Source organism: Protopterus annectens, chromosome 1.part0, assembly GCF_019279795.1.
Source record: "Protopterus annectens isolate FY-2018-M chromosome 1.part0, PAN1.0, whole genome shotgun sequence".
In the NCBI taxonomy this organism is placed as follows: Eukaryota; Metazoa; Chordata; order Ceratodontiformes; family Protopteridae; genus Protopterus; species Protopterus annectens.
In genome coordinates, this window is record NC_056725.1 from 1,946,923,182 (window position 1) to 1,946,995,270 (window position 72,089).

The following is a 72,089-nucleotide window of genomic DNA, read 5'->3' on the forward strand; positions in this document are numbered from 1 at the left end:
TCTCAGGGTGGGTGTCTAGAGCCAGAACAATATATAACATTTTTTGTAAGAGAGTAATTTTTAACAATTGCAGTCTGTCCTCGAATGAAAAAAAAATGTATTATTTCAGCTTACGCATGTATTTATCTGAGCTATTATGCTTTTATAATTTATTTCTTTTGATTTTTTTCCAAATTTTTGCATAAGGTTATCCCTAAGTAGCTTAGTGTATTAACTTGTTCTCCAATAATGCTTTGGTTAACTAGCTGAGATTTCCCTTTGTCATTAAGAATAATATGTTTATATTTTTGTTTATTAAAGTGGAGACCTGGGATTTTTTGAAAGTTGTTTTTTAATTGTGTCTAGTTCTAATAATGTTTTATTTGACTTAGGTAAGATAAGCAGAATATCATCCGCAAGTAGTGGTATTTTAGAATTGTATTGATTATAAATATTAATGACTCTGATTTCTTGATTATTTCTTATTGATGACCCTAATATTTCTATGACAAGGACAAATAATATTGGGGATAAAGGGCAACCTTGTTTGGTGCCTTTGGTTATGGGGATGTACTTTGAAGTGAAGGGGCCTAATTTGGCGTATGCCAAATTATCTTTATAAATAGCCTTTATCACGGAGATGAAAGATACTGGAAATGAGAATGCTTTTAGTTTTTTAAAGAAAAAAATCTGTTTACAGAGTCAAATGCTTTTTCTATGTCTAGACTCATCAACAAGGCTTCTTCATTTTCTTTGTTTGGTCATTATGAACTAAATGTGAAAGTGGAACCTTTATTTTGTCCACAAATACAGACATAAAGATTTTGTAGTCATTATTTAATAAGGAAATTGCTCTATACCATTTACTTAGCTGCAAATTTTTGTTGGATTTAAGAATAGGGGTAATCAAAGGATATCCCCAAGATGGAGGGATCAAATTTTTAGTTTGTACTTCAACCATGGTCTTATGAAGTAAAGGTATAATTGAATCTGGAAAAAGCTTATAAATCTCTGCTATGATGCCGTATATGCCAGGAGATTTGTTAGGTTTAAGGTTTTTGATTTCATTTAGTTATTCATTTCTCGAGAGTTGTACTAAGATTTTCTGGGATGGCATTCAAATTTAAAGTGATTAATTCTTGGGCTATAACATTTTTGTTTATATTATCAGAGTTATAATGTTTGGTGAAATGATATCTAAAGGCTTCTAATATATCTCCGATATCAGAAACTGTCTTATTAGTACCTTCATGTAATAATGTTCAGATATTATTTGTCTTGGAATGTAATTGTGCTCCTAATGACAAATTGTGCATATACCCTATCCCGTTTGATTATAGATTGGCCTTACCTATCTCATAGTCAATAATTATATATTATCCCTAATGAGAATAACTGAGATCATACCTTAGATAATTTAAAAGAACCTATGCATGGGATTAAGCATTTAAGCATTGCCTCTGTCCATTAGTAGTACATTCCTAGGGTACATTTTCTGTTTCTCATCCATAGATCTAAGCTGCACTTGAAAATGGACAGGATTGAACTTTGTTTTATGTGGATGAGGAGTCTGTTCCACAGTAATGGTATCCTATGCATTGAAAGGGAGGCTTAGATCCCTAGACCAAGTATTTCTGATGTCGTTGGACTTAATGATGTGCAGTAAATCCATCAGTAATAGGTCAGAGTATGCCTTGTATGTTGGACACAGGTCACCGCTTATCATTCTGTAAGATACTGAGTATAGTGACAGGGCTTTGAGTCGGTCCATGTAGAACATGTTTAGGCCTTCTATCCTTTTAGTAAGGTATCTCTGTGGACATTCCTGTTGTTGCATGTGTCTGGACTGGTAAAATACATAAGAAGGCATTATACTCAATGACTGTCCTAATGAGGGCTGAGTAAAGGGGGGTCAATGAAATCCCTAAAGCTAGACTCAATCTATTTGTTTATAAGCTGTGCTTATATAGAAGGTCTTTCTTACAAAAAAGACACACATTGGTCAGAATTTAGGTCACAATCCACATAAGTTCCCAAATCTTGAACAACTGGGTCATCTCTTAGGAGTGTACTGTCAATGTGGTAGTTCCCTGAGGTGAATGACTTTCTTTACAATACAGTAATGCATGTTTGGCATTTTCAGTCCATGATTTTGACACTAGTTATTTATTTGAAACAAACCTTCCTGCAGGATTGCTAAGTCATTTCAGGATTCAATGACGGTTCCTAGTCTGCAGTCATAGGTTCATAGATTGGTACTAGGCTATTGGCCCTAGGGCCTATACAAGCCTAGCCATAACAATTCTCTGGCTATTTCTTCCCACAATATTTACTTTCCTGGACCACTGTCTAGCAGGGTGACTGACGTGATCCCTGGGGTGAATTTCCTATCTCCCATCCAATTGTCAAGGTCCCCTTTGAAGAGGCTAAAGAGGTGCTCTGCTTGACATGTATGGGCAGTCTCTTCCAGAGTCTGGGGAGTCTCTGGGTCAGGAACCTATCCCTCCAGCATGTTTTGTTCATTGTGATGACAAGGTTTAAATCCCTAGAGCGTGTGGCTCTGGGGGATTGGGATTTCTTTAAGTGTAGCATGTCCAATAGCTCTGGGTTTGACATGGCCTTGTATCTGCAAACTTAGTCAGCCAGAGCCCTTTGGTACTGGCTTTTACTTCAGAAAAGTAGATGCCAAACATCTTACCTCTTATATGAGGAAGGGTAGCTCATTCCAGTGCTCACAAGATACTTCCATTCTTTCAGTTTAATTTCTCCAAGTATTTTGGGTTTCTAATGCCATAGACTCCATTCCTAGGTCAGGGTATAATGAAAGTTCATAAAATTAGTATAGTTTCAGTATTTTATTTTAGCCAAAAGTGGTCTTCCCAACACCTGCAATATGCCCAAAATTGACTCCTTCTGTAATTTATATGGAGTTACATGTATTGGTAGCATATCTAAGTATAACTGTAAAATATTTTTTACTAGGCCTGCTGCTCCTATTACTATTGGAACTGCCTGGGTATCCTTCTTCCATATTGTTTTCATTTCTGCCTGCAAATCCAGATATTTTATGACCTTGTGTCTCTCAGTACATAAGACACTGTAATCACTGGATGCAGTTTCAATGATCAGTGCTAATTTTGTTTTTTTCTTTCATGGACTACTGTATCTGGTTTTCTTGCATCTATTTTTGACCTGTTTGTAATGGGTTATCCCATGGAATATAAAGTCCAACATTCTTTATAATACTTTGTGGGTTCATGTTCCCAATGCGTCTCAGCTACTTCTATATTGTAGTGTTTGCACAATCCCCAGAGCAATAGTCTTGAAACGTTATTGTGCCTTTCAGTGTACAGGCCCTCTGCCATGAGTTTACCCAGCAACAAGATGCACAAATATTCCCAGTTCTTTTTTTACAAAACCTGCATTTGTCTGTTTATCCCACATGTTCAATAGACTTTGTAAACCAAAGCTGATGTAGTCCACTCTACTGGGCCTCCAATATTAGCCTTTCATCTTTTGGTTTCAATTCACCACTCCTAAACCATTCCTGTGTCAAATCTTGGTCAACATGAGGTATTTTTCCATGAGATTTCTGTACTTACCACTGTATTTATAGATTTTATAATTTTATTTCCTTTTTATCTGATCTTTTCCCTTATGTTCTTTTTTTTTTGTTTGTTTTTTTCTACATTAAGCTTCTGTCTGATTTTGTCTTCTTCTAGTTTGATTTCTGTTCCTACTTCACACCAAAATGCTTCTACTAAACTAAGCAAGGATGTCATCATAGACTTCTTTTCCCAAATGTTTTAAAACCTTCACTGTGTTTGGATCTGGTGAGGACAGCAGATATATATGTAATCCCACGACTGCAGATCTATATGAATAATCAATTTCAAGGAGGCCCATATTTCATTCAGAGCAATGAATATATAAACTTGGTATACAGTGATTTTTATGCATCAATTCCTAAGTGTGAAACATTTCCTTGTTTTCCTGTATAACTGATCGAATCATTTTCAGGGCCAGTCAATCACCCCAAATCTGTAATTTAGAACATTTAAAGCAAGCAGGTTTATAGCCTAGAATATATTCTTAGATATAAAGGCAGTTTTTATTAATAGTTTTAGTCTTCTGAAGTGTTCTTTACTGAACTTTATTCTCATTTGCTCATATCTTATTGCTGATCCTTCATCTAGTCCCAGATATTCACACGGTCCCTCCTACTCAAGTTCTTCTATATGACATTCCAGTCCATGATTAATAGTTTCTTGGTGCTGCAGCTATCCTGTTTTAAATGTTGCTTTTCCACATTTATAAAGACTAAATTATCTGAAAAAGTTTAAGCATTTGTAGTTGTGCTTTCAATTCCTTATCTGATGAACTATACAGTTTTGAGTCATCCACAAAAGTAGACAAGATGTATTTAAGCAATGTTGTTTTTAGGGAGCCATATTGTAACCATAGCCTAATCTGTTCAGCAAATATCTTAATTTGTTAAGGGCAAGACAAAAGAGTAGCAGTGACAGAGAATTACCCTGGAATAACCCCCTTTGAAATTTTATCCCTGGGACAATAATTTGCCCTTTGTCGTCACCACTGTTTCATGCTCACTTTAATGTAATTAAGCAATGCAGGGTGTATTGTATATATCTGTAAGCATTCCTTAATCCACTCTTGTTGAATGCTCTCAAATGCTTTTTTGTAATTTATCCATGTGATACCTAGATTCTTCCCCTTTTTACAATTCCTCTATTATGGCTATATTTAGCAACAGATGATCCTTAGCTCCATATGATTTTCTTTTGTTACCCTTTTGTTCTATTGACATAATTAATTTTTTCCCCTAAATTTATATAAATTCTGTCTGCCTCAGTTCTAGTATGTATCTTGTATATTATCAGGAGGCAAGTTATTGGTCTATAGTTTGTTAGGATGGTTTGATGGTTGTTTACTATTTTGGTGTCTGTTTAGGATGTACATATAAGTAATTCTCACTCAGGCTAAATCTTTGTGTAAAGATGTTAATGCTTTTAGGCAGAAGCTAGGTACTGTGTCAGGACCTGGGGTTTTCCATTTAGGAGCTTTTTTAATTTTGTCTCAGTTTCTCTGGCTGTTACTTCATCTCATTTCACATCCTCTACATTAGAGCTCCTTACTGGTTATTTTTAATTCTTTTATCCAATCAGCATCTTTGTTATGTGCCTATTTCTTCTTTTTTTGTGATGTTTCTATTCTTCTTGTTTTGTTTCCCAATTATCTGTGAAATCTTTTTGGGTCAGCCACAAATAGTTAATTTTGTACTTTCCTTTATACTTATTTGCATGCCCTCTAAGTTTTTTCTGCCTGTGTTGAACTTTTTAGTTTATTATTGGCAATAGTATATGACAAAGTGTCATCTGTTTTGATACTGTGTATTGCTTTTATCATGTCTAAGTATTTTTGCAGTTTCTAAGTATTTTTGTAGATCTGTTCCCTTTTCTATTTTTTTCCTAAAATGACACTTCTTGTCTTAATTGCTATATAGTTTTCTCTATTTGATGCTTCCATGGTGGCATTTTACTTCCTTCTTTCCTTTCTTTTGTTCCTCTAGGTTTTTATGGTAATGCTTTTTCTGTTATTACTTTAACTCCCCAGTAACACATTCTATTTATTTCTGTTTTATTGTGTGAATTAATACTACTGATTACTGTGTTTATCTGCTTTATCATTCTTCTAACATTCTGAGTCTTATTTACTTTCGGTAATCTATTTCTTTCATGTATCTTAATATGTCTATCCATCTCCGTTAAATAGGTTCATAGGCAGTTATTAGGCTACTGACCCAAAGGTCTTTATAAGCCTAGCTGTGTGTACCCAATATAATAGTAGAGAAATCCAATATAAAGGATCTTGCCTAAACTTGAGATCTTAGCAATGAGTGCCCATATCTAGGAGGGTCATAGGTGAAATCCTCAGCAAGAATTTATGGTTTCCCATCCAATCATCCAGGCTATGCTTAAACAGGGTCATACAGGGGCTTTGTTTGATGTGAATTGGTAGCCTATTCCAGAGGAGTGGCAACCTCTGAGAGATATAGCTGTGTCTTCAGTAGGTTCTATTTGTATCACAGGCCAGGTTAAGATCCCTGGAGCAGATGACCCTTGTCCCATTTGACCTGCAGATGTACAGCATGTCCATTAGGTTTGGATCCAAGATTGCTCTGGAGGTCAGGCAAAAGTCTCCTCTAAGTAGTCTGCATGTTACTGAGTACAGTGACAGTGACTTCAGTCTGTCAATGTATGACATGAACTAGAAACCCTGCAATTTCTTGGTTAGAGATCTCTCAGGTCTCTCGAATTGCTGCAAGTGCCGGGTAAGGTACATACCAAAGGGAGCATTGTACTCAATTATTGGCTTGATGAGGGTTGGATACAGGGGTGTTATGACCTCCTTGCCTCTTGAGGCAATGCCTTTCCTAATGTGGTGTGTGGCTCAGAATGCCTTCCTTACCCCAGCAGACATCAGAAAGATGCTCTTACCGTGAGACAGATAAAAGGCTTCAGGAGTGAATGTCAGCATGAAACAATAGGAAGGGAGTACACAAAGGCAAGCAGTGTCTACCTTCCAAAGCGGCAATTCATAGCTGAACTTTACTGGGCCAGTTAACAAAAAAAATGAAACTAGATGACTTCCAATTATCCATGTCAAGGTGTTAGGGAAAAATAATGAAAAGATGTGGAAACGTCACACTTAGACCAGTTTGAGGAGTTGTCTTTTAAAATAAGACATACTATTCATTGGGTAATACCTAATAAAACTCTAACAGAATCATTGGAATTAAACCAGTAAGTCCTGGAAGACCATGCCCTCATAAACGTTTACACTTCATGAGTATACTGGAATCATACGTGTGTTTCCTTTATGAGAAAGGCACTGACTGATCTGACAATAATTCCAGCTGAAAATATTTGAATAGAACAGGCCCACAGAGACTTCCTTCTGGTGGGTTTCAGAAGGTCAAGGAGTCTTCTAGCTACTGATTAGGTTTACTACATACATGCTAAAAGAAAAGGATTAGAACCTTGCTTTGGTCTTTAGGAAAAGTTATTAAAATTAGTGCAAGTGAAGTACCATGAGTTAATAACTACAGGATGGCTACAAGGAAGTTATCAACTGCAGTATTTTCTGCAATGCACTAATGCAGGGAAAAAAAAATAAATAATAGTTTCTTCACTTTTTTACCCAGCTAACTTCAAAACTATGATCCCAGATGAGGGACAATAACATTTATGGACCTTCAAGAAGTGCTGAAGCACTTGAGAGTAATCGGTGATGAGTCCTTTTGCAACAGGTCAATCCAGGATTGGCAAAAGAGGTTCTGTAACAATACTCTGCAGTTGGGCCAGAAAAGAAGAGTCACAGGCTGGAACCTTTTCTTAACTCTGTCTCCCACAATGTGACAAACAATACCAGAAGCATGTCAGTAGTTAATGTAAAGCTAAAAGACATACTGTAAATTCAAATTTTTTTAAACCTTTGACAGGAAAGGCCTTGTGGCTCAAAGCAAACTGTATGTAATAACAATATCACAACTGACTACCTTAAAATATGAACATTTAAGTGACTTCACAAGGGATTCAGGAATATAATACAAAGCATGTTTGCGATAATGCATATTAATATGCTTTGAAGGATTGACCTTTTAAAGCTGCGGTGGTGCAGCGGTTAGCATTATCACCTCACAGCAAGAGGTTCTCTGGTTCGATTCTCAGCTGGAGTGCTTTTGGTGTGGACTCTGCATGTTCTCCCCGTGGTTGAGTGACGTTAAAGACATGCAGGTAGGTGTGAGCATGAATGGGCATGCTTTCGTTAAAAGTTGGGCATTGGGCTGGCAACTTGGCACCATAAAATCTACTGCCAATCATGAGCGGACCGGAGTTCTGCTGTGGCGACCCCTAACTGGGAAAAGCCAGAAGACTTTTACTTTTCGAAAGGTAAGTAAAATATTTATACTATTGTACATACATAGAAGTGGGGGTATTATCTGCTAGTCTTTGCCTTAATTTTGAACTATTATTTTGTACAGCACATCATTTTAGTATTAGCTAAATGTGACTGTAGTTTCTGAAAATGATAGTATACAAGTTCTGATGGGAGGTATCCTGATGACTGCTTTAGACTACACCATTTTGTTTATAAATAGTTTATTATAAGCACCTCAGTAAGAGGTGAGCACAGTAGTCATAGCTGAAGTGGTAACACCAATAGTAACTTGATATGTGACTAATACCTTAAGGGATATATAATGCTAATATCTGTCTCCTACCCTCCACCTTTTTTAGATAATGATGCACTGAAAACTATAGTAGACTGCCGTTTTGTTTCATCCTATTAGAGGCATAGTGTCTCTTTCCTGTGTCAGCCATTGAGATGACTGCAAATATATTGTTTTTTGAAAACAATAATGCTGTGGACTTGACAATTGTTAGAGTAAGTATTTGTTTTACTATTCAGGACCTGAGAGAACAAATATAGAACTGAATTGTGTTACACTAGTTCAACAACTCTGTTTAAAATGAATGTGTGGTCAGGGTCCTGGCAATATTAGGGATCCTGCTTCTTTATGGAATAGTGACCAAATGAATGTAAGGCATATTTTAATATTTTGCAATATAAATCAATTAAATTCACCAACTAAGTGTGCTAAGATTTCGGGCTATGCTGATTGACACAAATCTAGTATTTCTCATGCTGTAGGAGATGCATCTAAATGACTCTGATTACAATAACACTTAAAAGGTTTGGTTTTGACAGTATGCATTTTGTAAGTTCTAAACATGGGAAGAGTTAAGAGATAGGCATCTTGATGTGCAGAGGAGCAGCTTTTCCGTTGCAGAAGTCAAAACTTAAGGGTGGACTATTAATGGCTTATAAAAGTTGTTTAAGTGGAGCAGAGCTGACCCTGATCTCAGTATATATTTCACCCCCTTGGAACTAATGAATCTGAAGCATCAGGTATAAGTAGAGAATGGATACCATTTAGAAAGGGGTGCATAATGATGATAGGGAGGGACTGGAGCATGATAATTGACACTGATGAGGTGCACACTGGTCCCTAGAAAAGGATGCGAATAGTTTTTTTAAAACTTGACAGAGCTGTATAATGATGAGAGCTATACCTGCTAATCATATAGACATAAATCATTTGCCTATATTGATTAAATATCAGTATCCATGGAGCACTGTTATTTAACAGATGACTTTCACACAGGAGGGATAGCTTTTTCAGACCATACCCTGCTCTAGCCGACATTCCATGTGACAGAGTCTTATTTGTGTATGGCTGGTAAAATAGATATTATCTTTTGTAGGGCAGAAGTTTTTAAGAAGTGTACTCAAATAGAAAGAATTATTATAAAAAATACCAGTTAATTTAGGGTTCCCTGGGATGATATTAAAAAGGGTTGAGAAACTTACTAGTCAACTGTATTAGACAAAAAAGAGTCAGAGATTAATAATAATTTTGAAATGTTAGAGAAAATGATTTTCAACCTGGTGCCATCCCAGCATCACGAAGAAGCAGAATGAGAAATCTTTTTCATAAACGCTTCCACTAGATTAGCTAGCTTAATAGACCAAGAAGAGTTATAAAACTGAAGCATTTTGGTTTCTCTATAACATTTCAAAACATTTGCATCTAGCCTATACTCTCAAATAACATCAAGGCTAATCATAGAAAATAGGCATCATAGATCCAATAAGTTAGAAAAAGTTCCAGATGGAATACTAAAACTTTAGGATTTTTATCAAGCATATGAACTAGAAAGGTGAGACACCTGAATCAGAAAGAGTTTATTTTTTCTTTGAGGATTAGAGCTTCAGTATTTTTGGAAGAACAAAGGAAGTAAGTATTGTCCTCTGTTACTAGAGACCGGGAAATGGGAACAATGACAAAAGGTGAAGAGAGGTAAATCGGTAGGGACATATTATTTAACAGATGAACGATATAACATGTTAGATGAATCATTTAAGCATGACTTCTTATCTCTACCAAATTAAATTCTCTTAACAAATATAATCCCAGAGAACTGAAGGGAGGCATTGACCTCATTAATCTTGAAGCCTGGAAAGGACTCCCACTTAACTATTTCTTACTTTCAAACAGTGAAAAAACACTGTCTGCCTCTGTCACAATGTAAATGAGCGAGAAAAAAAAAAAAACACTGTGAAAGTTAAAAAGAAGTGATTTTAATGTGAATTAAGCACTTTTGCCCTATTACTGGTCTTCTTCAGAATAAAAACATTTGCACAACAAACTTTTATAAATACCATCCATTAAATTACCTAACCAATAAAAACACATAACCAATTAACTTGCTTATTAATCCAATGCGTAATTAAAAAAAAATTACCATACTATTGCAGGGATACCATGATAACAAAGCATTTATTAAGACTTTCCTCTCGACAAAACATAAATACTTTATGTTCACTTGCATTTATTATAATATCTCTGCCTTTGGAGTACCACTTTGTAATTAATATTGCTGTTTAATCCTGGCTGGTGGTAAGCATATAATTCAGCTTCCCACTTCAACTCTCTAAAATCCAATTCTCCCTCTTTATCACCATTGAAATCACTCATAACATAATCAATAACACAAAAATAAAATGTCCTAAATGTCTTGCATACAGCTACATGTTTGGCTAATGCATTGTCTGTATTGCCCACCTTAATGGCATATAAATGCTAATAAATCCTTTTTCTAAACTGTCTACTACATTTCTCTACATAGAATGCCTCACATGAAGCAATATACCTAGTACCAGGTTCATTCACTTGTGGGTCCACCTTTGTGGCTTATTTAGCTAAATGTGCATGGTGTCAAGGGATATAATGTGTGATATGTCTGCTGTACAGTATATACTTATGTAACTAATGTGTAGAAGTGTGCCTCAGCGGAGGGGAAAGTCTACATGCTGCTGTTGTAGTCACATTTATACTCTGGTATGCATTTTAGGCAATGTTCCATTGAAACTTACAAAGGGGATAACAGCTCGCATAAACCATTAATAAAAGCATTTCCTCTACTACTGACTTGCCTGCTGGGAATCTTGCTGCTGATGTCTGCCATACTGACTGCCGATTCATGATTCCTTAGAGATATTGGTCATATTCCCCATATGCAATTTGTGACAGTCATTTTTCTTTGCAGCTGAATTTGACTTCAGCCATGTATCCCCAACCCAGTGCTTCAGAGGGAACTGGCTCACTGCCTAGTAGCTTCAACTCAGCTGAGACATACAGTAGTACAGAGAAGGCTGAATTTTAAGTGGACAAAAGGATTTTGGAAGGATGTTATTAGAGAATGGCAAAGGATATATAAAACATACTAAGAAGAAATGAAAATGTTGCCTCTTCAAGGTGAACAGAAAGAAAAGTAGAGACTCAAATAGAATGAGGAATGTATTATTAGGTCTAGCTGATGGATGATAAGTTGCACATAAAAACTGAAAAGGGGTAGATAGAAGAATGTAGTCTACAAACAGTAGGAAGACAGGTAAAATATTTTACAACTCATAGGACCATAGGATCATAGAAAGTTACTAGACTAATGGCCCTAGGGCCCTTATAAGCCTAGCCAAGTTCTACCCTTATTTTCACTATCAGCACCTATTACCCCTGTCCAAGAGGCACACAGGTGGAACCCCTGGTGTGAATTCATGGTTACCCATCCAATCGTCCAGATTGCATTTGAAGAGGGTCAATGAGGTGCTCTGTTTGACATAAAGTGGGAGTCTGTTCCAAAGGTGTGGTAACCTCTGGGAGACAAATCTGTCCCTCCAGCAGGTTCTATTAATGTCATATACCAGGTTAAGGTCTTTTGAGTGAGTAACTTGTGTACCATTTGACTTGCGGGTATGCAGCATTTCCAATAAAGCAGGGTCAGAGATTGCCTTATATGCAAAACAGAGATCACCTCTGAGCATTCGGTATGAAACAGAATAAAGTGACAGTGATTTCAGGTGATCAACATAGGACAGATGCTGAAGACCTTGAATTTTCCTTGTGAGGAACCTTTGTGGTCTCTCCACTTGCTGCAGGTGCTTGGAAAGGTACATACCAAATGGGTCATTGTACTCAGTTATTGGCCTGATGAGGGAAGAGTACAGGGAGGTTATAACTTCTTTTTTCTGAAGGCAATGCCATTACTTATGACATGAGCAATACAGAATGCCCTTCTTACTACTGTGGAGATATGGTGATCAAAAGTAAGGTTGCTGTCAACCTGTGTGCCCAGGTGTCTCAGCACTGAGTGTGTACTTAGGGTGTTGCTATTGATGTGGTAGTTAGCAGGAACATCGCTCTCTCTCTCTTACTGAAAGGGGTGATGATACTTTTTTTTTGCATTGAGTTTAAGGCTATGACTTTGGCAGCAATCAATTGTTTGTGTAAGACCCTCTTGTAGGATGATATCGTTTGGAGATTTTATCACTGCTCCCACTTTGCAGTCATCAGCATACTTTGTCATCCACAGACCTTTAGTTTTTATTTGTACTTTGGATAAATAGATTTCAAACAGTAGAGGTCCCAGGACTGATTCCTGTAGAACACAACTGGTTTCAGAGCTACTGTTGGAGGTGGCTTCCTCTATTTTGACTATATGGGTTCTATCAGTGAGCCAGTTAACAACCCATCTAAAGATATAAGGGTGAGTTTGTCAATGACACCTGAGTGGGGGATAGTGTCAAAAGCCTTGGCTAAGTCTAGGAAGGCTGTATGCACAGATTTCCCTCATCCAGGGCCTTGGTGACTGTCTCGGAGGAATTCATCACTTTTAACAGACATGATCTCCCTAGATAAATTCAAACTGAGTAGGGTCAAGTGTTTGGAGATTACTTATTTCTTTGCTGATAACTTTTAGGATGATTTGATCCATGGCCTTGTAGCTAAAGCTAGTCAGGTTTTAGGTCTATACTTATCAGGGTCAGTGGAAGCACCACATTTGTGCAAGAGGATAACAGTGACCATTGTCTGTTCAGCTTGGATGAAGCCAGTGCTTAGACTGACTGAAAAGAGTACCCAGTGGTGTTGCTAACTCCTGTTGGATCCCATTTAGTACGCAGCTTGGGATGTTATCTGGTACCATAGATGTGTTTTTGGCCTCACAGAGTGCATTTACAAGCTTATCTTTAGAGATACAAGGTAGGGGACAGGTGGTAGGGATGTCATGAGCTACACGTGGCGGGGACAGAAGAGTGAAGTTTTCACAGAACCTGTCGGTTAACAGGTTAGTTATGTCCACAGGCTCAGTAGATATGGTATCATTAACTACCAATTTGGCACAAATCTGGGCCTTTCCTTTTAAGTTATGGATGTAACTAAGAACACTTTATGGTTGTCCTTAGTTGAGGAAGCTAATTTGGATTTGTAGTTAGCTTTGGGGGGCTTTACGAGAAGTCTTATTTGCTTGTTTAAGCTGAGGAAGGAGTTTTTTTTCCAGTTTATGGCCTGCTCCCTCTTACTCTTAGACACCAATTTATTCATCTTATTGTAAAGCCTGTTAATGGCAGTTGTCCACCTGGCAGGTTTGCACTTCCTTGAGGAGCTTGTTTTCATCCTACCAGGTATGGCTGAGTCAATACAGTTATACAAGTGTTTGTATAAAGCATTGGTATAGAACTTGGCATAGATGCAAGTTCCATCTGAGGGAGGAGGTGCTGTGAAACTATTTATACCATCCTGTAACAGGTTATAATCTGCTTTGGAGAAGTTTTTTTTTTAGTTTTGCTGCTACTGGGGGGCCAGGTGTGATAGTTAATTTGAATGAGACTGATTTGTGGTCAGATCTTACCAGGGAAGACCTCAAAGTGGGGGGGTGATACAGTGGTCCACCATATTGGTAAGCACCAGATCCAGGATGTTGGCACTTCTTATGGGGGGTGTCAACCAGCTGGTCCAGAGCATTGGAGTTAACAAAGTTGAGGAACCTTTGGGCAAGTGAGTTTGTGCATAATTAATTTACCCAGTCAATGGCTGAGTAGTTAAAGTCACCCAAAACCATGGTGTTTGGATGTATCTTGATAGACTCAAGTAGATCTAACTAGGTAGAGTGGGTGTCCTGATTCATGGAGGGAGTCCTGCAGCTGATAATGACTTGAATAGGTGTCCTACCAACAGTTAAATGCACCTGAAGTATCTCTATGGAATCACACTGTTTAACCAATCTGGAGGTGTATTTATCTTTAATGAATGTTGATACACTGCCTGCTTTAGTTTCATGCTTTCAGTTTGTGGTCTGAACATGTGGAAGGAGGTGTAACCTGCTGTTATGGCTGCAGTGCTCTGCACAGCCTTGAAATAGGTCTCCATGACTGCAAAAATGTCTGCGTCTTCCAAGGTGAAGGCTGCTCCCAGTGAGTGCAGTTTCATGTAAAGACTCCTAGCGTTTAGCAGCATAACCTCAAGGTTGTCTTTAGATGGAGTTTTTATGTTGGGAATTTTGTCCTTGAGGCACTGCCTAAAAAGGCACTATGAGGGTGGCAAGAGCCTTAGCTAGTACACAAAATCCCAGGGGTGACAGATGAAGACCACCTCTGGCAAAGCATTGAAGTCTGTTGATCATGTCTTCCCAGACTGACACATACTGGATCTCCTTAGAATGACACCAGAAATTAAGCCAATTATTGAAGTCAATAATTTTCTGTTTGTATTGAGGCATCATCCGAGGTGAAGGTAAAATGCTGCTTAAGGCTAGGGACATACCTGCCTGAGACACACAGTCTGAGAGCTAAAGATCATGAGACAAAGAAACCACTGCACCACCTCACAAACCAATGAAACTGAGCCTGGACAAACAAAAACTCTAAAAGGTGGGCAGGGCAAATAAAACCAAGGGGTTCAGGCACCTAAGCAGTGTGACATTTCCCTGTGGTACATTTGGCTGGGGACACATGGCTGAAATGACATTCAGCTGCAGAGAAATATGGCTGTTGTGAATTCCCTGTGGACAAAGAGAAGACTGCTGTGCCATGCCCACAAGTTCAATAGTAAAATGCACAGGGGGAAATAATGTCAATTGCCCCAATGGCAACATGAGACAGCAGTTAGCATGGCAGGCATCATCAGCAGGCTGGCCAGTGGGCATGTCAATGGCAGTAAAAATGCAGTGCAAAATGAATAGTGCCTTTATAATTGGTGTGTGTGAACAACTACCCCCTTTCACAGTATCTGAAGAACATTACCTAAAATGCATACTGGAATATAACTGTGACTACAGTAGCATGCAGGATATTCTCCATGCTTTAGCACACTTCTATATGTTGTAGTTACATAAGCATGTGCTGTACACTGAGCACAACACTCATTATTTCTTCTCCTCAGTGCACCTAGTTATTAAAGCTGTTGGGAAAGCAGTGTGTGCTTCTCTTTGTCCACAGGGAATTCACAAAAAGGCATATTTCTCTGCAGCTGAATGTCATTTCAGTCATGTCCCCAACCAAATGTACCGCAGGGAAATGTCACCCTGCTTAGGTGCCTGAACCCAAAACCAAGATCCAGCCTTTAAACAAAAGAGGGGAATTTAACTACAAACAGGGAAATGAATTGCCCAAACTGCCATGTAGTACACCAAATGGCCAAATCAATGATAAAAGCCATGCCAGAGTACACAGGAAAGCACACAAACAATGCCAAGTTTCCCTACAGATGAACAAAATAGATTCCCAACTCATGACCCTCCAACTAGAACTGGAAAACCAAGCATTTCTAACTCACAACAACCATGCTTAGAGAACTGAAAGCAAGCAAACAAAAAAAGTTAAAATTATTAACCCAATTTTACCACACCTACAAAAAGTAACCCGAGGCCTACCTGTTCCACAAGTACCTACTGGTTGTAATGGACATAATCCTTGCAGTAGCTAGTTCACACCAAAATTTGTTCCCTTACCCCATTACATACATAAGATCACCTAAGCCCCTCCTCTCTCCTTCCTCACTTCCTCCTCAACCCTCCCCTTCCTAATATTAACCCTTCTAACCCATCACTCTAACTTCCTTCCACAAACATCCCAGTCCTACTATCCCCTTCTCCCCTCCTCAACCTTAACCGTCAGTACTGTAGGTGGCTCTGAACAAACTGGTTTGCTCAAAACCTCATTTGTAATGACCTTCAGAAAAGGCATGCATTCTATTATAACCACATATGAGTAAACTCTGTATCAGATTTCAGTTGTACTGTTTATTTATTTACATTTTGTTATTTATTTTACATACATTAACTGGGTTGTTCGAAAGATTCTATTCAGATATGACTTGGGCCAAACATGGCAATATTGAGGCAGAAAAATAATTAATCAACAGTTCACATAGAAGAAGAGTTCACATTGCATACTGAAGTTGATCAACAGAAAAGTACTCTCTTTCTGAGTAACTGTTTCAGTATTTTTCAGAAAAACGGTACTTAAAATATGAATCTAATCCATGCATAAACAGTAATTCAGTATAATGTAGTAAAGCAACATATCATAGCTTTTGAAGTCAGGGAGTAGATTCTCACAGATTAGTGTAGGAAATTAAAATAACATTCCATACATCACTGGGGTAATAAATGCATGTAATAAATATAACCATACATACTAGACTGACATTCTGTTACTGCATACTAAACTAAACTAAGTTAAGAATGTTAAACTCAAGTTGAACATTGCTAAATTCAAGTAGCAAGTAATTGGAGTATTGATAATAGAAATACTGAATATACTATAAAAGTAAATAAAGTTAAAATTCCAGTATCACAACATGCTCAATAGGTAGCATATTTACATTTCATAAAGGAAGACCAGAAGGCTATGGGTTCTATTCCCAATCCAGGTGATTGAATTGCTGTCAATGCAGTGCAGCATTAAAGGGAGGCTGCACTCCTGAGTTTATTGTCCTTCAGATGAGACATTAAACTGAGGTTCCATCTGCTTGAGTTGGTGGCATCTCAGGTAGATGTAAAAGATCCCATGGCATCTATCAAAAAATAGGAGAACTTTATTGAGTTGTTTACATGTTATCAGCATAAGGAATCAGAACAACAAAAATATGGACTGCAAAGTGCAACTTCAATAAAAAAGAAAAAATACTTTTTTATAACATGTACCCCATTCTGTCAGCTGCAAGCAATAGCTGAGTTTTTACAGAACAAGGTCACAATCCATTAATTTGTTGTACAATAAAATGTCACATCTAGCAATCTAAAACAATAACAATATTTTTTTCATATTTATCAAATTTAGAAGGTATGTGACATCAACCACATGATAATATATTCATATTTATATGCGCAACATTTTTGTAATGCAAAGGTGGAAAAACTATATCACAATATTAGACCACTCTTAAACAATCTATCAAGGCATGTTCAAGAGTTTCCTCAACCTTTCAGACATCATACAATCTGTGAGATAACATTTTAAACCTTTAACAGGTAAATTCCCTAACATTAAACACCATACAAAGTCTTGCATTTCTAAAACATGTCTAAATTGTAACTGCCTTTCTCTAAGATAAACCTTGCATGATATACTCAAATGATTCCATGCACAATCAAAATAGAAAATATCCAGAAGCTGATGCTAGCATAATTTATGAAGTGGTAACGATTGCTTCTTATCATTCATCCGACATTTAATCTTAGTTTCTTACTCTCTTAAAATAGGATGAATATTGTTTTATATTTACTAAAAAAGAAATAATTTCACCATTCACTATATAAATGTTTCAAATGCATCCCCCCAAACACTCATTATTTCATTTGAAATGTAATATAATATGTAATGTAAATGAACTGATGTTAACTATACCATAGGATGTGTAAGGACTATGCCCCTATCTTCCAGGGTACAGTACAATACATTGCCTCTTACTAAAATTAAGCTTATTACCCCATATAAATTCTATAAGTATTCCAATAATTTATTCTCCTTAATTTTACGAAATGGAAATATTCTCCCAAAATAAGTTCATTTACTCAACACCATGGAATGTAAAAGAAAGACATTTTTCCTATAGGATTATTTATGTGTTGTCCATTTACATAATTGAAAAGAAATGCAATAGTCATAAAAAACAAAATCTTTACCAAACATTAAAGCCGATATAACAATATTGTCAAGGTTTATAGGAAGAAACATATCTAGTATATAGTAAACTTAAACAAAACACTTCTTTAAATTAAAAAAAAATAATCCAACAGTATTACAAAAATTAGTCAGCATAATATAAAAAATAGAAGTCCAGTCAAGGGATTTCAAAAAATACTTAAGTCATCAGTGTAGAAAGGAAAAGTGGAGCATACACATCAGATGTTAATTGTAATCTTGCTGTTGAATATAATACAGTACAATTATCAAATAAAATAGACATGACTATTCCAAATAACAAGCCAGTCAGAGGGCTACCTTGCTTTACACCCTTGTTCATTAATATCCATTTGCCAAAGGATCTATTAACTTGCAGTCTCATCCACAACTGCTCATAAATAGTCTTCAGTGTGTTTAATAATTTTTGGCTGATATGATATTTATTCAATATATGCCAATACACATCATGTACAGTGTAAGACAAAGATATAGCAAATGATATATGGTGATTAATAGTGTGTATTGCTTCAGGAAAAATTAATAAAATATTTGTAATATTCTTCCCTGGAATACCATAAACTCCTTCTAAGTAAAATAATCTTACACAATCTGGTTGCCAAAATTTTACAAAAAATCTTATAATCAGTGCTACTCTGTATCAATGGCCTCCGATTAGAAATATCATCTGTATCACCTTTCTTATAAATAAAGCAAATAACATTTTCACAAATATTAATCTCATCAGAAAACATTAAAGAAACGCATTTCTGAGAAACATTCATATTCGTGTAAAAGGTATATGAAACACTACTTAAAACTTGCAAAGCTTCTTTAGATACTTTATGTAATACCAAATTCAGTTTTTCTAAAGTGATGGCTCTATCCAAGAAATCATAATCAGCATTTGATAAAGAGAAAACCATCCAGCCAATAAGATACATTTAAAAGGGTTGATAGACATCTTCTGTATTTTGTTCAGCAATCGTTATCACATCTGAGGAACAACTTTTAATATCCCCTTTTGAGTATTTTAAGCTTGAAATATACAAACATTCCTTTTTACGTATTTCACTAAAAAGGAGAAAATGCCTCCGTGCTACCTTTTATTACAATCTTTGTCAATATAGTGTTTTATTAATGCTATCAAAATTCTAATTATTTAAGAATCTTTTATATATTCCAGAAACAGTCTGCATTTAAACTGCACACTCATAGACACAGTTAAAATTTAAATATGCAAAGTTCATAGAATATAACAGATGGCACCTAACAGTGATGAATTAAAATGTCTATTTTTCTTTAAGCATAAGCAACCATGCTGTTTTGGATTCATAAAAAGGAAGATTACCCATATGTTGATCCAAAAAATATATTTTTCTCTTTCTTCCAAACATTTGTATCCAGTGCCAGACATTCTGCTTCATAATACCCTTGCCCAAAAGTAATAGGTGATTTTCAAAACTGACAGAAAAACAATGCAGTATGATCAGTAAATGACAACCACAACAAATCAAAATCATGAAAATAATATCATTAATATATGCAAAAAAGATCAGTTTCAGTCTTTATCTTACCCCCTATAACATGTATGCTCTTTAAATGGATTCAGCTGTAGTTGGCATTACTTAAACACTTCCTTCAGAAACATAATATCTAATTTTAATCTGTCCACAATATTGTGAAAATGACAAAGTCCTCAATAAGAATAACTTGGATATTGAAGAGAACATAGGATTTTAGTTTATAAAAGAATTCTTCCCTATCTGATAAGCCTGTAGAAGCATAAATTCAACTTAGACAAATAAAATCATCACCTTTCTGAAAGCTACAAGCCACTGACCTACCTGGGTCTACTAAGGTCTTAACACTAGAAAGCAAGGTTTATAAAGTACTGTAATACTACAGCATAACCTGCTACCATAAGACCAAAATATCTTCTGTCCCCAGTTATATTCAAACTGCAGTTCCTGAAAGTCCTTTAGCTGTCTAATATCCAGAAGACATATGATACCAGAAAACAAAAAAACATATACCTTCTTGAGACATTAATGATACTCAAACTAAGCTGTACAGAATATGGCTGGATCATAAAAATATAAATACACTTTAATAAAATACTGCAAACTTTAAAAACTAACAACAGAAAAAAAAAGAAATGAAAGTACTTCATTGTCCACAAATCTAAAAAATGTTGGTGCTTTCACATCAGATATAGATGCTTCATCAGACCATTGCAAGCAAGTAACATTGTAGCTGTTTAAGAACATCTTTCAAATACTAAGTAGCCAGTCTGATGTGAAAGCACTAACCTTTTTTTTATTAAAGTTTATTTATATTTCTACAATCCAGCCATGTTCCATACAGCTTTGTTTGTCTTTGGATGTTTGTTTTTGGAGTATAGTATTGGTGAATTCTATGACTGCTCCTAATTTTCAGTCTTCTACAAATTTAGTCAGCCAGAGGCCCTTCACACTGGCATTGACTTCAGAGAAGTAAATGCCAAAAAGGAGCGGTACCAGGACGGATCTCAAAGGGACTCCACTTGTGAGTGGTCTCTTTGTAGAGGTGGACTCACTAGTTATGACTTCCTTGATCCTGTCTGTGAGCCAGCTGGCTATCCACTGGGTGACACAAGGGTTTTTTACCTAACCTGTTGAGTTTGTCAACAATTCCTGAATAAGGTATTGTGTCAAATGCCTTGGACAATTCAAGGTAGGTAATATGAACTGCTTTGCCCCCATGCATTGCTTTGGTGATCTTCTTCATAGGTTCATAGGTGTGTACTAGGTTAATGGCCCTGGAGGCATTACAAGCCTAGTCCATAGATGTTCCCTGGCATCATGCCACCTGATGGTAGTTCCCAGTGCCTCTATCTATCAAGTAGAGCCACTGCAGTGATCTCCAGGGTGAACTTTCTATTTCCCATCCACGCATCAAGACTTTTCTTGAAGAGGGCCAATGAGGTGCTCTGCTTGACATGTATGTAGGTCTATTCCAGTCCCTCCAGCATGTTCTGTTGATTGTGATAATGAGGTTGAGGTCACCTGGAGTGTGTGGTGCAGAGAGATTTGAATTTCTTTAGATGTAACATTTCTAACAGAGCTGGGTCAAACCTGGCTTTGTAAGTCAAGTAGAGGTTGCCTCTTAGTAGGCAATATGAGACAGAGAATAGCTGGAGTTTTTTTTAGTCTGTCTGCGTAGGACATGTGTTTAAGGCCTAGGATCCTCTTCGTGAGGTACTTTTGTGGCCTTTCCAGCTGTTGCACGTGTCTAGTGAGGTTCATGACAAATGGAGCATTATACTCAACAATTGGCCTAATGAGGGAAGAGTAGAGACAGATGATGATCTCATTCTTCTTTGATGCAAAAGCCTTGGTAATGAGATGTGCCATATAGAAGGACTTTCTGACCACAGTGGCAATGTGGTGGTCGAAGGAGAGGTTGCTGTCAACCTGTGTTCCCAGATCTCTTATAACGCCTTCAGTGTTCAGTGGGCTCCCATTGATGTGGTAATTAGTGGGAACTGAGTTTTTCCCAAAGGGAATGATGACACATTTTTGGAATTAAGCTTAAGGCCATGATTTCAACACTAGTCATTGGTCTCAGTGAGACCTTTCTGTAGGATGTCTACATCACTTGGGGAGTTATTAAATGGCTCCCAGCTTGCAGTCATCTGTGAACTTGGTCAGCCAGAGTCCTTCCGTGTTGGTCTGGACTTCTGAGAAGTAGATGCTAAACAGGAGAGGACCCAGGACCGATCCCTGTGGGACTCCACTCGTGATTGGTTGGCAGTCTGACTTGGAGTCCACTACTTTCACACTGTGGGTTCTAGCTGTGATCCAATTTGCAACCCACCTATGATATAGGGGTTGATGTCTAGTTTGGTGAGTTTATCAATAATTCCTGAGTGGGGAATGGTATCAAAGGCCTTGGCCAGATCAAGGTAAGCTGTGTGAACTGCCTTGCCCTTATCCACAGCTCTGGTGACTGACTCAAAGAAGTCAATCAGTTGAGCAGGCATGATCTACCTTTCACAAAACCAAATTTCATGTGATCTAGAGTCTGGAGATTCCCTATATCCTTGTTAATTAGGTTCATGATGATGTGCTCCCTAGACTTACATATCAGACTTGTCAGGCTAATGGGATGATAACTGGCAGGGTCTGTAGTCCCTCCCCCTTTATGGAGAAGCAAGACTGTAGCAGTGTGCCATTCAGTAGGGACAAAGCCTGAGGAGAGGATGTGAGTGAACAGGGCACACAGATGTGGTGCCAGTTCACTTTGTAGTTCATGTAGAACACATCCAGGGACATTGTCAGGTCCCATGGAAGCTGTATCCTTGGCCTTGGACAATGCAACTTTAACCTGTGCTGCAGTAATGCTGGGTGTCTGGTATTCCTCCGGTATTGTGATTGGTCCTTTGGGGGGGGGGTTAAAGAACTTAAAGAAGTCTATCAGGTTGAGCAGGCACATCCTGCCATTGATGAAACCAAACTGGGTTGGTTCAAGTGTTTGGAGGTTTCCTGTGTGATTATTGATCATTTCCATGATAATTTTTTTCATGGCTTTTTATACGAGACTGTAGTTTCCAGAGTCTATAGATGGCCCACCTTTGTGCAGAGGAATGACAGTTGCTGTGCTCCATTCATGAGGCGCAAAGCATGTTTGGAAGCTACAGTTAAATAGCAATTCCAGAGGTCCTGATAGGTCATATTTCATGCTATTTAGACAGTATCCTGGCATATTACCTGAGCCCATTGGTGCTGTATTTTTGGTCTTAGAGAGAACATTGAGGATCTGTTCCCAGTGACAGTAGGGGGAATTATACTTAATGGTATATGTTGAGGGGAGGTCGAAGGGAAGAGAGGAGTATAGTTTCTGCTGAATTTGTTGGTTAGTAGGTTTGCTGTAACTTCTGTCACAGTATAGGTGGCTCCATTAACAATGAGCTCTGCACACAATTGTCTATTGCCTTTAAAGTTACACACATAGCTAAAGAATGCCTTGTGACTGTCCTTAGCATGGGATGCCAAATTTCCCTCAAATATGGCTTTGGTAGATGTTATTTGTCCTGCTAGCTGTTTGTTTAGTTTGATGAGAGTGCTTTCCTCCTGCTGGGTTGTATGCCTCCTATTTTTTGCCATGATTTTGTTCCTTTTATTATACAGCCTATTGATTATGTGATTCCACCAGGGTGACTCGTTTTTGAGTTAGTTCTGCATTTTTCCTTGTGGGTACAGCTGCATCTATGCAGCTATTAACACACATGGATAGGATTTCTGTGAACAGTTCTGCATAGGTATCACTGTTCTCAGAGTTTATGTGGGCTTGTAATTTTGCCAGGATATCATTTAATACTAAGATGTTAGCCTTACAGTATTTCCTGAACATTCTAGGTTAGCTGGGGTTTCAGGTTTTTTTTTTGTTGGGTTTATTGTTCCAGTTTGAAGAGGTGAGCTTGTTGGAAGCTTTTTTGGTGCTATTTAGCTTGAAAGGAAGCCTTATCAGTTACAAGTGACTGGAGATTCTAAGGCTGTGGGACTGTTCCTGGTAGAGTAATTTGTGGTACAGTGGTGGACATTCTATGGTGTTGATGAGTTTATATGTTAACCAAATGACCTTATAGGCAGTAGTGTAAAAATATTCTCTATTGGGGGGTCAAGGATTTCAGTTTATGCAACTTATAAACAATTAATGCTTGTAGCTGAAAGCATGCAAGCTTTGGGTAGCTCATATTCAAGTCTAGGTATAAAGACATTAATGGCAATAAAATTCCTGGCCTCAGAGGTTAAAAGATTGGAAAAATAGTAAGAACGTTTTAATTGAATCAGAACTCTGCTGCCTTAAGGTTTGTAGTAAGGAAACATATCTGATTCAGCACAATTCAATGACACCTTTAAATAGTGGTCCACAGAGGAGGTGTAGAGCAGGGAGTTGTGGTCCTCAGGGCTTGAGTGCCTTTCAGTCTGAGCAGTTCCAAACAGCGTAACTGTACCTTTAACAGTATTCACTGTTAAATTGTAGCCAGTCAGTTCTTTGTAAAGGATTCAAGATTGGCCTTTGGGTTTTTCCTAGTCTATTAATAGCAAAATTAGTCCACAAATAAACAAAAGCAGGTTCAGGACAAGGGTTCGGCTCCAAGTCCAAATCAACATATTTAAAAGTGAAAAAAACAAGGTACTGTACCAGCACGGCCAAAGTTAAATTTGTTATAGAAACAGTAAGCACTTTCATGGTTAGTCTGAAGTGATTGTCTGATCTTGAAAGAGCTTACTTTTTATAATAAAAGTTATTTTATAACAAGTTTAACTTTGGCCATGTTGGTTCGGTGCCTTGTTTTTTTCAATCATTAATAGCAAAATTGTTCACAAAAGTGTGCTGTTCAGCATGCAGATATCCCAGGGGAATATCATTTATAAATAGTGAGAATACAAGAGGCCCCTAAATAGACCCGGTGAGAACTTCACTTGAAAATGCACTTCATTCAGGAAAGTGATATGAGCCAAGTATTGTAAAACTTCTGTCTTTCAGATAGTTTTTAAATCAGAGAGTAACATCAGGAGAGAAACCGCAAGAGGCTAGGTCTTTTAGGATGAGCATGTGATCAACAGTGGCAAATGTTCTATTAATTTCTAAGAAGGTTCTGCCTGTAATTAGGCCATCATCCACATTAGAATATATGTCCTCTATAATTGTACATAGGGCTGTTGGGGTGCTAGTTTTGGGACAGAAACCATGGTGATGATCAGTAAAAACATCATACTTCATAATGCATTCTAAAGAGTGCACTTAGCCAATTTTATTTAGAATCTAAGTGAGGTACACAGATTGACAATAGGATGATAATTTGTGGAGTCCCTAGGATGTGTGGGAACTTTGGAAGTGGTAATATTAAAGCATGCTTAACATACCTCTCAGCTTGGAATCATCATGAATCTGGACAAAGGCCCATGAAACTGTTATAGTGCAGTTAAAATATATATAAATAACATTGATTTACCAGTTTGTCTAGACTCAAGAATTAGTCTTCAGGATGTGTAAAACATTGTCACTTTTATTCAGTTCAACGACATGTCACTGGGAGACTGCCTTCACAAAGTTTTCAAATCAGTCTCACCGAGCAGCAAAAGCATACAGTTTTTATACATTTTTATTAGTAACATGTGTACAGAATTCTGAAATTTCATATTAGTTAACAAATAGGGTCTCTGCAGACTATCACACCTTTCTCTTAGTGCTGCATGTGAACACTTAACCATCCCCGAAATTCATGAAGCTCAGCGCAAGGACGGTTTTAGCCTTGCGCCGAGCGTCCTCATTACAGATGGTGCAGCAGCTCCATATGAATATTTATGAGGGCGTGCTGCTGCACCCTCGATGTGCACTGGAAATGTGTGCGAGTGCGGGGCAGTGTGTTTAAGTGCTCTACGGAGGAAACATGCCCCCACAGTTGCACAACTTACTATGCTTACTATTAGAACCCGCCTTTAATAGTAAGCAATTAATTCAGTGTTCGTGGATACTGAAATGTATGCTAAGCATATAAGAGTGTCCACGAACACTGAAATAAAATCAAAGTAGTAAACACACAAGCATGTAGCAGAATGTTGAGCCCCGTCCCTAGAACCTTCACAATTAGATTCCCCGTGTCTCTATTTTACATTTGTATTGCTTCAATATCGAAAGTATAAGCGAAGTGCAGCATGTTTGCACGTCGCTGCCCACTGCTTAGCGTAGCTTACACATAAAAATCATCCAAATAGAGAAAAACATGCAGAATCAATGTTAACATCAATAGTGTAGTGGTTAGAGCATCTGCCTAATGGACAAGCATGCACGGCTCGAGCCCAACTATAGCACATATCATTTTCCATGTGGAATGTCATTTTGCTGTATAACCTACATAATAACATGTAAATGTGAACTGGAGTACCACATGAAATGTTTAACTAATGTCATTCAATCAAACTGGTAGTGTCATAATGAATAAGGCACTAGTAAGCAGGTGTAAGCACAAATAAGCAGTGGTAAACATATATAAGTACCAGTAAGCAAGCCTGAGTGCACTTGCATGGATGTAAGAAGTGCCCAGCATAGGAAATGTATATAATTAAGTAGATGTATGTGCATGTGTATGTACAGATGTATAATATATATATATATATATATATATATATATATATATATATATATATATATGTAAATATATATATATATATATATATATATATATATATATATATATATGAAGAATGAATGTCGTAACAATAAAGCATACAAAAAAAATGAGAAGGGAATCAACAGGAACTCCAGTATTATTTAGTGCTGCCAGTGTATGTCATACCAAGCTAGGCAGGGCTGAGCAGAGCACTACTACTCACACCACAGGCAGGATACTACCAGTGGGAGTAACATTGCCGATCTGCTAAGTCTACTTTACAAACAATCACAGGGTAGTCCCTGGTGGGACTACCCACAAATTGCTAGGATGGTTGGACCTCCGACCATTACACAAGCAAGGGCAGGTATGCTCAAGGACTAAATGGTGGGAGAGCTTGATAATACATGGGTTGGGACAACATATGTGTAGGGCCCCTAATGCTGGGGAGAGGGCAATGTGTGGAGGTGTGTCATGGCTGTGATAGCAACAGGAAAATGGATAGTTTGCATGTATGTCGAGCTCTGGTGGCGTGGAGTAACTATAGGTATGAAATTATGGATCCAGGCGTGTCAGGGTTGGATGGCCTGGCTCTAATTGGACCACCTCATGGAGGTCAGCAAGTTCATTATAAGTATATATGCATATACACACATGCATACAACTATATGTAGAAGTACATTCTCTGTAACACATTCATTCCATTTGCAGACATAAATAACAGGAAAGTGCCCCTACAAACCTCGACAGTAGATAGAATAATAGGCTGTGCATAAGAGGGAAGGGACAAAACTGCTAAAACGCAGAAGTGTGTACAATGTCCGAAGTCAGTGCTGTTCTCAAAAAATCAAATGTGAGGACATTCTCACACATTGAATTATTACTGTGACAGCAATGCCAGTCACTAAACTGGTCCTATTTGTAAAATAATTTCACTGAACTCATACATTATTAGCTCTCATGTGTAACGTGTGTTACCACATAGTCATAGTTATTAATTTATTGCAGTGTCATGTTAACGGGAGTAATGATGTAATGAAGTATAGAGTCTAATCTTTAAATAAAGACATGTGTCCCAGGTGGGACAACTCAAAAATTGTGAATAGTGTCCTATTGGTCTCTCATTTCACCAATGTTTGTGGACTAAAAGTTTGGGATGTCTGAGGATACGTGGAGTGAGTCAACCCATGGTATGGGTCTACAGGAGTAGGGAGTGGCCAATGTGTAGTGGTGTGGATACACCGTGTATCCAACTGGAGAATGGATGACTGCTATGTTAGTGTAGTGTTGGGGTGGGTGTTTGGGGAACTAGGAGTCATGGGTATATATGCAAATGAAGCAGCACAGCAATGGTGCAGTGGTTAGAGCATCCGCCTAATGAACAGACATTCCCGTTCAGAATCCCACTGCAGCACTTACCATTTTCCATTGGTAATCTGTATATGAACATATTTCGACATCTGTCTGCTGTATAACCTGCATAATAATGATTAAAAGTGAACTGGAGTGAAGTGTCAGTGTCATAATGAATAAAGCAATATTAAGCAGGTTTAAACATAAATAAGCACCAGTATGCATGTTTAAGTGCATTTGAGCGGGGGTATGCATTGCCCTACAGACATATAAATATATATATATATATATATATATATATATATATATATATATATATATATTTACACACACACACACACACACACACACACACACACACACACACCTATCTATATATATATATATATATATATATATATATATATATATATATATATATATAGATAGATATGACTTCAAATGTAAAAGTCATGGGCAATCAGAATCGCTGTATAGCTGAAACACCTGATGTTCATAAGGGTCATTTGCATATATCCTGTGGGCCCCTGTTACAGGAGATTTGGGAGGTCACTCTTTGGAAGTTCTAGCTTGGCTGGAGTTTTCATTTAGTTTTTTTCTCATTGGTTTTTCAGTGTGACCTTCTAACTCTTTGTTTTGATATATATATATATATATATATATATATATATATATATATATATATATATATGTATATATGTGTGTGTGTGTGTGTGTGTGTGTGTGTGTGTGTGTGTGTGTGTGTGTGTGTGTGTGTGTGAGTAGATATACACAGATATACAGCTTTGATAGGAAACAGCACACAAGAATGACATATGTTCACAGGCTATGCCAATGAAAGTGAGGGGCCTAAGCAAGAAATATGTAACACGTAGCATGACCCCCCCCCCTCAGCCAGACAGAGGAAACATACACACAAACCCACAAACAATGTAAATAGTCCACTGCTCCCCAGACCACGAGCAGGATACAACTGAAGGGGGAGTTCACAATGCACCCATGAAATCTAATCTTGGAACACACACAGGAGCGTCCCTTGCAGGATGCCCCAAAAATTGACATATAACCAAAGGAAGGTGATACACCGACTGTTTTGGCCAGGGTGTGTACATACCTGGAATACAAGGGTGGGAAAGCCTGATGACCCATGGGTCGAGACAACGTATGACATGGGTCCTGTGAAGTGGAGAGTGGGCAGCATGTAGTGGTGTGTTCAAACCCGACCAGCACCCAGAGTAAAGATGGGTGCTGTAGAGGAGGTATGGGTGGGGGAACTATGGGTAGCTAGTTATGGGTCTAGGTGTGCAGTTGATGGCTGATGTGGGTCTATATGGACAGCCCCAGGGATGTAAGCAAAAGTGTTCATTGGGCAGAGGCATCACCTAACGAGCAGCCACACCCACTACGAGTCCCACTGCAGCAAAATGTAATCTACATGGCAAGGAATGGAATAACCAGATGTAGATGTATATATGTAGAGGTATGTGTGGGTATATCTACCCATAACTACAAGGAGATATACCTCTCCCTCTCCATATTACAAATATATACATACACAGACAGAATACATATACATACCCACATATAGATATATACATATGCAGACACCCATACACCCATATGCTTAGATATATATAGACAGCAGTATATAAATATATACATGTATGCATACATATACAGATATATCTGTATATAGTAATATATATATATATATATATATATATATATATATATATATATATATATATATATATATATATATATATATATATATATATATATATATATATATATATATATATATATATATATATATATATATAGATATATGTGTGTGTGTGTGTGTGTGTGTGTGTGTAAATATACACATGTATATAGCTAGGATATGATACAGCAGTTAAGAATTACATATGTTCACAGGCTGTGCATATGGGGGTGAGGGGTCCAATCAACAAACGTGTAGCACATAGCATCAACCCCCCCCCCCCAGCTAGACCAGTGAAACATACAGACACACAATAAAAATAAACACACCACTGCTTCCCAGACCACAGGCAGGATACTACCAGTGGGAGAGACCTGCCAGGTCTAATCTTGAAACAAAGACATCGATGTCCCTTGTGGGACACCCCAAAAATTACTGATCATTGGAGTCAGTTCCTGTCATGAGTCATCAAACCAGGCTGTAGATGTACATGGACCAGTAGGTTGTGCAAGCCTGATAACCCATAGGTCAACACAATGTACGACATGGGTCCTGACACATGGAGAGTGGGCAGTGTGTAGTGGTGTGGATAGACTCCACCTGCACCCACAGTAAGGATGAGTGCTGTAGAGGAGAGGAAGGTGGGTGAACTATGGGTAAGCTATTATGGGCCTAGGTGTGCAGATGTTGACTGGCACAGTTGTATTAGGACCGTCCCAGGGATGTAAGTAATATTCTGAAATGGGCAGAGCTTACACCCATACCTCTCAACCCCTAAGAGCAAATCCACTGGACAGGATATAAACCATCAAGTGAACAAATAGGGACCATACCTCTCAACTGTCCATGATTTTGACTCGAATTTTCACTCTGCCCTCTTAATCCCTCCTAAAACTAGTGACTTTTGGAGGAAAGGTGGTGAGTTACACTTATGGAATAATGACAATAATTAAGAGTTAGAAACATGTTTTACTTCAGAAAATGTGTAGTAATTCACATGCTCTGATTCTGTCAATGTTTCAGGTTAATAGCACTAATATTTTAAAAGTGTCCCTGATTGTCCATGAGTTTTTCTTATCTTGTCCCTGATTCAGTTGAAATTCGTCCCCACTTGTTTGAGAGTTCTGATAGGGACAGAAAGCACATATTCCACTTTCAGCCTTAGAAAGCTGATAGAATAATAGGTATGCATTAGCAGGACTCCGCTGAAGGATGTGGGGTCCTAAACCCAATTACTTGTCTGTATTTAATGGTGTCATTTCCCAGGTATTTGCCAGACAGGTATAGATTGTAAGAGGAACACACCAATAGTATAAAGCAAACTCTGGACAGTCCGCGGATTCTGTACAGTCGACTGGCATGTTTACACCTAATGGGCAGCCATTCCTGATATGGGTCCCACTGCAGCACAGTCCAGTTTAAATGGCTAACTACGGTATGACCATATGTGTCATTGCATAACCCACTACACAACACCTATGAACACATGGTCGCAACACCCCACTGTAGGCATGTAAGCCAATGTAATAGGCATCAGAAGGTATTATCATAGTCGTCACCCCCGCCCAGGGGTGTGAGTGTCAGATACAAATACCAACTGCAGTGCATTTGCAAGTGCAGGAGCAACTGGGTGTAAGCCTGTTTGGGTGCCGGTATGCAAGTAACACACTGCTGAAGCAATGCAGAGGCTAACTGAGTGTAAGAAACTGTAACCGGAGGTTAGCATTGCTTAGCTCTGTGCAAACCCATGCACACCTGCTCACAACTGCTTTAAAGTGCCTTAATCACTCTGTACTCAACAGCTCGTGTTCTGGCCAGCAACAAAATATCCAGCCTCTGCAAGGCTAGAACTCAGGACCCTGTTCATCACAGTCATAGTAGTAAACCACTACGCCATAATAGCAATATATAGAAAGGAGGTATCAGCAAACTAATCCTCACAACAGGGAAATCAAATCAAATATGTGAACTGAATCTATGCACAGTGTAATGTGCTATAACTTGCCACAGAACATAAATATGTGAATTGGAGTACTGAAGTAAACATAAATTTGAGGTATCACTGTAATAAAGATATGAAGTCCCCAGGACTGCATTCAGTATGTACACATGAATGACGGATACCAGACACATATATAACCTGTAATGAATAAGACATCGTTGACAAAAGGAAAATAAAACGCTAGATAACCAATAAGCAATGCTAACTGCAGCACAGCCCAACTAAGTAATTGTAAGCAATGTGTAGGGAAAGCCAAATAGTCAGCGACTGATAGAAAATGAAAGTAGCCACAAAGCCAGATGATTTTTAGCTCTTTCTTCCACTTTATTATTGTTGTGAACTTCCTCAGAAAAAACGTTTTTCTGAGGAAGTTCACGACAATAATAAAGTGGAAGAAAGCGCTAAAAATCATCTGGCTTTGTGGCTACTTTCATTTTCTATCAGTCGCTGACTATTTGGCTTGTTAAGAGTTTTTTTCAGGTCACAGAAGTTGCTCTCAGTTTGTTCAATGTGTAGGGAAGCCAATACAATATGCCCACAGATACACCTATTTAAGCAGTGTCAACCTGAAGTAAGCAGGTGTGCCCATAGCTTAACCTTTTTGAAACCGGACAATTATGGAAAAGTGCAGGAATCCGTCCCTACTTAAACCAAAGAGGTGTGAATACGACTCATAACTGGTTGTAGCATCTCCCTGCAGGCAGAATGGCTGTAGTGGAAGAAGGCACTCACTTTAGATCGCAGCCCTGGGACATCCAGGAGTCCAAATTCATGGTATGGCACCTGGTAAAGCACCATGACAGGGGACTACTGGAGGGCCAGTACCAAGGCTCACAGTACAAAACGGAGGCCTGGGATAGTCTCACCCGTGACCTCACTAGCGCCACAGGTATCCCCCGGACTGGTGAGCAGGTCAGGCACCATCATGCAGACCTGAAGTGGTGGAGGGGGGATGTCCTGGAACAGTGGATCCAGGCAGCAAGGCAGATGAAGAATGCTCCATAACTGAGTAAGTACTCCTTCCACTACATAGTTAATAATTACCTAGCTTGTGTATACTATGGATAGGTATGGCTAAATATCACTGTACTTCTCTGACAGCTGCAGATGAGTGTGCTGTGAACCAGCAAGCCTATGATGCTAGGCTACAAAGGATGCATTGTGAGGCAGGTTAGTAAATAGCCTGCATGTACTGTCATAACAAATAAATTTAAGAGCCTCAAAGTGTTGTACCAGTATACAGAATTATGTAATATGCTGCAAATAAAGGTGTAACCCCTGCATTGCTTCTGTTTACTCTGCAGTCATATGTTGTTGCACAGTTGCAGTTATTAAATAGTACTGTTGTAGTAAGCAGTGCTACCCACACTGTGGTATGCAGATAAAATGTGTATGAAGTGCTGTATAACAATGTCAGAAGTGCAAACAGATCAGTCATATTAGACTAAATACATTGGAAAGCCTCACAACAACTGCCTGATAGCATAGTGTACAGTGATTTAAACTGTAATGCTTTTGTCACACACAGCAGGGCTTTGGATCCCAGGAGCGCCAGTGAGTTGTATGCATAATCATTCCACACAACTGCACACAGTTTGTTAGAATGTTCAGTGAGAAAGCCATATGCATATATACACTTAACAACTGTACAGATTATGCTAGAATGCTCAAATAGAAAGTGGTATGCATATTCATACCCCTCAACTGTTGCAATCTGCTCAGTATGTCCTGATAAATGGCTCACATCACCTGCCTTTTGCCCTGTTCCCCTGACAAATTAGTGTGATGATCCAAGAAATGTAGGCAGCTGTAAATGACATATAACTGATAGTCAGACTTGTACATAGTCAGAGAATGTACATGCAAACATACCTGTCATCCCATCATCTCACCCAAAGTGTATGACAGCAGTCAGCAGTCTCAAAACATGTTGCATTAACACCTGCATCTTGTCAAGCCTGTACATAAGACACAGGTCCCGTACATACTAATCTACAAACATACCATTGTACAATATAACGCCATCGGATAGTGTAATAATACATGTAAGGGACAGGCCACTGCAGTGACTACGAATGTTGTGAAAACTACAAGGATTTATTAGTTGTTAATTGAACTCTCTCTCTCACCCCTACCATATGTGCAAAAATAACCGATTTACACAACTCATTTGGTATGTCTACACTCCTAACCTTTGTTGGGACATATGTCCTATTGGTTTATAAATATTCACATCTGTTTCTATGCATGTGCCATGTTAAAATATTCCCATATTGGTGTCCTGTTGCCATCAGTGAAACTTGCATGTTGTTGTAATGGCCACTGTTTACCCATATATGCATGTGTTCTGCCTGCTTTGCAACTATGCTATATCTGGTGCCCTGGGTAATGGGAATACCTATGCATGCTGTTATAACTAATCATGAATTCTGTTGACTATAACTAACCCATATCCACCTTAAACATGCTACAACATAGCTCGTATGGGAATGCTGGTCCTAGCGGACCCACCTGTCCCACCTCAGCTGGCCATGGCACCGGGCACCAGCACATCTGGGGCCCAGCCTGGGACCTCCTCATCTGTTGGTCCTGCACCACCTTCAGGTGGAACCGCCACAGGGACGGGGCTTGGCCCCCCCTGGGAGTGGACAGGAACCTGTCACCCATGGTACGGTCCAGGCAGCGGTGCACAGGGAGCTCGACAGGGAGATTCGAGACCACCTATGTCAGCTTGAGGGCCAAGTGGTGCAACTAGAGGGTGAGCCTGCCCCTCCTACACAGCCCCCAGCATAGCCACCTTCTGGGCTGTGAAGGTGCAGTGGTGACTGCCCATGGGTGGGGATCTCAGTCCCACTGTATCCATTTGTGGGCTCATGGGCTTGCGACTTCCAAACACCCCTCCCCATCCAAGATGTTCCCCCACATGTGTCATATACCGCCCCTGTATGCTTCTTGTTTGTCTTGTCTGTCATCCTACTCAACCTATACTCCCTGATCATACCTACTGTCCTTCCCCAACATCCCACTCTCACCTAAAATAAAAGAAAAGAAGGGCAATCTGTTCCCGCAAAAAAAGCACACCCCATACATAGCTGTCCATTTCGCACACGTGTCCACTGGACACATGTAAACATTTCTAATTGGCATCACAACATACTATTGTTGTCCTCACCCCTTTCTCAGGGTTGTGAGTGTCCAAATGTACCACTGAATTTATTGCATATGCACAGCCGTTGCTGTTACTCACCAGTGAGAGTGGGGAGTACTGAGCTGCCTGTTTGTCCTCAGAGGAGTGGTTAGAGACAGTAGCTGGTAATTCATTGGCCATTTTGGGTCATTTCCTGTTTTTTCCAGCCCCCTGCTATAAAGCACGCTTTAGCACGATTTAGCGCGGAGTTGCCACAGGAGCACACAAGAGCAGCGGCGGTTAATCAAGGTTAAACTATTCGGGTTACCTAAAGTCCACTCTTCAAATTTTCCCTTAAAACAGCCTTCCTTGAACTGTACTGCTGATCTAACCAGCGTATTCTATATCTAAAAAGCTCAGCTCTACTTGATTCCTAAGTAGAATATTCTCTATCTGTAAAGCCTAGCACTTGCTCCTAAAGTACTTTTTTACTTGATATAGCACTTTATTATACATAGTACCCCACCAGCCAAAAACCCCTTTCGATCACCCACATCACCCGGAGTCTTTTAAAGTCCTTGTCTATTCCTTCTAGTATGTCGAGGGATCAGTTGCTAGTGTCCTCTCCTGCTCAGCTGGTGAATCTGGGAATATTGAGGCAATGTTACAATTGTCTCATGTACACGGACAACCCTCTCCTTCTCCCACAAAACACAAATACATGTGAGAGATGCAACTGTATAGCCAAACTGGAGGCTGAGCTCTCTCAACATAGGACTGGTAAGACCAGACAGGAGGAGAAGGTAACCACACACACCACAAACCCAGTCTCACATAGTACTATCACAACTTCAAATCATACACATAAATGCACAAAGACATATTCGGAGGCTCTGATCAAAAATCTACCAAAACAGCAGAGGCCACCAAAGCAGACACCCAAACAACTGCCACCTCAGGACACAACACATGCGACACATAGACCACATAGTCAGTGTGCCAAGCAGTCACAGCCCTTAAGGCCAAACACAATGCCAGACACACTCGTCATTGGTGACTCCATAGTCAGACACACTGACGTCCTGCTCACCAGATTGAACAAGGAAAAGGTCACAGTAAGCTGCCTGTTGGGCGCTAGAATCTGCCACATAATGCAAGCACTCAGGTCTCTCAACAGCAGGTACAAATACGACTCTCTCATTGTCCACGCTGGTGTGAATGACCTGAGACATACCTCCTTGGACTACATGAAAAGAGACATAGAGGAGCTCTCTGATTATGTAGCCCAGGCAGGTATGACCCTGACCTTGAGCAATATCCTACCTTCACCAAGAATGATGCCACAATACAGTGACAAGATGATCAGCTTTAATAATTGGCTTAAACTCTGGTGTCATTCAAAGGGGATCCAATGTCTGTCTGCCTGGGATGACATGCTGGACAAGCCACGCTGTCAAGGGACGGCTTGCACCTGTCACCCCTGGGCTTCCGGATATTGGCAAAGGCTCTTGCCACCCCCATAGTGCCTTTTTTAGGCAAGGCTCAAATTCTAAACCTACCACCCTAGAACACAAAAAGGAAAAACTAAGGGTAATGCTGCTCAATGCCAGAAGTCTCAACCTCAAGATGCACGCACTCGAGGCCCTTCTCAGTATGGAGAACATCGATGTCTGTGCTGTGACTGAAACTTGGTTCAAGGCTCCCGAGAGCACCCCGGCACTATCATGCGTTCCAGCCCCAAAATCCGGACAACACCAAGAAAGGAGGGGGGGTGTCTATATTCATCAAGAACGCCCACACCTCAAGGTTGGTGGAAACGCACGATGCATCGGAGACCATCCAGGTGCAATTAACCATAGGCAAGACTGCTCTGCAATTTGTAGCATGTTACAGGCCACCCTCTCAATCTCAGGAACCTCACATAGCTTTCCTGAAAACACTGGAGGGGATAAATGTATCTCCAAACACCATCATACTAGGTGATTTCAACTACCCGAATATAGACTGGGATCACTACTCAAGCCCCAACACTCTAACCCAAAGGTTCCTAGAGTTCATAAACTCAAATGCCATGGAACAACTAGTCACCATCCCCACAAGAGGAGATAACATACTAGATCGCATCATCACGAACATGGGGTCACAATGTTCAACACCGTAGGTATACCCTTCACTGGTGAGATCAGACCATAAACTAATCTCACTGGAAGTCCACATCCCACCCCCACCTGAGATAAAAAAGACCACAGTGAAGAACTTCTCAAAAGCTGACTTCACACTTCTAAAGGCTAGTGTGGTCTCTTTTAAGGCCCCCGAGACTGGAAACCATTACTCAAGCCGCTGAATCACTTACAAATGCCTTCTACCAGCACCTACAGGACTGCATGGATCAGGCAATCCCAAACAAAACAAAGACTCTTTGTACCAAAGGCAAGTGTCCAGTTTGGTGGACCCCAGCCATAAACAAGCTCTACAACAAAAGGAGGAAGCTACTACAAGATAGAGCAAAATCCTTAAAAGGGAAAACACCCTTGATCATTATAAGTAAAAAACTAATATCTCTCATAAAATCACCCAAGGCAAATTTTGAGAGAAAAGTCGCTAAGGGCTCAAAGGACAATCATAAGGCCTTCTTTAGCTATGTTAGAAACCTGGGAGGAAACTCCCAGATATGCTCAGAATTAGTTCAAAATGATGTAAAAATTACTGAACCTACAGACATTGCCAACATACTGGCTGACAGGTTCAGTGCAAACTTCTCCACCCCCTCCCCCCCAAAAGGTGAGATATCTATACCAGAGAATTATAGCCCCCCAAACATTTCTAACGCTCAGGTGAGAACTGCTCTCTCCAAGGCAAAAAACACAGCATCCATGGGACCAGATGTTGTCCCCGGATGTGTGCTCCATGAACTCAATGAGGAATTAAACCCACAGTTAGGGCAGCTGTTTAGTCTTAGCCTCACCTCAGGATATGTGCCTAAGGAGTGGCGTACGGCAACTGTGGTCCCACTTCACAAAGGCGGTGCCTCCACCAACCCGGGAAATTACTGTCCCATCAGCTTGACAAGCTTGATCTGCAAAGCCATGGAGAGGATCATAATGGAACTCATAAATAAAGACATAGGAGACTTGCAGACTTTGGATCCGACCCAGTTTGGCTTTGTCAAGGGCAGATCATGCCTTTTAAACCTGGTTGACTTTTTCGAAACAGTCACCAAGGCCATTGATGAGGGAAAGGCAGTTCACACAGCCTACTTCGACCTGGCAAAGGCTTTCAATACAATACCCCACTCGGGTATCATTGAAAAACTCATCAGCTTAAATGTAAACCCATACGTCACAAGATGGGTTACAAATTGGCTAAGTGACAGAACCCACAGGGTCAGAGTTGTTGGCGCCATGTCAGACTCAAAGTCTGTCACAAGTGGTGTCCCACAGGGCTCAGTCCTGGGCCCTCTCCTGTTCGGCATCTACTTTTCAGAAGTACAAGCAAACACAGGAGGATTATGGCTGACAAAATTTGCAGATGACTGCAAACTGGGCGCCATAGTTGAGAACACATCTGACACAGATATCCTTCAGAAGGGTCTTATAGAAATGGAAAACTGGTGCCAGAGCCATGGCCTAAAGTTAAATGCCAAAAAATGCATAGTAATACCCTTCGGGAAAAACAAGGTTACCCCTAGCTACCATATAGGCGGAAACCCACTAAGCACAGAAGAGGTTATCAGGGATCTGGAAACCCAGGTTGACAGTAACCTTTCATTTGACACTCACGTTGCCAAAGTAGTTAGGAAGACCTTCTACATTGCCCACCTGATCATGAAGGGATTCACATCTAGATCAAGGGAAGTCATCGTCCCCCTGTACTCATCACTCATCAGACCAATGATTGAGTACAATGCCCCATTCGGAATATATATGACACGACACCTGCAGCAACTGGAAAGGCCCCAAAAGTTCCTCACCAAAAGGCTAAAGGGTCTCAAAAATATGTCCTATGCTGCCCGACTGAAGGAACTTCAGCTCTATTCAGTCGCTTACCGTCTGCTCAGAGGTGACCTGTGCCTGACATACAAGGCCATGTCCAACCCAGAATTGATGATCAAAAAATCTAGATCCCTCAGAACTACAAGGGCGGGAGACTTAAACCTTGACACGGTTAGAGGGACAGATTCATCACCCAGAGACTCCCTATGCTGTGGAACAAAATACCGGTACATGTGAGGTAGAGGACCTCACAGGCTTTGTTCAAGAGAAATCTTGACCAATGGATGGGAGATCGCAGATATACCCCAGGGATTATCTCAGTGTCACTGCTTGACAGAGGCACAGCAAAATAATGGGCATAGTATCCTCCAAACTAAAGGGGTGGCGAAAGCCACAAAACTCTGGGCTAGGCTTATAAATGCCCTTGGGCAGATAGCCTAGTATGAACCTATGAACCTATGTAGAAGAAATGGACAGCTATGGACCTTCCCTACACCCTTCCTGCACATCCCTAGCTACCTTGCCTACTGTCTTTCCCTCTTTGTGCCCCTTTTTTACCACTTTCCTATCAACCCTTTTTTCTTTTCTTTTAAAGAAATTAGTGCAGGGGTAAGCAGGAGTAAGCACTTTTAAGAAGCAGTGAGCAGCACTGTCTACACAGGTTAAGCAATCAAGAAGGTAACTGAGTGTAAGGAACTGTAACCAAAAGTAACCACTGTTTACCATCGCGCAAACCCATGCACACCCATTCACATCTGCTTAAAAGTGCCTTAATCACTCCATATCCAATGGCCCTTGTTCTGCTCAACAACAAAGTAAACAGCCTCTGCAAGTCTCGAAACCAGGACCCTGCACAACACAGCCAATGTGATTTACCACTAAGCCATGGCAGATATATGGATATTAGATGTTATCACAAACATATCATCCAGCACAGTCATTCAACAGTATAGGAAATGTATTCCATCACGTAGATGTATGTGCGTGTGTTAATGTCATGATATAGATGCATACATAAATATAGATATATATATAGATATATCAAGAACATACCATGTGACAACAAAGCATTAAAAAAGAATGAAAAGGGAAACACCAGCAACTCCTGTATTATGTAGTGGTGTTGTCCTATGTAATATCAAGACTCCCTCAGACAGACATGTGTCATTAATACACGCAAACATTTGTACATTGCCCAAATACATTACATTGTGCATTTCATTTACATTAACAAAACAGTTCCTGTCCAATCATTATGTGAAAACAGTACCTTGCAAGGTGCTGTGTGCGATATCAACATCATTAAAAACTTAAATGGGGTAACCATAGAGGGACCGGTAGTGTCATGTGTACAATGGGGTCATCTGCATCACGTGTACCTGGAACCTTTAGGAGTCATGTGCATACCAGGATCGTGTGCCTGAGAGAGGGGTGAGGACAACAGTAGTATGTTGTGATGCAAATTAAAAAGGTTACATGTGTCCAGTGGACACGTGTGTGAAATGGACAGCTATGTATGGGGCAAAAGTTGTTCTGGGAAAAGATTGGCCTTTTGTTTCTGTTTTCATAAGGTGAGAGTGGGATGTTGGGGAAGGAGAGTAGGTATGCTTGTGGGAGATAGGTTGGGTAGGATGACAGACAGCATACAGGAGCGGTATATGACACGTGTGGGGGGATACACCTTGGACAGGGAGGGGGGTTTGGCAGTCAGAAGCCCAGGAGCCCCCAAATGGTAACAGTGGGATGGTGGTCCCCCCCCATGGCCAGCTACCACTGCACCTTCACAGCCTCAAAGGAGGCTGTGCTGGGGGCTGTCTAGGAGGGGCAGGCTCACCCTCTAAATGTGACACTCTGCCCTCGAGCTGGTGTAGCTGGCCTTGAAACCCATTATTGAGCTCCCTACACACCACATCCTAGACTGTACGATGGCTGACAAGTTCCTGTCTGGACCTGCTCCCAGGGGGGGGACAAGCCCCATCCTCAGTGGCAGTTCCACCAGAAGGTGGTGCAGAGCCAACAGAGGGGAAGATCAAAGGCTGGGCCCCAGACATGCTGGTGCCCGGTGCCATGGCCAGCTGAAGTGGGACAGGTGGTTCCGCCGGGACATCCAATCCCATACAGCCCATGGTGTGGCAGTTTTAACACAGATATGGCTTAGTAATAGTCAACAGCATTCAGGGTTACTTATAACAGCATGCATAGATATGACCATCAACCCAACACAACAGATGTCATACATTTGCAGAGGGAGCACAACACATGCATATATACTGCATGACATCTGTACAAAGCGTAAATGACTTGTGACTTCAGCGATGAACAGTGGCCCATTATTGGCATGTCACTGTGATAACCTCAGACAGTGACTGTCATACCATTGTTTCATGTGACGTATGTCCAATCAGGGATGCGATGGCAGTACCTCTCATCACTGTCATCATGTACTGACTGCAATCCTCACACTATGCTTCTGCAGTTCACAGATGTATGTTCTGTGAGTAACACAAGAAACAAATGGTTCCACACACTGACAAATCCACAGATGACCCTACAGATGGGGGATTCCTCACAAACAGAGCACTGTCTTGTCAGTTATTAAAACATGCAGACTAGCTATTACCACACAAAAACCTGTTAATTTGGCAGTAGTCTCAATGAAGCATAGCTACACTTCCATGCTGTAGTCATGTCTGGCACATCACCCTCCTGTCTTTAGGCTATTTTCCACTGTGTATGTTGTTTGAGGAATATCCAGATATCATCTGTGATGCTGTTTACCAAACACCAGATCCAGGTTCCACTCACAGCAACTGTCATGGGCAAACACCGACATGATGTTCATAAATATTGTACCGTGTTTCCATGCAACTGGCTATGGGAATGTCACCACAGCTGTTCCACATGCAATCAGTGAGACGAGGACTGCAATAGGTGCAGAGGCCATCACCTGATCATGACCATCACTTACGAAACACAAGCTACTACTGAGCAGGTGTATATCTCCACATCTACCAGAGAGTGTGTGGGAGGGACAGACAGAGGCAAAGTACATCCAAGAAGGGCTGGGAGACTAAAACCTAATCGTCTGTCACTCACCTACCAGTACAGGTGTTCAAACACCTGACTGACTAGCCAATACTATTACAAGTGCATGCAGTTACTCCATGTGCCACATAGCTGACATGTTGGTGTGCTGTAAGAACATATATGTGTGCTGGTGAGCGACATCTGCAACAGAGATATAGTAGACATACATTAGGTGTAGCACACATGGCTGTCCACATGACCAGATATCATTGTCAACACAACCACACTTTCTAAGGGACTCAGACACATTGGCACACCTTGGCAAGCTCACAAATACACTTCCTAACTACTTAGTTTGCCACACTGCAGTAATGCACAGGTATTGCATGCACCACAGGGGATATCCTGAGGTTCTATGGGCTAGGGCATGTGAACATGTCTGATATCAGTCAGTATGCCAATGCGAGTTATAATGGGCGTGACTGTGGTAGGGAATATCATACCCTACACGCAGACACAAGGTGCCAGTACTGACATGCGTGTGTGCATTGCTTCATGGGTGTGTAGTGGTTGGCTGTGCAAGATGGCTGTACAAGGCTGGGTGAGGGGTAAACCTTGGCATCAGGCCACCTGACAATGGTCTGCAGTGTGGTTCAGGGGTGTAGTGTCTGCAATGTCCCACACAGATGGGTATTGTAGGAACTGTCCTGTCATCCTGGTTACCATTGTTTGTGGCCATTGCTTTGCAATGCATGCCATGTCTGTATTTGATAGTCCTTGACATGGAAATTGCCTGGGATGTACATGCCCAACAATAATATACAGTGACATGTTTAAGTGCACCTGGTTTGTCTGGCACATGTTGTGTACACTGAATGTTATCATCAGATGTGCCAATACTGGCCTGGTGTGGCAGGGCCTGCTAATAGACAGCAGGTTGACCCTGCACCTGCACTGGTAGTATGATACAGGTATTCCCTGGTGTCAGTGGCATCTGCCCATACAGGGTATGTGTGTAAGGCATTATATGTCCTTTGTGGATCACATTTGATGGCACCACATATGTTGCAGATGTCCAGTGGGGAACATAGTGAGGACGCATTGTCTGCAATTATGTGTCTAATGTACTGTTGGACAGGGTGCCATGACCTCTGCGGCCCACTGCAATCACACCATGCCTACTATCTGTAATGTGCAGGGTACTAGCAACATAGCGGGATATTCTAGGCAAGTGCGTTTGTGTATGACACATGGGTTCAGAATGTATTCTGGGTAATAGTAGGGTTGCTTACTTTGTTCACCAGGCCTTTTGCCAGATGTAGGGGTATGGCTTGCCAACCCAGTCACTTGGCTGATTGAAATCTGTAAACCTCGTGAGGTGGACATTGTGACATATAATATGGCCACCATATAGGAAAACTACAAAACCCACTCCTCAACATGTCCAGTGGTTAGACACTCACAGCCGCCTCCACACAGGATCTGACTATCAAACACACACAAACACCTGCCATGTCTTGGACTAGAACTCCTACCTAACTAGTTTACCTCAATACAGCATTACACAGTTATAGCATGCACTACGGAGATTACTGGGCAACTCCATCCCCAACGGTGTATTTCACAAGGAAGGGCATCAGCAGGTTTACCAAAGTAGGGCATTTCAGATTTCCTGCAAGTGAGTAGCCCAAAATACATTGCTCACAAAACAGACAGTGAGAAACACACAACACATCCACAACTGACATGTGTAGGTATAGAAGTGACCAAGATCTATATCACACTACTACATGAAGATGTTATAGGACACACCACGAGGATTACTAGGGAACTCATTCCCCAGAGGTGTATTTTACAAGGTATGACATCAGCAGGAGTACCAAAGTAACACAGAAAACATACATAACTGCCATGATTGTGGATGGACCCCTACCACAGTTCTAAATCACACTCCAATGGTACGCAGTTACACTGAGATTACTGGGTTACAGCACTCCCAGAGGTGTATTACTAGATGGGTGACATCAGCAGGATTGCCAAAGGTGAGTATGTGAATTGTATGGAGTGTGCGTACTCTAAAAAGCATTGTCCCCTTCTCAGGCAGACAGACACACAGTTTGTATATCAGGGATTAGAACACCTACCAAACTAGTTTATCACACTACAGCATTATGCAGTCGCAGGATGCACTACAGAGATTACTGGATTATAGCAGTCCCAGAGGTGTATTTCTAGGTGGGTGACATCAGCAGGGTTGCTAAAGGTGAGTATGTGAATCGTAAGGAGTGCGCGTACTCTAAAAAGCATTGTGCCCTTCGCAGGCAGGCAAACAGACACAGTTAGCATGTCTGGGATTAGAACACCTACCAAACTAGTTTATTACACTACAGCATTACACAGTTACAGGATGTGCTACAGAGATTACAGCAGTCCCAGAGGTATATTTCTAGGTAGGTGACATCAGCAGGGTTGCCAAAGGTGAGTATGTGAATCATAAGGAGTGTGCGTACTATAAAAAGCATTGTTCTCTTCTTAGGCAGACAGACACACACAGTTAGCATGTTTGGGATTAAAACACCTACCAAGCTAGTTTATCATACTACAGCATTATGCAGTTACAGAGCACGCTATAGAGATTACTGAGTTATAGCAGTCCCAGAGGTGTATTTCTAGGTGGTTGACATTAGCAGGATTGCCAAAGAAGGACATTTTAAGTGTACTGTGAGTTGTACATGTTTTGTACCTGTGTGCACCTGCTGCTTACTGTTGTGAAAATACATTTACAGCTGCCTTATTCAGTCCTAAATGACATTATCAGTAAGCCTTGGAGGTTTTGAACGCTGGACCATGCACACTGAGGTCATTGGATGTTCCACTAAACCATCTGGGTTTTATAAATGCTTTATGGTTTATATAATACACATCTTACTAGAGGTATTCCACATTACTGAAAACAAATGGGGCAGTCACTTTGTGTACATATGTACAGTACCCTTGAATGTACTGTACTCTGTGAAACAACATAGACAAGTCTACATCCGTAGAACTGTCATAACTAAATACATCTATGCACCTACGGGATGTGTACGCACATATATATGTGTGTATATATATATATATATATATTTATATATATATATATATATATATATATATATATATATATATATATATATATATATATATATATATATATATATATATATATATATATATATATATATATATATATATATATATATATATATATATATATATATATATATATATAGATATACACACACACACACACACACACTCATGTCTGAGCACCCTTTGTGACAAAGAAGGGTTCCAAAGGAACTGACGTGTACACAAAACAGAGGTGTCTCTTGTTTTATAACATTTAAATCTTAATCAGTTCACCAGAGAAGTTATGGTTGGTGTGTATGTGGAGTTTGGGGTGGGGAATGATAGCTAAGGAAATATTCCCTGGGGATTGTGAAGTTTGGGTGGGGGAATGATGGGTATGGTCATACACCCCGGCTACCACTTCTGTGTCACTGCTTGACAGTGGCACAGTAAAATAACATACCCAACTGTAGTCGTTCTTGACTGTCTATTCTTTTCTATTCTTAACTATGTAATCATTTGTAGACTCTACTCCCACAGATGACTACCATGGTGTACAGCACGTTAAAAGACATAACACATGTGTATGCCTGGCTACAGGGTAGTCACACACACACACAAACACACACACACACTTGCCAGTATTGTGCATACATGTCTTGTCTATGTAAAAGTAACTAGTAGAGTGGTATGCAGTTGGGGTATGTGCCACAGAACGCATACAATTACACTTACTCTGATTCTGCTTCTGAGCTGTGTGACATCACAGGTCTGATTACTTGCAGTGGGGTGGGGAGAAGGTGGTTTAGCAGATGACAAGGATAAAGGCCAGTGCAAAAGGTGGTTTTTCCTTGGAAAGTAGCAAAACCCACTGTCATGACAGGATGCAAACACAAACAGCCACACTCAGCCACACACACAGGCATTTGCTGACACACACACTTGTCAGTGGTGGGATCAGAACATCTGCCTATTTACAGATCACTATTTCAGTACCACACACTTACAAGATGCACCACAGAGATTACACATTTCAAGGCAGTCAGAATGCCCTTCTAAGATTGAGGACAACACCAGGGATACTGACAGTTAAGATGTCCATAGCTGTAAACCTGTGTGTTTAAAGTAGGAGTCCATTACAACCTGTATGTACAAACAAGACATATCATCTGCAGGTAAGACATAGGTAGGCCTGAGAGGTATAGTTGTAGCACAACAAGCCCTGAACTGGAGTATGCCCATTTGTGGAATGGACAACTACTATCAATATACAGGGTTACAGTGGTCGTGCTCATACACATAGAATCACAGGACTTGTTTGGATGCATTGACTCCAATTACATAAGGTGACAGTGAGCATGCTCATACACTTAGTAGCACAGGGCCGTTTGGGATGCACTATAACTACAGCTACACAAGGTTATACTGGGTAAGCACATATACTTAGAAACAAAGGGCTTGTTTGGATGCACTGACTCAAATTCCACAAGGTGTCAGTGGATACACTCATACACTCAGTAGCACAGGGCTGTTTGGGATGCACTCCGATTCTAACCACAGAAGGCCACAGTGTGTATGCTCATACACTTTCATGTACAGAACATGTTGTAATGGACTCCTATTGTAACACACAGGTTTACAGCTATGTGCATCTTAACTGTCAGTATATATGCACATCATGCAGGTTTACTACCAGATACCTGTATCTGGCCCATAAATTATATATCTGTGTCTGTGCTGTGTGATACACATGCATACATGTACATAATGTACTGACATATATATGTGAAGTATACACAATCATGCATGTATGGAAGTGACAGACAATAGGTTAACTGGGACACACAGGTGGATGCTAACTACAGCATGTGTCACACATATTGCTGCCCTGAAAGGCATACATTGATAGGAGGTTGTGGACAGTGGCATTATACTTGGAACAGTGGCATGTGCAAGCATAATATGTGACCCCATTGTCTATTGGTACTGAGGTGCAGCTGTCAAGATGACCTCTCCCGGCTGTGTTAGTAGTTGTCATTACTAGTGGGACTGCTACACTAAGTATATCTGACATTGGTCATATACACAACGTCTGCTGGTGTCTGTCACCTTAGATGTTGCAATTGATACCAAGCACATTACTGCCACTCAGTGATGTCATGGTACTAGTGGCAACTGCTTGACCAAAACAATGAGCCAATGTCCTGCTGTAATTATGAGGTTGTCCAGTGTCTGTCATTCCGGGATGTCATGACTGAAAGACAAGCCTTTGTCACAGACCACATGCATCCATGATTCAAGGGAGTGTGGATAATACCTAGGTCGCATTTACCCATATAGTGGCATTCCAAGACAAAAGTCCTAAACACAGAAGTAACACCCTGACACCTACAAGACAATTGCATTGGATGCTTATGCTAACCAGTGCTAGATGTGTGGCTTTTATAATCCATTTGCTCAATGTAGAACCTACAGTGGGGATACTGACATCTGTGCAGTGAGGAACATCTGGCTGAAGGCTCTGTAGTACACAATTGCCCTATCACCATATAACTCAGATCCAGACATGTGGGCCATAACACTGGTACAGACTATTCCGGGTGGTGGTGTCCACATATTCATAAAGGCTTCTCACAAGTAAAGACCACTACTCTGACATAGGTCATCACAGATGAGTCAGGTACAGGTGACAGTGGCAAAAGCTGCCTTCTAGGGTGTATCCTCATACATCCACCACCATGTCCTCAGGCTACAAACACACATCCATACATGTGGTATGACATAGTATGGTAGAACACCAAATAACCTTCGATTGGTGGACTGTACCTAGCCCTACATCAACTGTGCAAAGTACTCATGTACTGACACAGTTGCGTAATGTATTATGCAATGCAATTATACCACTGTTTGTAACCAGGTTAGTTGTACACATACCAGGGTCCCTCGGATGTTGTCAGCATTAGCACAGTTGACTGTTACTGTACACCAGTAAACAACAGCCTCGTGGTTGGATATGACCTAAATGCACCTGCCTTGGATATGTACATCCCACACTCATACAACATAAATGAAAATACCATAGCTGTTGTTGTCCATTCTACATACAGGTGGCTACATTCATTACACACATTCACATGGAAGATAGGTCCATGGCTGCTGAATGCTAACAGTACATAGGGTTTGATATCTATGTTGACAGAGGTAATATTCCCTCTCTACTGGTCACACATGACACCTATCATATCATACAACAATCCATGTGGCATGTATGCCATTAGACATGTCCACCTAATGCAATGCCTGCAAACATACCCAAATAACAGGATCATAGGGCCTGCACACATAGCCTGTATTGACAGACTCAGGGAAATACAGCTATGCTCTGTATGTTCCTGAGTAGTTACAGGTGATATGTCCATGACATGTACAGCCATGTGTGCCCACAGCTCACACATATACCCCATGTCAACAATTGCAAGCCATGCATGCTGTGTGCTGTCCAGACATTAAACTTATTATCACAATAGCCAGAACGTGCTGGGGTGAGATGTTTACAAGCCACAGACCTCGCGCATGCTTGAATGAGTGTAATGCCTAGTTCAAACAGAGCACATTGCTGGCACTCTTCCAGTAATCATGAGGTGTGTGTGTGGCAAATATGAAGTGCTCACTGTTGACCATTACAGTGCCCTGGCTTCACCATGGAACTGTCAAGTAACAGTTTGGTGGATCATGACATGGAATATTGCTGTGTGTGTGTCTTGCTGATATATGCTGTTGGCATTAATGTACACTTGGCTACTCAGTGAAGGTGGTTGTCTGTCCTACCAGTACATAAATACAACATGCATTATGGTGTAATGCTCGGCCAGGTTTCACACATGGTGTGGGGAAGGTGTGGAATGTATCCTCTTGACCTGCTAGTCCACTTACTGATGGAGACTGCATATGTGTATATGTATTGATGTGTGTTTAGATTCCATGCGTGTGCAGTGTCTGATGTTTGAAGGTGACTGTTGTCTTAGCACATCATGCTGTTGCAATGCAGCCTCAACATTGCCAACTGTATATAGTGATATGCTCAAAGTACAGTAAGCTGTAATTTAGGAATGGACAGATGTTTGGACATGACTACTAACTGGTGGGGCTACTTTGCAGATGAATGATTACTGAGGACAGCTCACAGGTGTGTTACAACCATTCCTACAATAACCTGTGTAACTGCTAAGCTATGGTTCTGTTAATTGAAGTGGAAGACACACAACGTAGAATGCAGTAAGGGTGACACTGAAGGCAAACATCTTGACACCTGTAACAGTAACACCTCCCCTGTGCATATATTGTGCATATATCAGCACAGTTGGCAAAGGAAAAAATCAGTATGCTTTGTAGCATGTGCGATAGTGCTGTAACTCTGTAATACATATCATGAGATAGGCAAGTGTTTGATTCACAGTACTGGCACATGTGGGTGTGCATGTGTCCATGTATGTCACGTATGGTGGGGAATACATCCCAAATGTTTTTCATGCTCCTGAACACTGTGGTAGACATCAGTACAGAGTGAAGTGTAGAAAGAAAGACATAGGCAAGTGGTTGAATCTCAAACATGTCAAGTGTCTGTATATGTGTGACATAGGCGTATATCTTTGTGAATGCCACAGTGTGTGTGTGTGTGTGTGTGTGTGTGTGTGTGTGTGTGTGTGTGTGTGTGTGTGTGTGTGTGTGTGTGGCCTTCTGGTCCCTGGAGCGAGGCTGTATTTTACCATAGTGAAATGTTAAGGTCCCCTCCTCCCAGCCACTCAATGCAATCTAGTATCCCTGTTAATGTCCTCGATCTTAGGCTATTCTGACTACCTGTACATGTGTAATCTCTGTGGTGAATCTTGTAATTGCGTAGTACTATAATGATGATTTGTACATAGGCAGGGGTTCTCATCCCAACACAAGCAACTGTGTGTATGTGTGTTACTGTCTGTGAATCCCTGAATGTGTGGGTGTGTTACTGTATCTGTGAATCCTTGAGTGTGTGGGTTTGTTACCGTGGCTGTGAATCCTTGAGTGTGTGGGTGTGTCTGTGTTTGCATCCTGTCATGAGCGTGGGTATTACTGCTTCCCAATGAGAAGCCACTTTTTCCACTGGCCTTTACCCTTGTCATCTGCTATACCACTCTTTTACCTCCTCCCCACTCCAGGTAACTATACCTGTGACGTCATCCACTATGGATGTGACAGCTCTGAACATAGTAGCTTACTACACAGCTATCATGCTCTTGGGTCATTAGATCAGTAAGCATAATTGAAACTTCAAGATTAAAACTGTGATGTGGAAGCTACAAAGTGCATGCAGGTATTGTCATACAGACCTGTGATTAGTCAACATTTATATATGGGACACTAATCGCAAACACTGACAACCCCCAGCACATGCAATTACACCTGAAAGAGGAAGGCAGAACATCAAGATCAATGTGCAGTTACTGTTGCACATGATACATACTGTCAAACATACCAAATGCATTCTAAAATTGTAATACATAGTATGTCTGTTGCCTGTCAGATACTACTCAACAATGTTAATCTACAATTGTCTTCCTAGTATGTTCACCCTGTGCATCAGACCATATGAGCATGCCTCTGCACCGATGGTGTGGATGACAGGGATGCGGCACAGGCATCATCATATGCACAGGGTGATAATGTTTGCCAAAGGCCTAGGCTGCACCATTGGATGACATCATGTGTGTGGGTTAGGGCCTTTGATATCATTGGACATGTGTGAATGTTATGCATGTGTATGTTGAGGTGCCCTACATTTGTTTTTGGTGCATCTGTGTATGTATGCACACAGGTCTGGCATGTGGCTGGTCTATACTGGGGTATTATTGACAGCTGCAGACTGTACCAGGCAGGTTTCACAGCTCACGGTGTCCAGCCACAGCCACATGACCTGCGCCTGCCAGGGGTTGCACAGGCACTACCAGGCAGAGGTCCAGATTGGGTACTGTCTGATGACACATGTCCACTGGAACCATGTCCCTGTTGGGACCATCCAGGACCATGTGCACATGGCTTGCTGTGTCCTGGTGTGGACAGCACAGCACCAGCTGAACTGCTGCTGTTACCACCACTATGGGAGCAGGCATGTGAAGTAGCATGTTCACGTAGACCTTCAACAGGTGATGTAGCTGGCTTATGTCCATGTGCCCAATGTCTCACTCACACCAGATGTTCCAGCACAGACATTTCATGCTCGGGGATTGACATGCCACAGTCAAGGACTCCCACCATGTCACCCAATCGTCTATCCAAAACATCTGTAAGATGATGTTGAGCATTTTCAATTGCCTGGATGTTGTCAGGTAAAGAATGGACAGCAGCCATCTCAAGCCTCAGACCTTCTCTGTTGTGCCATTCAGCATGTGCCTGTGCCTCCATTACAGCCTGAAACATGCATCTGGTAAAACCAGCTGATGTAATTTGTCTTGCAGGGGCATGTTGGCCAGTGGTCCTCCTACGAGCAGCACTGGGCACATGCCTGTGTGGGACATCACCATTCAGCTGACTGGGATCATGGTGTGCAGGCACACCTTCCATAGTCTCCACACTTCCCTGTTCCATGCTACCATCTGCCAACTGTCCTTCCTCTATGGCCACTGTTCCTCTATGGCCACTGTTGATGGGGTATGTGTAGGCAGGAGAACTGTGTGCGGGGATGAAGGGATATAGGTGGAATGGCAACTAATGGCACAGATTCAGCCCCTGGCAACCCTGCCTGTGCCTCAATCATACTTTCATCATCACTGCTAGAGTCTGTGGGGACACTAACTTCAGGTGGACCACATGAGGGCAATGCACCTACAGCAACACCTGTGAGGGGCAGACAAGAACTGTAAATTACAAGTTATACAGCACAGCACATACAGACACACACACACACACACACACACACACACACACACACACACACACACACACACACACACACATGTTATGGCACCCAATGGCAAGCAACATGCATGGGATATGGCAGATGGCATTCAGCTTAGACAATTATAGTGGCAGTTATAGTACATCCCTGAGTTGCACACAACAATATGCATGTGTTATAGCAGAAGGCATGCACCTTACACAATTATAGTAGTAGTTAGCATACATCCCTGTATTGCACCATTTGTGTTAGTAGATTATGCCCCATACCTGCAACACAATGCATGCACTATGCACTGTTGCACTGCACTGCCATGTTTTGTGCAACATACCCCACATGTTAACAGATCATCGCTGACCTTTGTACATCTGCCACTGATGCTTTGTGTTGGCCACTGCCCTTATGTGTGAGGTGGACATGTGCAGAAAGGTATGTTGAGTGAATACTAAGTTTAATAAAGAATAAAATCCAAAAAAACGCTCACGTATTATTCCACTTCCCACAAAGCGTACTGTTACTAAGAAGAAAAAAGAAAATGTGTGGGAAGCAATGTGCAGAGTAAGTTTTAAATCCCAAATAGTTCACTTTAAAGTTCCAAATACAATACGAATCAGGTTCAGATGTCTCCTTGATGTAAATAGCCTATGCAGGCAATTGCTGGCACCCAGAACCAGCGGGTGTGTTCCTCTTCCTAGTAGCACAGCCACAGACTCTTGTTAGTGCAACTCCACTAAACGATAGCTTGTCATGCACAATCAAGTAAATACAAGCGTTAAGCGGAGGTTATAAATATTTATTAAATAAAAACGGCAAGCGCTTTCAACTGGTGGTCTTCTTCAGGCCAATAATAACTAAAGTGCTTGGTGCAAACATTTAAATATACAAACATTAAAAATACAATGATGTCACATCCTGAATTAATTGAAGTGCTTGCATTGTTTAAAAATTAAAGGGACATGAAGTGCTGCCCTTTTTCCAAGCATAGCTTGTTGTAAGCAACTTCTAAAATCATAAACAAAACATAAAAATATATGGAATGCATATATATATATATATATAGTCAACCATGCTGTATTGCTAAACAATTAATCTTATAAACATACTTTATACATAAAAAGAAGAAATAATAATTTCTATTCTTTACAACAAAGCTAAGGTGTGCATCCACACATATCATGTGTGTAATGCATAGATCCAAATATCCATATCATGTACTAATGGAAGTGGAGCGGAGATGTGGAACTATGATATTGCGTGTATGCATTTATGAAAAATAATGTGTGTAGGCGGATAGCGCATAAAAATGTATGTATGTCTATATGTATAAAATATCTAAAACAGTTAATGATCAGACTATGTGATGTTATATCAAGTGGCCTAAATGAATACTGTGCAAAAGGAAGCAAGGGGAGGGGACGATGGGGGGTGGAAGAGGGGGAGTGACAGGATAATAGGAAGGGTAGAAGGAAGAAAATGTGAGGGAAAGAAGGGAAGGAAAATAGGAAAAAAGTGAATGAAACAAATGGAGATGTCAAGGTGTAAGTGGATAGGGGGGGAAGGACAGGATAAATAGGAAGGATGGAAGGGGGAAAATGTGAGGGAAAGAAGGGAAGGAAAATAGGAAGAAAGTAAATGAAACAAATGGAGATGTCAAGGTGTAAGTGGATAGATGTAAGATATATGGTGCTCAACGACGTAATGGCCTAGATTTCAGCATGGGTTTAATGGATACCCTATCATTGAGGCCAGGATAACAGTCAGCTCTGAGTCTGATTATCCACTTAATTTCCTTTGCTTCAGTTAAATTCTGGATGTCACCTCTCCTCATTGTGGGTTCATTCACCTGTATCATTTGAAACTTAAATGTGTGTTGTTTGGAGGTGTTAATCACATGTTTCGACAATGCACTACATGGTGAGGCCACTCTGATCTTGTATATGTGTTCCCTGATTCTCTCTTTCAATTTGCGGTCAGTTTTGCCTATATAAAATGCACAACACTGTGTGCAGGTCACCAAATAGACTACATGTGTAGTATCACAGAAGGCCGCAGTTGTAAAAACAAATTCCTGTCCTGTATTCGGATGTATAAAGCTATCTGATTCTTTGATGAAATTACAATAATTGCATCTATTGCATTTCCTGGTTATGCTACTTTTCACACAGCTCACAGTTTCACATATTCTGTTTGGTCCACATAGCATCCTATATAGGTTATATTTATTCTTATATGTGAACTTGGGAGAATGATCAATCACTCCTGATATATCTAAATCAGTGAGAAGAATGTCCCAATGCTTCCTATAAATGTCCTTCACATATCTAACATCCTGTGTGCAAAATATTGGTATCCTAAGTCTATCACTACTATCATTTATTACGTCCATTTCTTTGCATCCATCATTTCTATTAGCAAAGTATGGAAATGCTCTACCTTTCCTCAGCTCATTTATATCTTTCATGTTAGCATCTATTTCATCAGGTGAGTAACTTCTATCCAAAAACATATTCCTCAATTCAGACATTCTATTATCAAAGCTTTTATTATCAGAATGTAATCTAGATATCCTCATAGCTTGTCCTTTGCCAATGTTGTTAAAAACATGTGCTGGATGCATGCTGCTGCGATGTAATAGATGATTACGATAGCAGCTTTTCCTATGCACACCTGTGTTCAAGAGGCCACTCTGCAATCTCTGAATATAAACATCCAGGAATGATATCAACTCTGTTGAATTATCCATTGTAAATTTGAGATAGTCCGTATGGGTATTTATATCTCTATGGAATTCTAAAAGTTGTTGTTCGTCTCCTTTCCAAATGATAAAAAGGTCATCAACGAAACGGGTGTAAAAAGACACATAATTCTGATATGCAGTGTTCTCAAATAGAGAGTTAACCTCCCAGCATGCCATAACAAGGTTGGCGTAGCTATTGGCACAAGAAGTGTAGAAGAAGATATAAATGAGCTGAAGAAAGGTAGAGCGTTTCCATACTTTGCTAATAGAAATGATGGATGCAAAGAAATGGACGTAATAAATGATAGTAGTGATAGACTTAGGATACCAATATTTTACACACAGGATGTTAGATATGTGAAGGACATTTATAGGAAGCATTGGGACATTCTTCTCACTGATTTAGATATATCAGGAGTGATTGATCATTCTCCCAAGTTCACATATAAGAAAAAATATAACCTATATAGGATGCTATGTGGACCAAACAGAATATGTGAAACTGTGAGCTGTGTGAAAAGTAGCATGACCAGGAAATGCAATAGATGCAATTATTGTAATTTCATCAAAGAATCAGATAGCTTTATACATCCGAATACAGGACAGGAATTTGTTTTTACAAATGCGGCCTCCTGTGATACTACACATGTAGTCTATTTAGCGACCTGCACACAGTGTTGTGCATTTTATATAGGCAAAACTGACCGCAAATTGAAAGAGAGAATCAGGGAACACATATACAAGATCAGAGTGGCCTCACCATGTAGTGCATTGTCGAAACATGTGATTAACACCTCCAATCAACACACATTTAAGTTTCAAGTGATACAGGTGAATGAACCCACAATGAGGAGAGGTGACATCCAGAATTTAACTGAAGCAAAGGAAATTAAGTGGATAATCACTCAGAGCTGACTGTTATCCTGGCCTCAATGATAGGGTATCCATTAAACCCATGCTGAAATCTAGGCCATTACGTCATTGAGCACCATATATCTTACATCTATCCACTTACACCTTGACATCTCCATTTGTTTCATTTACTTCATTTACTTTCTTCCTATTTTCCTTCCCTTCTTTCCCTCACATTTTCCCCCTTCCACCCTTCCTATTTATCCTGTCCTCCCCCCCTATCCACTTACACCTTGACATCTCCATTTGTTTCATTCACTTTTTTCCTATTTTCCTTCCCTTCTTTCCCTCACATTTTCTTCCTTCTACCCTTCCTATTATCCTGTCACTCCCCCCCTCCCCCCCCTCTTCCACCCCCCATCGTCCCCTCCCCTTGCTTCCTTTTGCACAGTATTCATTTAGGCCACTTGATATAACATCACATAGTCTGATCATTAACTGTTTTAGATATTTTATACATATAGACATACATACATTTTTATGCGCTATCCGCCTACACACATTATTTTTCATAAATGCATACACGCAATATCATAGTTCCACATCTCCGCTCCACTTCCATTAGTACATGATATGGATATTTGGATCTATGCATTACACACATGATATGTGTGGATGCACACTTTAGCTTTGTTGTAAAGAATAGAAATTATTATTTCTTCTTTTTATGTATAAAGTATGTTTATAAGATTAATTGTTTAGCAATACAGCATGGTTGACTATATATATATATATATATATATATATATATATATATATATATATATATATATATTTATACACATGCCATACATTTTTATGTTTTATTTATGATTTTAGAAGTTGCTTACAACAAGCTATGCTTGGAAAAAGGGCAGCACTTCATGTCCCTTTAATTTTTAAACAATGCAAGCACTTCAATTAATTCAGGATGTGACATCATTGTATTTTTAATGTTTGTATATTTAAATGTTTGCACCAAGCACTTTAGTTATTATTGGCCTGAAGAAGATCACCAGTTGAAAGCGCTTGCCATTTTTATTTAATAAATATTTATAACCTCCGCTTAACGCTTGTATTTACTTGATTGTGCATGACAAGCTATCGTTTAGTGGAGTTGCACTAACAAGAGTCTGTGGCTGTGCTACTAGGAAGAGGAACACACCCGCTGGTTTTGGGTGTCAGCAATTGCCTGCATAGGCTATTTACATCAAGGAGACATCTGAACCTGATTCGTATTGTATTTGGAACTTTACAGTGAACTATTTGGGATTTAAAACTTACTCTGCACATTGCTTCCTACACATTTTCTTTTTTCTTAGTAACAGTACGCTTTGTGGGAAGTGGAATAATACGTGAGCGCTTTTTTTGATTTTATTCTTTATTATACACGTTGTTGCTCATGTATATTCCATGGCAGAGTCAAAATCTATTGACACACCGATTGAACTTCCGTATACACCGGAAGTACTACTGGGTCAAAGGGAAACCAACAGAGAGAGCAAGACCAGGTTTCAAGATGTAATAACTGGTGAAGTAAATCCACTTTTGCACTACCATGCCCCTACTGAGACAGACGACAATGGAACCTCAGAAAAGGAATACCATGGATTAACAACACTTGTACAGGAGATGGAAGGGGACTTTCTGAGACTCAAACACCTCCAGTTACAACGCCAACATTTTGAAGTGTGCATTGCACGCAAAATTGTACCCAGGGGCCTGAGGATTCTTAAAATGCCCACCACAGGTACTGTTTATAAAGATCTGCTGCACATGTGGCAGCAGATTAACCTTGAAACTAGCATTAAATATATGGAACTCTTGAATAAGTATTTTTTGCCTCAAGAAATTTCTTTGAGGGAAAATATTCAGCAACAACAACTAAGCTTATATAATATGTATCCTAAACAAGTTATAGATGTGTATATGGATAAAATGTTGGATAATGTGTTTATGTATGAAAAGAGATTATTACAGCAAAAACGTGATAAGATTAAGAGGGATACTGACGATTTTAAAAAGGGGAATGTCTTCACCTGGCCCAGGGTGAATAATACAGTTAAGAATTCTGACAATACCCCCTCAGACCCCCCTATACAACAAAAAGACAGGCAAGACAACAGCAATGGTGATGTTAATATAAAAACTAACCTACCACAAGGTGGTGGGAAACGGAACTTGGTGGTTACTGCAGCAATGGTACACCACGATGGCATAGACATACAAAGCATGTCACCCATTAGCAATATACACAATATCTCCATTCTTGAGGAAGCTAATACTCGTATAGACATATGTGAACATATTGAAACAAACAGTGATAGTACTAGCAAAGGTAGTTTTGAAGTAGGAAAGAAAAAATCAAATGTACCCTTGGATAGCACATCAAACCATGGCTTCCCCCATACAGCCCCTTTCCCAATTGCATCTCAATGGAGAGGTGGAGGGAGGGGGAGAGAACGGTCAATGAGCAGAGGTCGACAGAAAAAGAGGCCAGCAGACCATCCACAGCCAGGACCTACTATAAAGAAATTATGGCAAGGGAGCAAGAATCATTAATTTGGAATATATCCAAGAGAACACTTTCCTTAGATGAATGTTATGTATTAGAGAAAGGTACTACATTCATTCCTTCCCAGAAAAGTGATATCACAGATAATATCATTGACCTTAAGTTGTTTACTCGTAATTTACAGATTAAACTTGACTTCGCTGGTACTACATCAGAATTACATAAATTTAGGAAACCCAGCACATATGTCCCAAATAACCATCCATTGATGGAAGCATTTTCAAAGTTGGTGGAGAAAGATCTATATGCAAATGATAGTATTAATAAAAGCAAGAAGTGGACAGGGAACCTTAACTCTGCACAGAGAAGAGCATTGAATAACTTAAGGAATGATGGTAGCATTATGTTAAGACCGGCCGACAAAGGGGGCCCCATAGTAATGATGGACATGGAATACTACAAAACTAAGATGCATTTGATGCTTGGAGATACAAAATTTTATGAGAAGATTGATACACACACACTCAATGTAATTATGAATAGGGTCACAACCAAACTTGAAGTCCTATTACTTGAAGGGAAAATTAATGAAGAACTTTACAGATACTTCATTGTAGAACATCCCATCATACCCTGTATACAAGGGATGCCCAAGATCCATAAAGATGGAAGAGACCCCCCAATGAGACCAATTGTGGCCGGCAGAGGGTGGGTAATGGAACCCATATTGCTCTGTCTAGAATACTTACTGAGACCAATTGTTAATAAGTATGAACACATATTGAGAGACACAAAACAGTTCCTAGTCATGCTATATGACAAGACACATGTAGTTAAGGAAGGCGAGAGGGATATACTAGTCACCCTAGATGTACAGTCTCTATTTACTGTCATTCCGAATTTAGATGGCATCACTTGCATTAGTCAATGCTTAGAGAAGGATGGTACATTCTCTATGAGTAAGATTGAAGTTATCTGTGAACTCATGGAGTTAGTACTTATGAACAATGTGTTTACTTTCGACAATCAGCTATACATTCAAAAGGATGGCGTAGCTATGGGCACTTCTTGTGCCAATAGCTACGCCAACCTTGTTATGGCATGCTGGGAGGTTAACTCTCTATTTGAGAACACTGCATATCAGAATTATGTGTCATTTTATACCCGTTTCGTTGATGACCTTTTTATCATTTGGAAAGGAGACGAACAACAACTTTTAGAATTCCATAGAGATATAAATACCCATACGGACTATCTCAAATTTACAGTGGATAATTCAACAGAGTTGATATCATTCCTGGATGTTTATATTCAGAGATTGCCGAGTGGCCTCTTGAACACAGGTGTGCATAGGAAAAGCTGCTATCGTAATCATCTATTACATCGCAGCAGCATGCATCCAGCACATGTTTTTAACAACATTGTCAAAGGACAAGCTATGAGGATATCTAGATTACATTCTGATAATAAAAGCTTTGATAATAGAATGTCTGAATTGAGTAATATGTTTTTGGATAGAAGTTACTCACCTGATGAAATAGATGCTAACATGAAAGATATAAATGAGCTGAGGAAAGGTAGAGCGTTTCCATACTTTGCTAATAAAAATGATGGATGCAAAGAAATGGACGTAATAAATGATAGTAGTGATAGACTTAGGATACCAATATTTTACGCACAGGATGTTAGATATGTGAAGGACATTTATAAGAAGCATTGGGACATTCTTCTCACTGATTTAGATATATCAGGAGTGATTAATCATTCTCCCAAGTTCACATATAAGAATAAATATAACCTATATAGGATGCTATGTGGACCAAACAGAATATGTGAAACTGTGAGCTGTGTGAAAAGTAGCATGACCAGGAAATGCAATAGATGCAATTATTGTAATTTCATCAAAGAATCAGATAGCTTTATACATCCGAATACAGGACAGGAATTTGTTTTTACAACTGCGGCCTCCTGTGATACTACACATGTAGTCTATTTAGCGACCTGCACACAGTGTTGTGCATTTTATATAGGCAAAACTGACCGCAAATTGAAAGAGATAATCAGGGAACACATATACAAGATCAGAGTGGCCTCACCATGTAGTGCATTGTCGAAACATGTGATTAACACCTCCAAACAACACACATTTAAGTTTCAAGTGATACAGGTGAATGAACCCACAATGAGGAGAGGTGGCATCCAGAATTTAACTGAAGCAAAGGAAATTAAGTGGATAATCAGACTCAGAGCTGACTGTTATCCTGGCCTCAATGATAGGGTATCCATTAAACCCATGCTGAAATCTAGGCCATTACGTCATTGAGCACCATATATCTTACATCTATCCACTTACACCTTGACATCTCCATTTGTTTCATTTACTTTCTTCCTATTTTCCTTCCCTTCTTTCCCTCACATTTTCCCCCTTCCATCCTTCCTATTTATCCTGTCCTCCCCCCCATCCACTTACACCTTGACATCTCCATTTGTTTCATTCACTTTTTTCCTATTTTCCTTCCCTTCTTTCCCTCACATTTTCTTCCTTCTACCCTTCCTATTATCCTGTCACTACCCTCCCCCCTCCCCCCCTCTTTCACCCCCCATCGTCCCCTCCCCTTGCTTCCTTTTGCACAGTATTCATTTAGGCCACTTGATATAACATCACATAGTCTGATCATTAACTGTTTTAGATATTTTATACATATAGACATACATACATTTTTATGCGCTATCCACCTACACACATTATTTTTCATAAATGCATACACGCAATATCATAGTTCCACATCTCCCCTCCACTTCCATTAGTACATGATATGGATATTTGGATCTATGCATTACACACATGATATGTGTGGATGCACACTTTAGCTTTGTTGTAAAGGATAGAAATTATTATTTCTTCTTTTTATGTATAAAGTATGTTTATAGATTAATTGTTTAGCAATACAGCATGGTTGACTATATATATATATATACATGCCATATATTTTTATGTTTTATTTATGATTTTAGAAGTTGCTTACAACAAGCTATGCTTGGAAAAAGGGCAGCACTTCATGTCCCTTTAATTTTTAAACAATGCAAGCACTTCAATTAATTCAGGATGTGACATCATTGTATTTTTAATGTTTGTATATTTAAATGTTTGCACCAAGCACTTTAGTTATTATTGGCCTGAAGAAGACCACCAGTTGAAAGCGCTTGCCATTTTTATTTAATAAATATTTATAACCTCCGCTTAACGCTTGTATTTACTTGATTGTGCATGACAAGCTATCGTTTAGTGGAGTTGCACTAACAAGAGTCTGTGGTTGTGCTACTAGGAAGAGGAACACACCCGCTGGTTTTGGGTGTCAGCAATTGCCTGCATAGGCTATTTACATCAAGGAGACATCTGAACCTGATTCGTATTGTATTTGGAACTTTACAGTGAACTATTTGGGATTTAAAACTTACTCTGCACATTGCTTCCCACACATTTTCTTTTTTCTTCTGAATACTATGTTTGCCTGAACCCTAGCTTGCATATCTCCCCCACAACAGTGCATGTCTGTTCAACATTATTCTGCCTACCCTGAGCCGTGTCTACAGTCAATGTGCATGTGGCTGTACACACATGTTTGACATGGTTGTCCCTACTTTGCAATGGTGCCACAGATCAGCACAGGTTAACAGTACACCAGCCTGATGTGTGGCATATGACCTAGCCAATCACATGTAGTATGACATGTCTTCTGCTGATGTGTTGAATGACATGCATACATGTGTAACACAATGGTGTCCTTTCAAATATACAGTAAGGTAGTGGTGTCCCAATGCAGGGGCATGTTATACTAACATGGACCTTCAGTTGATGCAATGTTGTCAGTCCACCCTACAAATATGCAGTGACATACTGCACATTGAGCTGATGTGCATAGCCAATGCAGGACATAATGTGGCTTCACTATTGCTATACAGTGTGAGTTAGACACTTTATAGCCATGACTGTGTTCAGATACAATACATATCTAATGTGGAATGTGACCCATGTCACTGAGGTGTATACACACTATACCCTAATGTAGAATGTGTGACACAGGTCACTGTAGGGTATACAGATGACAACCCTGCACATCTGCAACCATATTACTGATGCCCAGCAACTATGCCCAGACATGGCTAACTTAGCAGTACTCCATGTCCAACATGCCATCTGTGTACCTCACACACATAAGGAGCAAGCATGACAGTGATGTCTGACACCAGCAAGGTGACTGTACTGTATCTGTGGCCTGATGTGGTTGCATGTTTATGTTGTGCAACACATGCATGTATTTGGATACTGTATATGTGAAGCTTTCATGTCGTGACATATTCAAGATGTTCAAGACATGTTATGTGGTGGTTTGATGGCATGCCTACACAAGCTATGCACAGGCCTGTATGATGTTTAGTGTTTCACATCTGCAATATTACCATTACACAAAGGCCATAGTTGTACTGTGTTGAGCCAATGTACAACAGGGTGTATGCACATGTACATCACTTCTACTGTATGTGTTGCTTCATGTCTTTGGCCATCCTCCATGGCCATGTGTACACATGGTTTGTCCAATGGTTGTGATGGGCATCTATTTCACATGTCAGTGTTATCCCATATGACATACACCCATAGATGTCATATGCTCCACTGAGGACAGGTTTATGCAGACAAAGGGTGGTATGTTTGGGATGTGAGATATCATGTTTTGCAGGATAGTTGAGCAGTGTTGCAGTTAGCCCACTAAATGTCATGGACATGTCAGATAGCACCTGACATTGTGTGACATTCATAGCAAGGGTATAGGTTCATAGGTTCATAGGTTGGTACTGGACTATCTGCCCAAAGGCATATATTAGCCCAGCCACATTGTGCAGTATTCACCGCCCCTTTAGTAGTTCCCTAGACCCTTGTACTAGCAGCTAGTACCCTTGGCCCCTATCTAGTAGTGCTGTTGGTGTGATACCCGGTGTGAACTTTCTGTTACCCATCCACTCATCAAGGTTCCTCTTGAAGAGTGATAGTGAGGGGCTCTGTCTTATGTAGATCGGGACCCTGTTCCCTAGTAAGGGAAGTCTCTGCAAGGGGAATCTATCCCTCCAGCATGTTGTATTCATTGTTGTGTTGAGGTTTATATCCCTAGAGCATGTAGCTCAAGTAGATATTGTTTTGCTAAGATGGAGCATGCTCAACAATTCTGGGTTGGACATGGCTCTGTACGTTGGACAGAAATCGCCTCTAAGAAAGTGGTATGCAACAGAGAACAGTCTTAGCTTTTTCAAACGTGCTGCATAGGGCAAATGTTTGAGGCCAGTAATCCTCTTGGTTAGGTACCTCTGAGGTCTCTCCAGCTGCTGGAGATGTCTAGCCAGGTACATTCCAATTGGTGCATTGTACTCAATAATGGGTCTGATGAGGGAAGAGTAGAGGGGCACCATTACATCCTTAGATCTTGATGCAAACCCTTTCATGATCAGATGGGTCACATAGAAGGATTTTCTAACCACTTTGGCAACATGGTTATCAAAGGAAAGCTGACTATCTACTTCTATCCACAAGGGTGAATCCTGTGGGCTAGTCATGCCCCAGCTCCAAAACATTTACATTGTGTGCACACATATGCTCTCTGTATAGTACTGTTTGTATTCCCCACATGTGTAATGCTGATCTGTAGTACATGTCCCTACAGTGATCCACACCTCCACCGTTGTATTCACAGCTGTCCACACATCTGGCAATGACAGTTTGTAAGATTTAGTGTAGGTGTTTCATATAGTCTTCAATTATTCCACATGGGTAACCACTGTGATGCATTGCAGATCTGACCAGTGTACATTAACAGGACAACCATACATTATGTGTACTTGTGTTAAATGGCCACATGGCAGATAGCATGCACTTAATATGATCTGTGCATTATCAAGCCTGGTAAATAATAATAATATCACCTGCAACAGGCTGCTGTCACTGCAAAACACAAGAGGTACCTAAATAGGAGTGTCACAGCAGTAAGATCATTATCCACACCTGTGTGATAGCTACATGGTGCAATGTCCATGTTAGCGCATAAGCCAGTACAATAGACTATACTATGGAGTATTCACATCTGTGCATACATAGAGTAGTAGACTATAGTATGTGGCATGTGTGCATACATGCCTTGCATATGATGTTACATTACATATTGTACAGTAACACATGTAACTATATGAAATATAGTTGTATTATATGTGCAGTAGTGACTTACCAGGCAACTCCAGGCTCAGTGGTTGAGAGACACCCACCTCCACAATACCAGCTAAAGCTTGTGGATGGAGGTCTGCAGGTGTCCCCAGGTTGGCCAGTAGCTCCTCAGTACATGAGAGTGGGGGCTGGGTGAGTGGCCCCCCCCACCTGTTGCACCTTGTTCCCTGGCGATTGCATTAGCACACTGTTTCGCCCATCTTATGAGGTCAGTGCAGTGTCATCGCACCTGCTGATAGGTGCGATTGTGGCTGACACATCATTTACCCTTCTGCAGAATTCCTCCCACTGGGCATCCCACTGCTGTGCATCCTGTGGCACATGGCTGAAGAGTGTTACATGGTTGTTGAGGAGGTATGGGATGAGGACCTCATCCTCCAAGTGGGTGTATGGTGGCAGCCAGGCATGCGGCATACCTGGAAGACATAATGATGGAGACAGATCACAGTAACTCACAGAAAAGTATATAAGTACAGCTGAACATACATGTGTATCACATTTATTAAGATTGCAAATATGTCTTTGCAAATCTACATGACACTAACACCACTGACATGTTTAACTCACACACATTTGTTATCACCATATATGTGTGTGTCAAGTGATGACCTTGCTCAAACTCCATGTGGATGTTATCTTGATCTGGGCATGTCTGTTGGCCTGTACTGGTGTCTTTACCTATCAGCACATGCCTGGATGTGTTCATATTAATGTGATGGACCTTAATACTGTGTATATGTCACATATATAGTCATACACAGCCTTAAGGGACATAACCTGTGACCCTGCAGACTTGCTCACAGAAAGTTTTACATTTATGTGTTTTGCTATATACATCTACATGGCACTGTACAGCTGTTTAGCATCCTGCCATGTATTAACTGTGTTGCACATGTGAAACACATGGGACAATGGCTAGCCTGATGATATTTGCAGGGTTGGATATCAACTATAGCATGTATGGTCATAGTGAACTAGTAGGCTGTATTTCCTGGGCCATTTATGAGCCTAGGCTGAAAGGTTACCTAGCTGTAGCCAACAGACAGGTAAGTTTCAGTGGCCAGTTCAAGCAGTGCCACAGAACTGATCCACAGGGTTACTGATATATTTGCCATGCGGTCATCACACCATGTCACAAAGAGGGACAATGTGCAGCTTCGCTGGACAGGGATGCATAGTATGGCAAGAGTATGTAAAGTGTATGGGACAGAGATCTGTCAGGCATGTTGTGATCCTTGTACTAGAAAGGTGGATGTCCATGAAGTATGTGTTTATTTGAAATCAGGATGTGTAAGTGTAGTATGTCCAACATCTCTGGGTTGGACATGGCTTTATTCAGAGTAGGCTGCATGCTACATAGTGGAGCTAGGGATTGGGAAGACCAGTGTAGGCCATCTGAACATGTCCAATAACCCTTAAAGGAAATATGTGATCTATTATGGGTCACATGAGTGTTGAGTATGGCTGAACAATGATCTCTATTCATGGATAGCACCCTGTCATGATTAGGATTGCCACTTATGACTGTCTGACTGGTGAGGTGAAATAACTATCAAAGGAAAGACTACTGTCCAGCTGCATCTGATACACATACAGTTTCCATTATGTTGACTGCTGCCTAGGTGGTAGTTCATGGGTACAGGGTTTTTTAACATAGGGGATGACAATGCAATACTTCACTGTCAGATTGTGGCCATATGTTACACACCACATATCTGACCCACAAAGGCCCTTCTGTATGTTGACCACAGCAGACATTGAGTCAACTATTGCTCCTAGTTCATAGTCATTTGCAAACTTCAATCAGCAGATGCCTTCTGTATTAGTCTGTGTAGTATAGATAACAAAGAGGGGGAGTACCAGGAATGAACCCTGTATTACTGTAGCTGGCACTGGTTTGATGTGCATGTATTAGTCAGACACCTTCTGTAGTGTTGGTTCTGCCAGCAGTCCAGTTGCCAACCACTCCTGTGACCTCGGAATATACACCTAGTTTACTGAGTGTAGCTGGAACACAGTATGGGTGATGGTGTCCTAAGACCTGGAAAGGTCATGATATGCTGTGTGAATCAACCTTACTGTCATCTACATCTGTACTGACTACATCAAATAAGTTTGATCACAGTTCATGGCCTTACAGACCAAACTCAGCAGGGTAGTTGTGCACTATTTCCCATTATCAATGGTGTCTCCCCCTTTGTGGGGTGTGATAACTGTTGCTGTGCACCATTCAGTGTGTACACAGCCTGACATGAAGCTGTGAATGAACATGATGTGTATGTGAAGAGCAAATTGTTCTGACATTTGTGTAGGATACACCCTGGGATGTTGACAGGTCCCATGAAAGCTGTATATATGGCTTTAGAGAGTTCAGCTTGTACCTGCATAGTTGTTATTACAGGGGCTCTGTAGTGTACATGGATATATAAATATGTGTACCTGTTGGGGGGGGGAGGTAGGAGCGGGTTTAGGATCTCCAAGATCCTATCTGAATAAACAGGTGCTATTTCTGTAGGTGCAGTACTTCCCATGCCATAGTGCTGTGAAGCAAGGCAGGTCTTGTTGTTGCCATTATGATTCATGACACAGCTATAGAATGCTCTGTGGTTGGCATCATAATATGCGGTTGATTAGTTTCACAGTAGCTTTGTCTGGTTTTATATGGTGTATCTGCATCTTACTGAGGCTGACCAGGGATCACCTCCACTCATGTGTGTTCACTCTTGCAACAGTTACTACCTTCTGTGGTACAGTTTAAGGCAGGTACCACCAGTTTGCCTTCTTGTTTGTATTTGCTTGAATATTGGTTCTGTTTTGATGGCACAATCACTGCACTTATGTGAGTGCTTAAAGTTCATTTGTATAGGATTCAGTATTTGCACATGCATTGTCTATCTGCATGGGTGCCATGACAGTCACCACTTTGCTCTTAACTCATTGCATCTGAGTGACACATCCAGGTGCATCTGTAGTTACCTCCAACTGCGCCTCTAGGCTTCAAATATTGCTTGTTCATATTTGCATTAATAATTCCTAACCCATGCTACATACAAGGTATCAGAATATTTTATCTTGAAGCATACATGATGGCAAACACAATGGTATAGATATTTGACCTCTATCAATGAGTATTTGTTAGAACTGTAAAGTGATAACTTCATTTTTTAAAGGCTCAAGCCATGCCCACTGGGAGTTAAAGGTACACACTCAAAAGAGCTGTACTAGACGTAATGAGTTAAGAAGCATAACACTGGCTTTGGAGACTGACTATGTGTAGCATACTGTTAGCCGTGTTTGTGTGACTACGGTGATCCAGGTCATTGAGGTTGATGAAATCCAACATGCATTGAGTGCAGGGTGCTGGTACATGAGGAGTCTTCCCAGTTCATAATGGAATAGCTGAGAGTAGCCATTATTATGGTTTTCTGTCTCAGTCCTAATATTCCTCATTACAGCACAATATGACAGTTGGGAATTCTGAGGCATGGTGGGTGATCTATCGCAAGGTGCAATTTGGATTTCACTTTAGTACAAAGGTAGTTGCTCAGCATAATGCATCTGAAGTTATGCAAGTGCAACTAGCGTGGGGGGGTGCACATATCCTTCTGGAATATGGACACACCTGTGGCCTGTGTGTCCCAATAAAGGATAATGGGCAAGAGGTGAGTATGTGTTATAACATGGTCATGCAGGTGTGCTCTCTGGAGCTTTGAAACATGTCTCAGCCACTGTACAGATATGTTCTCCATGTTAAGGATTGGCATAAGTGAGTCCATACTGAGTTTGTGAAATGTATCACTGAGTAGTGAGACCTGCAGTTTATTGCTTGGCTGTCCCTGTTACAGCAGTGAACTTTCACTTGAACTTTGCATGATGAAGGCACTATAGGGGAAGCATGAGCCCTAGCCAGTATCCAGATTCCCAGGGGTGACAGGTGCAGGCCCTGTCTAGCAAAGCATCATGGTCTGTCAACCATGTTATCCCAGGCAGAGAGATACTGGATACCCTTTGAATTGCACCAGTACATCAGACAATTGTGGAATACAATCCTTTTGTCCCTGTACTGCAGTATCATTCTGGCCAATGGCAGAATGCTACCCAGGCCTTGGGACATACCTGCATGGGCTACAAGACCTGACAGTTCCTACATGTGTGTTTCCATGCAGTCCAGGCTACTGCATCACAGGTCCTGCACAACAACATGGAATATGTCAGAGCCATGTGTATAGTTCAAAAGGTGGTCTGAGTGTATGGGTATGTGGCTAATCATGGCAGACAGGCATCTGACAGTATGTTTGCCCTCGTATAGCTTGGTTTGTAACATAGTGCTAGAGTTTGCCTTCACAAATGAGTACTGTTGGGTATGTTTCTGGCCACGTGTTCTGAGGTGTGGCACAATTTGGCAAACTATGTCATACAGTTTGTGTATTTTGTTGTTTGTCTATTCCAGCTTGGGAGGTCACTTGCTTGGCCAGATACTTAGAAGCCTCTGTGAATGTGTGTGATTTCTGGTAGTATGTGTGGGTGTCCTTACTGTGTTCTGATAAGGGTATGTGTTGGTTGTGATGATGAGATGCATGTGTTAACCTACACCTCATGACTTTCCAGTCCAGTCATGGCTGTAGACTGGACTGCCTTCCAGCTTACCCCTGTAGCTGCATCCCAGACAATGTGTGGGGCATGGTGTTAGGAGGGTTTGGCAGTCTACGTGGCATAGAGATTACATTCTCCCAGGATGGCCACATACACAAAGCTGACATTAGTAAACACTAGTAGCTGACTAGTGGACATGCCTATATGAGCATTCAGTACTACAAGTACGAAGTACTGTATTTAGTTTACTTATTGCTTATGAATATGTTTTAGACAGTGATGCTCACAAGTAAATATTTGTGTTATGGACGTGACAACCCTGGCTATTACAGAAACATAGTAACTACCTTTAGCAACAATCCTCCTCTGAAGAGCACATCACATCCTGATAGTTGATTACAGATGATGCAAGTGTCTACAGGTCTGTTTCATTTTCTGCGTATATACTCACATAACCACCAGAACCATGAGCTCTGTTGGGCACAGACACCCACTCCCCAAACAGAGTCATATATCAATAGACTCTGCTGCCACTATCAACATGATCAGGATATAATCAGATAGTGTAAGCCATCACCTATGAAGCAGCTGTTGCACATGGGCAGCAGTCTCCTACATCTTCCGTACTCCTACTGCAGATGTTACACTGGAGTTAAAGATGATATGCAACCTGTTTCATTACCAGTACTGTGCACTACCTTACATACAGTATTTGCAAGCCGCTGTTAGGTTGGCAATGAGAGGTGAGGCTACACAAACCTGAAAGTTCAACCAGAGTGTCTCTAGTCTCAATATCCACTCTATGTAGGTGTGCACATAGCCATTTGGCCCAACCCTGTAACAAGGACCACTACATATTTGCATAACATGTACACATGCACAGCTGTTATTGCTTGCAAACAATACTAGAGAGGTGGATATTACATGTGTTATGTGCATGGATAGTTACCTAGCTCTTCCAATTATCTTTGCTATCATGCTGCTAAACTGTCAGATAAATACAAGTCATATGTATCTTGTTATTAAGTATTGTAATTGCCAATAGACATAACTAATGTTTGTATAACATAACATAAATGCTATGTAAAATGGAATACAGATCTGCCTAAAATACTGTACATTACACAGTTATTGGCACAATATCCCACAATGCAAATCATATTTGCACAGTAAGCCCACCTTTAACATGTTCATCTTACTTATACACCCATACATATGTCTACTGTTACAATATATCGACATATACTATCTCCTGTTATAGCACATACTTGTTGGACCATCCCTGACACTGACAGTGGCTGGAAGAGAATTGGTGAGTTCCAAGCCCATATATATCATCCCTTGTGGTGTATGAGGAGTTTGCCTTGTGACCTACAGTACACACATAGAATACTACAAGCATTACTGCTGCTCAACAATACATCACTACAAGATAGCTATTTCCACTATATGCATTGATTACACTGTAATTCTTACAGAACAGGTACTACATACACAGACATACTAAATGTTATGCATACCTTCTTAGTAATTGGAGGTGTTATTGACTGGTATATTACTCATTTTTGCTTTGTGTTTTAATCTGCTGTTGGGTATTTTGTACTGTTCTACAGGTAGATACAGATGGTTTGAATGTTTGACAAGACATCCTTTTATAGTTAGAGATCAGTAACATGTGCTAGCCTGATAACCAATTGGTATTCCAAAGTAGTTAATTACATGCACATCAGCTGTGCAGCTACTGCCTTAACCAATACCATGGCAACAGTGGAGTATAACTGAGTACTCCACTTAGGCATTGTGACTTTGCCTTACTTGTGAGGAAGACAGCCTGAAAGTGTCATTTGAAATCTATTGCAACAGTTGTATGGAGACAAACACTAATATATTGTGTGTAATGCCTAGAGGATTTGGTCTAAATGTGAGTACTGCTGTTATATTTCTGAACATTGCTACTTGTGCAGGGTTTGTCTGTACCCAATACTTCTGCATATATTTCAGTCTGACCTGGATGTTTGACCAGCTCAAGGCTGCATGGCTCCGCATATAATGTTAGGGGGTTTACAGTGTGCTCACCAGACATCTTTAGTTTGGTGTAAATGTGTATCATACTGTGCTGATAATCAGTAATCGGTAACACTTCTGGTGTAATTACTTTTCAACCCTCTGAAACGGGAATAGTTCAAACAAACCCTGTAACATCAGCAGCTGTGTCATTGTATAACAGCAACTATTTCACATAGGGCCATGTTAGTGTGTCTATGTTCAAGTATGTTGAGGTTTCAGCAAATGTACAGTGGGTGAATAATTGGTTATGGTATGACATATTGTTGTAATTAGTTTGGGTGTGGGGGAGATGGTGGGTGTACATAGCAGATGCAGGTGTGTAGGAACCGCCTTTATACATCTTCCGTATGTGTGTGGGGGTTCTTTCCCTATGTGAACACCTATCCCTTAGTGGACTAATACTATGGTAACTGCAGGCTGATTCACTAAGGCACTGTTAAATGCTTCCTGTATAGCATGCAGGTACTGTTAGTCCCTGAATCCGTTTGGCAATACATCGGAATGTAATAAAGTTTTGCTAAATGAAAGTTGTCTGTGTATTTCTGTCATGGATATTTGCAGTCATTGTAGTTGTGTTGGTGACTGTGTCCATAGAACATATTTGTAATAGTGTATTGACATATACTCTTCATATGTTATGTTCATATTGTTTGGGGGGGCAGAATGTGTGATTGCTATGGTCCATGTTATACTCAGATTTGAACACTTCAGATGCTGTATACACACATGTATGTATGTATGTATGTATATATATATATATATATATATATATATATATATATATATATATATATATATAGATATGTATATAGATATAGATATATAATATATATTATTGCATACGTTTATCTGTACCTCCATAGATGTGTAGATGTTTTTAACCTATCTATATATCTACATATATATGTATATCTATATATATATATATATATATATTTATATATATATATATATATATATATATATATATATATATATATATATATATATACATATATTGACATGTATCTATGTATCTCTCTCTCTCTGTATATATATATATATATATATATATATATATATATATATATATATATATATATATATATATATATATATATATATATATATCATACACCTTTCATTGGGTACATAGCTGTTTGTCCTATTTCCACACAATCTTCCCTTTTGTGTTTTAACCTGTTTGAATACACAACTGGCATAGGTACATTTCAGGAAGCTTAGTGGTAGGTTACTCTGAGGATGGTGAGCATAGTTGTGGGTTCTAATCCTGGAAGTTACCTCTCAGAGTAGGCAATGGTAGGGAAAGTGTGAATAACACACATTTAAGTGGTTGTAAACAGGTTTGCCCGTGAACCGAGTGACATTAAGCAAAGGTTAAACCTGTGAATCACTTATCCATTTAATCGTGTTTAAGCACCACTTACCATCACGCAAACCCGCTTAAAAGTGCTTTAGTCCACCTGCATACAACAGCCCTTATTCTGGCGCTCAAAATAAATTAACAACCCTTGCAGGTCTT